At 37.7% G+C, this 71,128-nt stretch overlaps 6 protein-coding genes across 9 annotated transcripts in view; 4 read left to right on the forward strand and 2 right to left on the reverse strand.

Annotated features, from left to right (window-relative positions):
- Nucleotides 1–4,066: 4,066 nt before the first annotated feature.
- Nucleotides 4,067–9,714, reverse strand: LOC306856234 (ATP synthase subunit alpha, mitochondrial-like). Of its 2 annotated transcripts, none has more exons than XM_079395380.1 (11): nucleotides 9,543–9,714; nucleotides 8,823–8,898; nucleotides 8,555–8,724; nucleotides 7,788–7,961; nucleotides 7,516–7,682; nucleotides 7,139–7,439; nucleotides 5,882–6,106; nucleotides 5,695–5,802; nucleotides 5,467–5,611; nucleotides 5,223–5,373; nucleotides 4,067–5,138 (listed from the first exon to the last, which is right to left on the reverse strand). In XM_079395380.1, the coding sequence occupies exons 1-11, from the start codon at nucleotides 9,600–9,602 to the stop codon at nucleotides 5,060–5,062; spliced, it is 1,656 nt and encodes a 551-aa protein (XP_079251506.1). In that variant the 5' UTR covers nucleotides 9,603–9,714; the 3' UTR covers nucleotides 4,067–5,059. The 2 variants fall into 2 exon arrangements, with proteins under 2 accessions (XP_079251506.1, XP_079251505.1); XM_079395379.1 differs by having other exon boundaries at nucleotides 8,823–8,904; nucleotides 9,543–9,673.
- A 753-nt stretch (nucleotides 9,715–10,467) lies between these two features.
- On the forward strand, nucleotides 10,468–14,173 carry LOC306856445 (HAUS augmin-like complex subunit 1). The gene is made up of 9 exons (XM_079395740.1): nucleotides 10,468–10,537; nucleotides 10,980–11,154; nucleotides 11,282–11,417; nucleotides 11,772–11,906; nucleotides 12,726–12,849; nucleotides 12,941–13,006; nucleotides 13,318–13,389; nucleotides 13,889–13,936; nucleotides 14,033–14,173. The coding sequence occupies exons 1-9, from the start codon at nucleotides 10,493–10,495 to the stop codon at nucleotides 14,090–14,092; spliced, it is 861 nt and encodes a 286-aa protein (XP_079251866.1). The 5' UTR covers nucleotides 10,468–10,492; the 3' UTR covers nucleotides 14,093–14,173.
- A 48-nt stretch (nucleotides 14,174–14,221) lies between these two features.
- Nucleotides 14,222–36,306, forward strand: LOC306856411 (protein ARK2N-like). Of its 3 annotated transcripts, XM_079395689.1 has the most exons (5): nucleotides 14,222–14,430; nucleotides 17,188–17,943; nucleotides 29,949–30,020; nucleotides 30,572–30,656; nucleotides 32,751–35,105. In XM_079395689.1, the coding sequence occupies exons 2-5, from the start codon at nucleotides 17,259–17,261 to the stop codon at nucleotides 32,914–32,916; spliced, it is 1,008 nt and encodes a 335-aa protein (XP_079251815.1). In that variant the 5' UTR covers nucleotides 14,222–14,430; nucleotides 17,188–17,258; the 3' UTR covers nucleotides 32,917–35,105. The 3 variants fall into 3 exon arrangements, with proteins under 3 accessions (XP_079251815.1, XP_079251817.1, XP_079251816.1); XM_079395691.1 differs by lacking the exons at nucleotides 29,949–30,020; nucleotides 30,572–30,656; nucleotides 32,751–35,105 and adding exons at nucleotides 23,172–23,223; nucleotides 26,154–26,614 and having other exon boundaries at nucleotides 14,236–14,430; XM_079395690.1 differs by lacking the exon at nucleotides 29,949–30,020 and having other exon boundaries at nucleotides 14,240–14,430; nucleotides 32,751–36,306.
- A 3,048-nt stretch (nucleotides 36,307–39,354) lies between these two features.
- LOC306855766 (E3 ubiquitin-protein ligase ARK2C-like) lies at nucleotides 39,355–61,652 on the forward strand. The gene is made up of 8 exons (XM_079394627.1): nucleotides 39,355–39,515; nucleotides 52,455–52,653; nucleotides 52,741–52,866; nucleotides 55,867–55,993; nucleotides 56,343–56,447; nucleotides 56,529–56,624; nucleotides 56,728–56,831; nucleotides 57,480–61,652. Exons 1-8 carry the CDS (start codon nucleotides 39,455–39,457, stop codon nucleotides 57,595–57,597), a joined length of 936 nt encoding a protein of 311 aa, XP_079250753.1. The 5' UTR covers nucleotides 39,355–39,454; the 3' UTR covers nucleotides 57,598–61,652.
- Nucleotides 61,653–62,261: 609 nt separating this feature from the next.
- Nucleotides 62,262–65,065, reverse strand: LOC306855922 (beta-1,3-galactosyltransferase 9-like). Its single transcript, XM_079394880.1, has 2 exons — nucleotides 64,950–65,065; nucleotides 62,262–63,857 (listed from the first exon to the last, which is right to left on the reverse strand). Exons 1-2 carry the CDS (start codon nucleotides 64,953–64,955, stop codon nucleotides 62,757–62,759), a joined length of 1,107 nt encoding a protein of 368 aa, XP_079251006.1. The 5' UTR covers nucleotides 64,956–65,065; the 3' UTR covers nucleotides 62,262–62,756.
- Nucleotides 65,066–68,715: 3,650 nt separating this feature from the next.
- LOC306856010 (uncharacterized protein) overlaps nucleotides 68,716–71,128 on the forward strand; it is a gene marked incomplete at its 5' end in the record, with an annotated part of 5,014 nt that continues 2,601 nt past the window's right edge. The window contains one exon of the mRNA XM_079394968.1: nucleotides 68,716–68,795. Coding sequence (XP_079251094.1) covers nucleotides 68,716–68,795 — 80 coding nt within the window. The remainder of the gene's footprint in view (nucleotides 68,796–71,128) is intronic.

Below are 71,128 nucleotides of genomic sequence, written 5' to 3' on the forward strand. Positions count from 1 at the left end.
TTTGGACCCTGTCTACGTCTGTTCACGCCTTTACCCGGGGCGTACCGTGACACTATCTGACATTCCGCGCCCTTACAGCTGTAAGGCAAAGCAATTGCGTCGACGATCCATTGTGACAGCCTTTGCTTGGTCACAGGCAGTCCTTTTGTGCGTCCACCAAAACATACAAATAGCTGCTCCAAGAGTCTGAACTGTCTAGAGCGCTTGATACAAGTGCGCACCGTACATACAGTGCAAAGCGGGAGTGTATTCAGCGGCTCCGTCCGGGATAGTGTTATGACCTGCGCTTTAAATGGAGTCGAAAGCACTTTAGGCACATAACCTTTTCTAGACTTCAAGGTGAGTCTGCAATCACCTGGCCCGAATTCAATACAGGGTGTAATCTCCACTCCCCGTGGATTTCCCCGCCCCTCGACAGTTAGTCCGCGCCGTAGTTCAGGCGTCCGGGGACATGTACTGCCCGGATGGAGAGGAGGTGTCGATCTGCCCACAGAAGGAGGTCTCTCGCCAGCTGCAGCAGTTGTCACGAGTTCACACCGCCTTGGTGATTTATAAACGCTACCACTGTCATGCTGTCCGTCCTGATGAGAACGTGACGTTGAAGAATGTCTGGGAGAAAGCACTCGAGCACTAGGTGTACAGCACGGAGCTCCAGACAGTTTATGTGCCATGACTTCTTCGTTTCTGACCATGTCCTGAAGGCTGGTCTGCCATCGCATACGGCTCCCCAGCCCTGCTCGATGCATCTGTCGTAACATTATTTCTCCTGATCACTTGGCCAATATTAACACCCCGGCGATACAGAGTCATATTGCGCCAACAGTCGCGCGTCACTTTGATGCGCAAGGTGCCCGTGCGCCATGCGTTCTGTGGCACCCGGCTCTTTAGCCAGAGCTGAAGCGGTCGCATATGTAGGAGCCCTAGATTGCACACTCTCGAGGCAGCAGCCATCTGGCCGAGCGTCCTCTGAAAGCATTTTAGCGGGGAAGAACGACCTAATTTGAAGACTGCGAAAGAGCTGATCAGTTTTTGTGAGCACTCCTCCGACAGACGCGTGCGCATATTGATTGAGTTCAGTTCCACTGCTAAAAAGGAGATGTTCTGGCTCGGTACCAGCATGCTCTTTTGCATATTTACAGTCAGCCCTAAGCTCTGAATATGAGCGAGGAGTCGGAGTTTGTCGCTGAGCAGCGCACTCTCTGATTGGGCTAAGACTAGCCAGTCATTGAGATAGTTCAGGATGCAAATTCCGCTCTGCTTCAGAGGAGAGAGAGCAGCGTCCTTGCATTTCGTAAACGTGCGAGGGGCCAGACATAAGCCAAAGGGCAGGACCGTGAATTGGTACGCTATCCCCTCGAATGCAAATCTCAGGAAGCGCCTGTGGCGGGGGGCTACCTGAATGTGAAAAATAAGCATCCTTTAATTCCACAGAGATAAATCTCCCGGTCTGATATGTGAGAGGATTTGTCTCAGCGTAATCATTTTGAACGGACGCTTTGAAAGCGCGTGATTCAGGGGTCTCAGGTCCAAGATTGGGTGGAGTCCGCCGTCTTTCTTTGGCACCAGAAAATAACGTCTCTACTCAACGTCTCTAACGTCTAACTCACTGTCTCTACAGCGCGCTTTGCGAGAAGATTGTGTATTTCCTCTCGCAGAACTGAGGCATTCCGATCCCGTACAGTGGACATTAACACACCATTGAAAGGGGGCGGTCTGCGGAAGAACTGAAGCGTGTAGCCGTTCTTTATTGATTTCATAACCCACTCTGATACCCCTGGCAGTGCCTGCCACGCTTCTGTGAACTGTGACAGCGGGTGACAGAGGGTGTGACAGCATCCCTCACGGACTGCATACCGTGAGGGATAACTTGCCGTTGGGGTTCGCGCCGAACAGCAGCAGAAGAGGCGTGCGGTCTTCCCGCGCGCTGAGGAGGAGCGGGAACGCGCAGGAGGTTTCACGCCGGTGCGCTTTGGCAGGAAGTGGCTAATGGCTTTCGACTGCTGCTGCGCTTCAACGAAGCGCTCCGTGAACGTCTCCACCGTCGCTCCGAAGAGACCTGAGGGATTCACGGGAGCGTCCAGAAAGGCTGTTTTCTCTGAGTCCTTTAACTTGGTCAGAGTAAGCCACAGATTCCCCATATTGCGACCGATCGCTCGAGCTGTCACCTTCGTCGCTCTGAGGGCCAGATCCGTGGTGTGTCGGAGCTCTTTAAACACTTCAGGGTCCGGCCCATCCTCATCGAGAGACTTGAGCAACTTGGCCTGATATACCTGGAGCCTGATATACCTGGAGTATCGCCATCAAGTGCAGTGCTGAAGCTGCTTGGCCCACAGAGAAATTCTTGCCGGCGAGGTTTGCAGTGGCACGGCAAGGTTTAGAGGGGAGAGACGCAAGAGGGAGGATCCCGGATTATGCACCCGACTGGTGAGCGGTGCGGTCCATGACTTTTTTTATCTCGTCATGCACCTTGGGTAAAAAGGGGCCGGGTCTCCGCGGGGTGTCTTTTCGACCGCGATCCGACTGGAGGTACCACTTGTCCAGACGGCTTCTGGCCGGCTCAGCAGGAGGCGCCCACTCCAAACCAAGCTCATCCACTGCCTTGGACAAGACGCTTAGGAGCACGACATCACTATGACGGAGGTCCCCCGTGTCGCTGCCATGGGGCGCAGTGTAATCCAGTGGGCTAGACCACAACTCCCTCACAGACGCTGTCACCGAAATGGCATCATCCTCCTCGTCAGCGCCCACCATGGCACCGAAAGACACCACATCTTGAGCGTCGGGGCGGAGATCAGCGGTCATGAAGCGCACTGGAAGGGGACCTGCAGCAGGGGGATGAGGAGCACGTGGGCACTGAGCCGGCGCGGGCTCATCACCTGATCCTGACAGATCCGCATCAGAAACTCACGGCACTTTCCTCCTTGGCTCGAAAGAAGCTGCAGAGGAAGAGCGCGGTAGAGTTAGTTGGGTGAGTTCATCACCTTGGACGATGGCCACACGGAGCCTGAGAGTCCGGAAACTCATATCCCCGCAGTGGGTGCAGTCCGACCCCCCAAGCGCCACCTCTGTGTGGTTGCAACCCAGACAAAAAAAACACTAAAACAGCCAAATGCTTTGTTTTATAACAACAAATAAAATCTCATATCCACAACAGATCACTTTATTAACTTCATAAAGTGCCTATCTTTATGAGCTAAGACCAAACAACATGCCTAAAGTAAATATGAGGACATGGCAACACCGCAAGACAGCGCTCTCGAAAGCAGCCTCCCACGCATAAAGCTGCACATCTGTCAGTGGTAGTTTAGTTAAAATCGACGGATAAAAATAGTCTTTAGTCAAAAAATGGCATATAACAAACGGCTAAACTTTTATTCACTCCCGCAAGACAGAATGTTGCTATGGTTACAAATGCTGGAGTGAGTGCTGTTCAGTACACACATGGAACGATAATTTATGGGACTCACTCCCACATTTAAATGCAGTTGTCACTCCTGAAACTTGTGTACACGTGGCCCCAGGACGACACACATTATAGTTTACAGAGATGTAGGTGTGTGTCCTCTCAGAAATAATGTTTTTTTTTTTTGCAGAAGAACCATATATTATGTATGTTTATATATAGCTATAGAGAGAGTTCTGACATCAGAATGTAAAACCTATTTGGTTCTACTTCCTATTAAGTTTTTAAGCGTGTGCATCTAAAGCAATCTCTGAAGTTTATTGGACATACACATATAATGACCCTTACACCTTACCAAGGTATTTCTCAGCCAGTAGAGGAGAAGGAGGGGGGCATAATTCTCATTTGACAGCCATTCAAAAGTAACCATAATCCTATTTAAGATGTATATTTATTGCTACATTTCAAACCTCATCAGCTACTGTAGGACAAAAGCAAACCGCCGTCTTAAATGTGCTGAAGTGCACTGTTTCCACCTGGAGGTAAGGTCATGAAACAAACACTAGTAGAGAAGTTTTACTCGACTGTCTCTAGTGGCAGAATGTGTGTAACTGCCCTGAAATGACCTCAACCATATTACAAGTGGCAGACGATCAAAAACTAGGTTGAGGTGTTTGAAAAACTTCATTTCCAAACCATTTTTATTTTTCCAGGCAATGCAACCATCAGACTATGAAAAAAGGTCCCATATTTCAGCTCTCATGCAAACCTCAGATTCTCAAATCTCTAAAATGTAACCCAAAAAACAGACTCTATGGCTGCCAAACCTTGCTATTTGGGAGATGGTGTCAAGTTCTCTCAACTTCACCTGCATAAGCAACACGCTCAATTACCTGCTGTGAGCAGGTACAGAATCTCTTGACTCAAATTACAATGTCAAACACAAGGGCACAGCAAATCAGAATTACCCTTTCATAATTAAGTTTCATTATTTTAATTTGTCAGACCAGTAGAATCATTAAACTAAATGAAAACATTAACTGAAAAACAAAACCTGAAACTCAACCTTACATTTATAAAAAAAATTGCCTCAAAGATTAAAATCAGTGTTAAACCAAACAAACTGAAAATAGAAAGCCACGTTAGAAAGTCAAGCTATAACAAAAGAAAGAATTTACAAAGCGCTTGATATTGCAGAATAAATGTAGTGTTAAGTTACTATAAAATGCACCAGTTGACAGGCCTAAACTTTTTAGCTGCAATAAAATCTGAAGATAGTTTTGGTACCATTCATAATTTAACATTAGTTAAAAAAAAAAAAAGGGGGGGGGGGGGGTATACCATGGCATTTAAATTGCCATATGCTTCTTAAACTAACTACTTAGAAAATATAAGACATGCAGCATTCAGATAAAATCAAGATTTACTCAATTAACACCATACCAGCATCAAGGCTATTTTCATGGCGATCTCCGCATTAGTGATAAACATCACAAGAATGCAAAATAAATGGAGTTGGGAACACTTTATTCTCTGTTAGGAGATTTCTGTACATTGAGGATCAAGTGCCACTTGAATTTCTCTTTAGGGTCTGTATAAACTTAAGCAGAAGCACTATGCAAACATTGACAACATTAGCGATACAGGAAACAAAGTCTACTCGAAGGTCGAGATGAAGTTGAGCACGATCTGCTTGAGTTTTGTGTCAGAGGCCTCTGAAATCTTACCGTCGCTCCTGAAACACAAGAGTACAAACATTTAGAGGAGAAACTCTACGTTCACTGAGTTTTGTCTTTCACAAATGCTCATGAAAACTTGCCTGATGGCTGTCAGCAGATCCTGGTGTTGGCTGATGACGTGTTGAAGGAAGCCCTTCTCGAATTTGGTGATCTTGCTAGGCTCCATCTTGTCCAAGTGTCCTCTCACACCAGCGTAAATGACGGCCACCTGCTCCTCAATGGCCATGGGACCTTAACAAGACAAAACAGCACAGGAACATTACAAACCTGTAGTTTACGAGTGAACCAGTTCTCCTATGCAGTAGGGGGCAGCAGTGCACTTACAATACTGGCCCTGCTTGAGCAGCTCTGTGAGTCGCACGCCTCGGTTCAGCAGCTGCTGTGTGGTGGCGTCCAGATCAGAACCGAACTGGGCGAAGGCGGCCACCTCACGGTACTGGGCCAACTCCAGCTTCATGGTACCAGCCACCTGGAGAACAAACAGACAGGGGTTTTAGAACCATTTTCACACAGGAATGAGCTCCAAAGCATCAACTGGGAGCCAAAACAAACCTGTTTCATGGCCCTGGTCTGGGCAGCAGAGCCGACACGGGACACAGACAGACCCACGTTAATAGCAGGACGGATACCCTTGTAGAACAACTCAGTCTCCAAGAAAATCTGCAGGAAGAGATTGAGAAGATCAGCTTGGGAATCAAATCGTTGTTTGTGCAAAAGATCTGCTTGCATGGCGACTCACCTGTCCGTCAGTGATGGAGATGACATTGGTGGGAATGTAAGCGGACACATCTCCAGCCTGGGTCTCGATAACGGGAAGGGCGGTGAGGGATCCACCACCGAAGTTGTCGTTCATCTTGGCCGCTCTCTCCAGCAGACGGGAGTGCAGGTAGAAGACGTCACCGGGGTAGGCCTCACGACCAGGGGGACGACGCAGCAGCAGGGACATTTGGCGGTAGGCAACAGCCTGAAGAGTGCAAAGTATAACATTATTTTCTGCATTCAAACTCCATTTTCTCAATTTAAAAAGCATCCTAGGATGCATTAATGTTGGGAGAGAGTCTAAAGCATGCATGTGGTGGTGAACACTTTAAAATGTAGCATTTTTCGGTGACTACATAATTCCCATTATGGCTGTATGATTTTTGGGAGGGGGAACACCAGCAAAACAGCTTTTTGCTCGTTTATACTGCTGCACAATTTGGCCAAATTTCTGTATTTTAAATACAGCTAGAAAAATAAGCAAAAATGTAATTTCATATGTCAGAGCATTTAAAATGCACTTTATAGGAATGTGCATTTAAGAAATGGGTTTTATTGCAAAAATTATGGCCGCTTTAAGATTTCTTTCAAACATAAAAGCACTGAACATATGACAAAACTACAGAAATCCCTTAAAAGTTTCTTTTGAGAAGCGCTTCTGGTGCATGATGCTAATGCACATTAAAGTGCTCCAAACTCAGCAGATGTAGTTTGCATGAGGCAGCACTTACCGTGAACCAAGCCAGTGCAAACTCCAACTTATGAGCTGCTCATACCCGAGAGAAAGTTGCTGCACTTTGTGCAGAAACATGCAGTGATTTAATTAAAAATCCCCATTCACAATATTCATAATTAATCTTCACAATTCAGTTTAATTGATTAATCATGCAGCCTTAATTCCCATATAGTTTAGCACTATAAAATTTGGAAAAAGTACCAAGCACAACTTTGATATTTGAACCAATGTATTAAAGAGGAGGTCACACTAGCGGTTTTGCAGGCAAGAAGTCCATTGAATAGTCAGTGTAGTGATGACTAAAGCACAGCTGAGCTCACATTGAAGTAACTTTGTACAAACCAAGCCTCCTATTGGTCAGCGTGGCAAACCCACAGCCAATTTGAGCTTGCGGAGTAAATCTTTCACCCTCACATGACGTTCCCAATTCAATGGGTTCCTGGATTTGGCCAGGAAAAATTCACTTAGTAGTAGACCGCAGCTTTAGTTCCAAGTTCTCACCTGTTTGGAAAGATCGTCATAGATGATGAGGGCGTGTTTGCCGTTGTCTCTGAAGTACTCGCCCATGGAGCAGCCAGAGTATGGAGCCAGGTACTGCAGGGGAGCGGCGTCGGACGCGGTGGCGGACACCACGATGGTGTACTTCATAGCATCGGCATCTGTCAGCCTCTTCACCAGCTGGGCCACGGTGGATCTCTTCTGACCGATGGCCACATAGATACAGTACAGCTTCTTTTTCTCTTCAGTGCCATCGTTGAAGCGCTTCTGGTTGATGATGGTGTCGATGGCAATGGCGGTTTTGCTGGAAGAAACAAATTGAAATGGATGACCAAGCGCAAATGAAGCAAGCATTTAAATTCATCAAGTCACTATCTTACCCAGTCTGACGGTCTCCAATGATCAGCTCTCTCTGGCCACGGCCAATGGGCACCAGACTGTCCACGGCTTTGATGCCGGTCTGCATGGGCTCCCTCACAGAGATGCGGGGGATGATGCCAGGGGCCTTAAGACCCACACGCCTACGCTCCTTAGAGCCCAGGGGTCCCTTTGGAGGAGAAGCAAAAAGACTGGTCAACTCGAAACAAATAAATCGGAAAATCATTGCATAAAAGAAATTCAAAAGGAGCTAAAACCAAGTTGGTGGTCAGACCTTGCCATCAATGGCGTTTCCCAGAGCGTCTACAACACGGCCGAGCAGCTCCTCTCCAACAGGAACGTCCACGATTGCCCCGGTTCTCTTGACAATGTCACCCTCCTTGATCAGTTTGTCATTACCAAACACCACAACACCAACATTATCAGGCTCCAAGTTCAGAGACATGCCCTATGGAGAGAAACGAAAGTGTCTTAAGTGGAAAGCTACCAGTTAATCAAAAGCAATACCGAGACAGGATTGCATTCTCAATTAAAACCCAGTTCATTTGTTGTAAATGTTAGTACTAAGCATTTTGACTTGACTATTTAATTAGGCAGACTATATTCAATTTATATTTTATACCATTTTTTAAAATTCCTACTACACTATCATACTGAATTTTAAAAATGTTACATGCTATACCATTTTAATTTAGACAGCACCACTTTTATACTAAATTTTACTGTAGTATATAAAATTAACTTATTTTAAATAAATCAAGACTTGATTAAAACACCACAAAAAGTAATCAAACAAACTTTCATTAAGCTATAAAAACAAGTTATTCATAAATTTAAGACTTCAAATTAAAATATGGGAGTTAAACAAAGTCAATACTTGACTGGTAAGCATATGCACACCAGTTTCTCAAAACAAATCTCCAAATACAAGAAACAATCAGAGCCAATCAAAGCCAAAACCTATGTATATTGTGTGCATCAAGCAGAATATCAATCATCTGGACTTCTTGATGTCTCAGCATTGACCTCTTGCTAACTCACCTTCAGACCGGAGGAGAATTCCACCATCTCTTCGGCCTGAACGTTCCTCAGCCCGTACACACGAGCGATACCGTCACCGATGGACAGCACACGGCCGGTCTCCTCCAGCTCAGCACCAGTTTCAGTTCCAAGAATCTTCTCCTCCAGAATAGTGGACACCTCCGCTGTGCCTGAGAAATAATGCAAAGCGTTTTGAGTGTGCATGACTGACAATGCAATAATCCAAGAACTTCAAATAAATAAAAAAGGAAAAGTAGTGTTTAATAACCCGTCTTCTGCAGCCACGGTCTGGCAGTGTGCAGGTTCTTTGCTCCAACGCATGCAGCAGCAACATTCTTGGAAACCTGCAATTGCAAACATACTGGTTATAACCCCACAATGGCAATGTGATGAACATACACCTTAAGATCCAGCCAAGCTTGTTGCATGCGAGCCCTTGACCTTCATGTGCAATCAACAAGCACGTCACTGGAGCTATAATAAGATTTTGAATGCAGACCAACTACAAAATACTAATCAAAGTGTGGTGGTTTAATTTCTCATTTGCAGGAAATAACTATCTGATTGCCTTCATAATGCGACACACCGCACAACCAAACTTAAATGAAGAATAAACAACAGTGCAACAAAAAAAGTGATAGATTATGGATGCACTAAAACATTAAAGACTAAAAAGACACCAAGTTTTCATAATAAAGTTAGTGACAGCTGACATGTCATACACCCGAGCAGCATTTCCTGACCTTCAATTGGGAATGTCATTCACTGATCACAACCTTGCTAAACATGCAACTGTACTTTAAACACAAATTCAAAACACAGATTCAGTTCCCTTAAACTACACATAGCTGTAGCTGCAAACGAGAATCAAATAAAGCTGAAAGACGCGCAGCATACGCAGGCCCTTCATAATGAAGATGGCGCCGCGCAGCCATTAACAAGCGCTGACATTCACCGGCTCCGTGCCACTAAATTAAATGAGACTTACGAATCCGGCCCGTCTGGGCAGGGAGCGGGCCAGAGCCGCCGCGACGCGAACGGAGAGCATGTTTACGGAGAGTTTGTGTAGCGGAAGCAGCGGCCGGATGGAGCGCGAGGAGCTGAGTGAAGGAAATGGAGGTCGCGAGCGCAGCTCATATAGAAAAGGTCAGCGACGGACCCGGATGTAGTTCGGCGACTCGACGACGAGACTTTTTTTGTTCATGTAAATTATAACATAAAGTCAAGGTTATGTCCATTAAACGGCGTTTGAATTGATTACAATATATATATTTACATTTATGCATTTAGCAGACTCTTACCCAAAAGAGGAACAAAAGCTCATATTTTATGACTGATTGCTTCTTTTCAGAAAGTAAAAGAATTCTGACCAACATTACATTCTTTTAGAAATATATTTGTAAATAGGCATTTTATTACCCTTTTTATTATTATTTATTATTATTATTATTATTATATTTTTATGCATTTATATATTCCATGTCCGTTAATTTAAAGCTATAAAAGGAACATTTCTTTATTTTAATGTATTTGTTGTGCGAATAATTAGTGCATTCATCAATAAATATATATGTATATATATATAGAGAAAAAAATATTATGTATAAAATAATTCTGTTTTGTGAAATAAAGCAGTTGGCTGAATTGTTGTGATTCCAATAAATGTTTTTTATCCTTTAAAAACACGCTGAGCTTAAATTATTGTTTAAAAGAGAATATTGTACTGTATATATATTAACAATTATTAATTCATTGTTTCTTTTTCCTCATGAAATTCCCTTGAAGCGTTTCGTTTGCTGTGATTGGGCGGTGCTTCTGCATCCCAGAATCTCATTGGTCGATTTGTCATTTGGGCAGCCAATGAATAATGCGCTTTGAGACCCCGGAAATAGAAGAACAAATTCAGCGGCGGGAACTTTCTCAAGTAAATTTGATCGAATGTTACACACAGTTGGTGGAAAAATGTGCGAGAAAAGCAAAATCGTGAGTTAATGTCTTTGTAGAATACATTAGCGTTATATATACTAATCTAATAATGTACTGAATACGATATAAATCCCTTCAAACGCGTAAACGTGTGTGTTTACCTTTACTAACTACACTTACTAGTCTTATTAAACTAGATGCATACACAATTAAAGCACGTGTGTTTGTTATTTTACGTATTATGCATCACGTGGTAGATGTGAACAACACAGAAATAACTAAATACCATGACACTGTCATGTTTTAAACGTCCTATAGCAATACTATGGACTTCTAGGAAATCTTTATAGTTTTGAAAAAAAAAATGGTAATGCATATCAATCATTCAGAATCATATCAACGTACCATGATGTTTCTTTCCAGTAAATGTTGATTCTTGAATCTCAAAACACATGCATGTAGCATTTCCAGTGCATCTGCAAATACTGTGTGATTGCAGGTGAGCCAGTGGCTCAGAAAGGTGTTTGGGCAGCAGCCAGTGCCGGGGTTTGAAGTGAACACACGCACAGTGGAGATTCTGTACGAGCTGGCAGAGAGCAGTGAGATGAGACGCAGAGAGACTGAGCTGCTCATCGAGGACCACAAGCAGAAAACAGAAGAGTACAGCAGCGATGGTGAGACTCTGAGACAGTCACTTTGGAAAAAGTAGTCTGACAAATGCCTAACAATTCTGTAAGTGTACCATTTTTTTGTTGTGGAATAAATTAATTTGGGGTTACTGACTTTTATGGTCCTTAACAGGAGCTCATCTCCAAGAAGTGCTTCTCCAGGCAGTGGGACTTCAGGCTGGAGGACTTTCCAAACCCACAGTGGACCTGCTCTCGGTGCTGGAGGAAACCGCTGAAGTGCTTAAACTCAGAGACACGTCACTTGGGAGGTAAAATAATACTCATAAATGCATCATACACAGCAGTTACAACACATGCACGAGATGATATACAGGCTTTCCTGTATATCTGAGCATGGTGCTAGCAACGCCAAGGTCATGGGTTCGATTCCCAGAGAAAGCAAGAGCTGATAAAATGTAAAAAAAACTGTAACTTGAATGCAATGTAAGTCGCTTTGGATAAAAGTGTCTGCTAAATGCGTAAATGTAAATGATTAAGGCATGTTCCTGAGTCGAGATGCATTGTGGATCTGGAACCCTGAAATCGGATCGGTTCATTTTTAAACTAAGTCTGACATTTGCATTGGGAGTTTTGTGGTTGATTTCACACTCTTGGCTGTCCAGCTGTATGCCTGCAATCAATAAACTGACCAATGACTTGCTGGAGGCGGAGAAAACGGACCGGAGGTTGCAGCGGGAACTTTCTGCTGTTAGGAAGAAAATGACTGCAACGGTTGTTCTTCGGAAGAAACTTCAGAAGTAAGAAAACACAAAAGATAATTTATGCTGTTATTAACTGTATACATTTTTAATGAAGGTTTCTAACCCGTCATGATTTTTACTGTCATTTATTCTGTTTTCTTAAGTCCTCTTACTAGGAAAAACTGCACAAATGTATCTAAAACAGGGGTTTTCAATCTTTTAGATGCCATTGACCCCCAAATCTGATTATTTTCGTGTGAGGGCCCCTCGTACTAAAATTTAAAAAGCTCAATTTTTTTATAAATTCCAAATTTATAGTCTAAAAAAATTATATATGTCTGAAATATTATTTGGAAAATATTTAGTTTCTATTAATGCTATCAAATGATTAATCGCATCCAAAATAAAAGTTTTTGTTTACATAATATATGTGTGTAATGTGTATATTTATTATGTATATATAAATACACACGCATACAGTATATACATTTATATTCTAATATTTTATATTATATATAAATATATGTAATAAACATATTTTTCTTAAATGTATACATGCGTGTGTTTGTATTTATATATACATAATAAATATACACATATATTATGTAAACAAAAACTTTTGGATGCGATTAATCACAATTAATTGTTTGACAGCACTAGTTTCTATTAAGTTACATTATTATTTATTTTTTCCTACACTATAGTACTGTACTAACATTTTTTATCTAATTTAATTTATTTGTTTTGATCACATTTTATGTATATTATTCTAATTGGATCTATTTGTGTATTTGAAATATAATGAATTGTTCTTTATTTTAATCAGTTTATTTATTTTAACTTAATTTATATCTAAAACTTGCGTTTGTTTTCCAGTGATCTGATGAAGATCACACACATACAGCAGGTGGAAGCAGCTACAGCGGAGGAGAGGCTTCTGAACATGGACTTCATGAAGAATAAATCCAGAGATCTCACTTGCAGGAATAAGATTGCACAGGTGTGTGTCACCATTTTCATCCAAATGTCAAATTATAGTTTAATGTCTTTCATGCAGCCTTATACAAACACAGTCTGTGTGTTTGTGACAGGAAAAGCTGGATTCACGGCAGATGGAGGATTCTCTTACCCATCAGGCCATCCTGCAGTTATCAGAGGTAAACTGCTTGACCAGATTAGAGGTTGATGCCATATACATGCAACGTCGTAATTACTGAAAGGAAATGTAATAATGCCAAAAACGGTCCATGTGCAACTGTGTGGATTTTACAGGCAAATTACATTAATTTAGACATTAATCAACCTATACATAAATATTTTTGGTGCACACCTCCTATTTGAATGAAAGGTTTTAATATGCTCATAAATATAAAAAAGAAATGTGAATGTATGGAATATGCACTGGAACACAACTGCACTTATGAAAGTGAATTGCATCCTTTTCTCTCATCTTTTATTCTATACTTAGAAAATCGCAGCTTTGAAAGAGGAAACACTACCTTTGAAGAAGAAACTAGAGCCGTATACCGACTTGAGCCCTGTAAGTACAACTTACATGAAGATTACAGAATGACAGAATTGTTTTATTGAACATGGAAACCATCTTGTGAATTTTGCATTGGAAAGCACTGCTTGGTTTTGTTGTTTGATGCATGGGTTGGTTAATAAATAATTATTTTGTTACAGTATGAAGGACACATTATTCAATAAAATAATCACATCCACGTCTAACTAAATAATTGCTCATTGTTTTCAAATTTTTTTAAACCATTTTCTCAGTTTTCATCATCACTATTATATAGGTTACAGGTTATTATATAGAATTAAAACTAAATTACTTGAAATAATTTTAGCTTGGAATGACTAAAATATTTAATGCTAAAAAGAAAGTAAAAAATTAATTTAATAAAAACTACATGGACCGCCAACATTACTAAAACTTTAAGTAAAATGGAAAATATAAAAACAAAATTAATGTCAGCAATACTAAAATAACACTGGTTTTCATTACAGTTGTATACTTTTTAAATTTTTTTCAGAGTCCAGCACTTGCACGGGTGAAAATCGAGGAAGCCAAACGAGAGCTGGTAATTTTATTTATTAATTTAGTTTTATTTTGGCATTTATTATTATTATTATTATTTTAATATAGTAAATTTTGTGATGTTTTCTTGTTCCCCAAGGCTGCCCTGGATGCCCAGCTGGAGCAGAAAGTGGACTTCATGAACACTTTATCTCGATAATTAAAATATATAGATATATATATAATAAAAAATGTAATAAAAGCGTGTTAATAATTGCAATAAACGTGATTTCTAAGCTGTTCCTCTCCGAATCTCACGGTGGCGCCTTTAGTTTTTCCCGACTCCGCCGCGGCGGAAATGACGACTGCACATTTGTTCCAGCGACGGCTAGTGGGGACATTTTAAATTAGCAAACGGTGCTAAAGCGGTCGCAAAGTCGAGAACACATAGCAGTTATTCCATAAAACTTCAGTAAACTCCTTATTTTCCTCATGAATATGGTGCTGCGAGTCTGAGATGTTCCACAGAACACACACATGAGGACAGATTTGAACCAGGTAAGCTGTTGTCGAGCGCGCTCTTCCATTTTGAGCCTCTACTGCAGTTTTGACCCAAACCTACTCTGTTTAATTAATGCACGTGTTTATACACGCATAAATGCGGGTTATATCCACGCAACGTGCAGAAGTACCGCTTACCGTGCAGCCTCCAGACTGAAAGTGTTACAGCAACATTGTGTTTGTGCTGCAGTGTCTGTATTCGCGAAGTGCATCCTTTATTTTCGCCTGTTTTACCTTTTTCCCCATTTCTGTAATTATTTAAGAGCCGTATTGCGTTCGTTTCTTTCACAGCTGCACGCACTATGCTTTATAAACCACAATTTTAGCCTAAGTCGCTGTAATGAATGTGGGATCTCTCTGAATCTATAGTTGAACTTCTCGTATTCAAAGTTGACATGTAAACTCATTATGCTACAGTTTGATCTGTTGCAGTCGGTCTCTGCCTGTTTGGCTTATAATAACACCTTATATTTAGTTTTTGATAAGACTCTGTCACGTATTTATGCTAAATTAGGGAAGGGACATTTTCAAAATATCACAAGTTCCTTCTTATTTGTTAGTTTTTTCTTATTGTTGCATCCACAGCTGTATTGTCTTTACTGTTAATTAGAAAAATAAATTTAAGGAAGATTCTTTTGCTCATTTATTTAATCAAAAATACTAATTTTGTGATTTATTTATTTTAAAGAGTTTTTCGATCTGCTTTAAAATATAATTTATTTCTGTGATCAAAGCTGATTTTCAGCATCATTACTCCAGTCTTCAGTGTCACATGATCTTCAGAAACCAGTCTAATATACTGATTTATAATAAATATTGGAAGCAGCTGCTTAATTATATATTTTTAAGGATTATTCGATTTTTTTTTAAATTAATAGAACAGTGTTTAGGCTATTCAGAATATAAATTGTGTTATTATTATTTAGCAGATGCTTTTATCCAAAGAGACTCACAAATGAGGACATAAGAAGTAATCAATTGTAGTATTAAAACAACTAAAAACAGATCCAAAACTAAAAGCTAAAACTTTATAAATGCTACCTGTACACATTTAAAAAAATAAATTAAATGACAAATGCATACAACAATTTCAAAACTTAACATTTAAATGAAAAACTAAAAATAAAGCTAAAAACAAAATATTAAAGAATAAAAGGTATGAGTATAATATTGATTCTAACATAACACTAAGCCAAACACCAAAAAAAAAAAAACTATATGTACAACCACACACACACACACACACACACACACATATATATATATATATATATATATATATATATATATATTATTAATTAGACATTTATAAATTGTGTATATAATTTCCATTTAGTTTGAAGTATTAAAATAACTCAAATTAAATAAAACTAACTTAATAAAAGACCTATACAGACATAATAAATTCTGACATTATTTAACTAAAATTAAAATAGATAAACACAAATCACGACAGTATAGTTCATCAGTAATCCTAAGAAATAACACTACCAAACACGCATGCTAAAAACAGCTTACACATAGTAAGAAATGGCTATAAAAACTGAAACAAGTAGAAAAGAGGAGAAATAAGAAGCGATACTTATCCTTTGCCGGTGTCCCAGGCCGGTGGAGTCGATGGTCTTTACACCCTTCGGTCTTCACACGACAACTGTCCACACTTAAGTGTAAAACGGGGTCATGAGTTACAATAGGAAAGTTTTGATTTTGCTTGTCTAGAAAGGAGAATTCTGAAGTGAATTACAGAAGATCTGTAGTGTTTAGTTTTTACAGGTTATGGAAAACTTATGAGAGAAATTTAGAATTTGATTTTTCCATAATAAAATAAAATAGTCATGAATATATATATGGTTTGAATCTATGAAGTTATGAATATTTTTATAGTCTAAACTTTTCTAGTTATGCTTACATTGAAATATTGTGATCTATAAATATATTGCATATGTTGCTGTTTGTGAGATCAGTCTCTATTAAATTATTTTTAATATAGCAAACCCTATTTGTAAGTTTTCGTGCATTGTGACCGAGGCCTCTTCAAACACTTGATCGCAGCAAAAATTTATGGACATGGTTTTGAAAGCATTTGAAGGCCAGGCTGTTGTGAAATGCAGCATTGTGCATTGGAGTCCGATGACATGTAGAAAGGTTGATAAGAGCTTCACCGTTGCGTGATAGTTCAGCGTTCTAGCTGGTTACCCGAAGCCACTGTATCCCAGTGGTGTTCAAAGAATGAGAAACCGAACTAACCATATAAACCTTAGACATTTGTCACCAGTAGGGCTGGGCCATATGGCAAAAAATTTAAATCTCTTTTTTTTTAATGATTTTTAGCTAGTCAACTTGAAAATGTAACTATAACACGATTCAACTAACTTTTTCTTTATTAACCCTCTAGTTAAAGAAAATTCTATTCCAAGTGCAGCACACATGAAGTTGTCAACATGATGTAAATGTTAAACAAATCACTTGTTAAATGTCTTTGCAGAAAATAATTAATAATTCAAAAGTCAAGATAATTCAAAATGAAGGTATTAACACCAGTAGATTATTATTTACAACAAATGTTCTGTAAAATTATTTATCAGCAGTTTTGTCACCATGATGCAAACATGAAATATCAGACATACAGTAGTATGTTCTTTACAGGTTTTTTATTCGATTGCGCTGCTTTTCCGTAGTTTTTTCAATGTAAACATGGACACGTTTGACTTGCACTCACGTCTCATTGACAGACACACAATTCCTGTTTTCCAGGTCAACTGCCCCTGTTTATCGCCAGTCAACTGCTACTTCAGAGACTCTGTCCCTGGCCCCGCCCTCCAGAAATGACTGATGCCCAGAAGGCCAACGAGCTCCTTGAATGCCCCACAGAGGACGGGGCCACAACAGAGGAGCAGGACATGCCCCTGAGACAAGAGACCACGCCCACCAGCTCACCGACATGCGAGGAGCCAATCAGCTCGCAGAGTTCTGACAAACAGCCCGCCCCCGGCCTTCTCTCCATGCCGTGCTTACTAAAGGAGCTTCATAGAGACTCCGCCACAGGGCAGCTGCAGGAAACGGACCCACCCCCGGTCGCTGCGCAGTCCTGCACGCAGGAAGACAGCGATTCCTCCGTCTGCCTGCGGTCGCCTTCCTCCTCCGGTCACCTGGGAGACTCCGACACGCTTTCATCGGCGGAGGAAGCGCCGGCGCCCGTCCAGACGGCCGGCAGGAAGTCGCGGCGTTCGCATTCTGAGAGTGACACGTCCTCCGTGGCAATGGTGGCCAAGAAGAACCGCTGCCAGGAGAAGCAGGTGAACGGGCGCGTGCGCGTCAAAGCCCCGCGCAGCCAGCAGCAGAAGCAGCGCATGCGACAGCTGCGGCAGAAACGCGAGGCGGCGGCAAGACGCAAACCTGATGTGCTCCAGGACAGCAGCACCAGCGACATCACAGCCCACTCGTCCTCATCCTCACCGCTAACGGCCTCGTCTGACAACGAGGGAGAGACAATCAACTCTCACGCACCAGGTAACTGTGAACACACACACACACACACACAGCATTTTGTCCAGGCTACCTTGTGTGGACACTTATACATCACAAACAAATCCTGAACAAATCGATTCGCTGATGCATCACGTTTTTTTATTGGATGATTCTAGATTGATTTGCAAATATTCATTATTCATTTGTTTAACCAGTGTAACCAATTTTTAATTGTTTTATTTTTGTAATTTGACTATAATAACTAAATCGTTAGATTACAGCTATACAGTGCCAGTAAATGAACATTACATTTATCTACCTATTGATGTTATTTTGCTATTAATAATAATAATTATTATTAATGTTATTATTTAATACCTAATCTTTCCTATTTCCGATTTCCTATCTGATGTTTCACTTTTAAAAAAAATTCATTGTGTAATTGTTTTATTAATAATATATTTTATTAATTTTAATTACAGTAAATAATTGTTTATCTGACTGGAAAATAAAAAAAACTTGCATGGTGCCAGTAAAATCACAGCAATAAATTTATATTAGTTTATTTTTAATTTATCATTATGTATTATTATTATTATTTCAATAAATAATTGCTTATCTGACCATCTCGCTGAGTGACTTATAATAATAAAAATAACTATATAGTGCCAGTAATCGGTACACATTGTTTTGAACTGGTTAAGAAAAGATGTGGAGAAAAATCCTATATATAATTTTATATATATAATGATGTCAGTAAAATTAGTAATTTTTTATTTCTTTTTAATTGATCATTGAGTAATTAATTTTATTAATTTATTATTAGTTAATTACATTAAAATTTTGATTATACTGACTTATTTTTATTTCTGTTTGTGGATGAGAGCAGGCGTATTATAGTATAAAAACTCACTAAAACCCTTTGCTGTTGCTGGAAAAATTGAGATGCATCGAGAATCGTTTTGGAATCAGATTGTGACTCTAAATCAAACTAAATCTTGAGGTGCCTGAAGATTCCCACCTCTATACCTGAAACAAACCAACACCTGCAGTGAAGCCATTTTGACGTTTCATTTCTCTCATGCATTGTTTGGTGCATGTTTCCTGAATGACGGAGCGGTTGAATAAACACACTCATAGATCAGGCAAATCACACACAAATCTCGTTACAACACATGACGGATCTCCTGCAGCGGTCAGGTGTGTGTTTCTGTGCATGCATGTTGAATGACCTCATATGCAAAGCGGCAGGTGAGGAACTTTTTTCCACTATCAGAATGCAACAGCGTTCTGACCTTACACTGACCTTACCTCAGTCTTTAGTGACCACTAACTCTGGATAGTCTTTAAAAGCTTTCAAATCCAAGGTCGTGTCAAGTATAACAAAATACACAGCAGCTAATTTGGGTAACGTTTTTGTACTTTAAGTAGACTAAAGCTGTTGCTTTTCTGTCTACAAATGTTTAAGCAGTAGATATTCACTAAAATAGCAATTAAACACGATGGCATTATAATCAAGTATATTTAATGCTTATGCACAAAATGAATTTCATTGTAATGAATGCAGAGCAAAGTCCATTTAATTGGAGGTCAATTATACCAGGTATTGGATGAAAGGTTTGCATTAAGATTTTCTTCATTCTGTCTTGTCTTTCAGTAGTCTTTGTGTCCTATATCTGTGGCTTGTGTGTGTAGTGTGTTCATTTATTCTTCTACATATATTTGTTAGTTAGGATATGCATTATGTCCTTGTGGGGCCACCAGGGGGTATTTGCCTATTTGGGGCCACATTGTTGGCATGGCAGGAGTTCAATCTCAGTATATGTGATTGTTTGTGGAGCATATCATTACGGAAGTTCTAAGCGGCCATGCATTATTATTTTTTTCCTTGTTGTTTTCTCGTGATCTCGACATGACATAAAAGTTGTTCTCTAAGTTACACAACTGCGCCAACAGGTGGCAGTATAGAGCTATAGATGGGGAGTTGTATGCGTTTGGGACCTTCTTCGTGATCGCTATAATTTGTGCAGTTCATTACTGACATTTAACTTATAAATGTTAAATGCTTGAATAAAGATTATAATTTTTGCTTAAAATTGTATCCGTATGTTATTACTGTTGCGCGACTGATCGCGGTTTCTCATTTACAACGACATATGTGCATCTTATTTTTAATCTTTATCGTTAATATGTATATTAATAAGAAATGTGATTTACATGTGTATAATTTAGTTCAATGATGTTAGTGCTGTGGCCTAATCTTTTGTATTTTATATAATTATCTTTTTCAAACGAACGAGGAAAATTGAGTTGAATCCAAGCAGTTTAAGATTTTTAGAATAGGCTAGTTCTTTGGTTTCTTCTAAGGTGCTCCGTCTGCGCATGCGGTGTTATTTACACAAATAAAATGTTTAGCGTAGCTTAACTCTGGCCAAAATCAGCAGATTAGCTTGTTTATTTTGTGGGGCTGGGCGATATATCGAATGTGATGATCATGTGCATCTCGTCAGTAAAGCCGGTTCCATGATTAGCGGTAAATCTCCATCACCTGCTTTCAAATGGAACTGACAAGCTACACAATATCGTGTTCATTATCGTAGAGGAAGCGCCTTTGATAATGAACGCGATATTCAGTGAACTACGGCTCTGTGTATTAAATGCCGCTCCATTTGAAAACAGGTGATGGAGACTTACCGCTAATCACGGAACCGGCTTTACTGACGAGATGCGATATATCAAAGACTATAGAATACCTAAGACGTGTCACTCGTATAGTTTTGAATGGGGAAAAATGCAATGCTTAATATGACCACTCAATCGCAGGAAGCCCCGCCTTCTAAATGAAAGAGCCAATCGCTAATCGGTAAAGTCAGCGCATCACTGCAGCTGCTAGAAGTCCCGGTTGCTATAGGCAAGTTTTCTTGGCAGAAACAGGAAGTAATCCGGAAGTGCCCGGGAAACTTGTCTATAGAAGCAGTCAGTGTTCTGAGACTTGCGCATATTATGGATATTTTGTGTTTCTGATGAAGAAACACAAGTTATTCATCTTAATTTAATGCTGTATATTGAGCAGTGGACGATGTAAACCACACGAGATACATACGCTACATGAAGACAAAATGCATTGTTGGTCGGCGCCACCTAGCGTGCAGGCGTGAATTAGCAGAAGGCGAACATTCGTTTCGTGCTCGGTGTGAAAGTAACATTCGCGGGCGATTCGCTTCGCTTTTTTGCATCGCGCTCAGTGTGGAAAGGCCTTAATATGTATAGTTAAGACAAACTCACCGTGTCTATCCAGTCATGAAGATGTGTATATATATTTCAATTTAAGCAGGCAACTATTTTTACAGCTACATTATTATTCCAGCCACAATTAATCACAACAATGTATATACAATTACAAATGATTAAGCATATAAATCGTCAGTTTGTTTTACACACATGCTCACAGACATTTTATACACGACATAGTAGTGAGATGCATAAGAAATCTTTAGACGCGCGCACAACAACAAAAGACAAAGCTTTATTTAATTTTTATTTTTTTTATAAGAAGTGTGCGCTGCAAATGCGAGCATTTTTGACTATCGTTTCTGTCCAGTCCGCTCGTTTTATCACGTTTAGCCACAGCTGTCATCGGTTTTTTTGTCTGGCAGTGGCAGCAGGTGTGTTAAAATTTCAAATTGGAGCCTCTACTTCATCGATTCAGGCACCCGACATCACAACAAGATGACATTTTAAGCTCCTTGTGTAGCCGAATCTGCGCTGGTTTGAATGCTCCTACAGTTTTCGCTTTTTGCCTCCAGCTAGCGCTGTGACGTAATTGACCTATCGGTAAGCCCCTCCCCTCAAACGCAGACTAGCCAATGACAGTCGAGTATCAGTAGCACGGGGGGCGGAACTCGGACGTCTTTAGGTTCCAGCGCCATAGAGAAACATTGGAAGATCCGAAGCTCGCATCGGTTTTATGGGGTTTATGCTTCAAAAATGGAAAAACGATGTGCCTGGGGTATTTGTATTGATTCCAGATATCCTGAGAGGATAGGCAATATAATTTATTTGATTACATTTCCTGAATCCAAACAAAACAGAGCAAAATGTCCCTAAATATTCAACCCCAATCCAAATAAAGACAAAAACGCCCATTTTCTGGTTGTCATACACTCATTAAGTTACTATTTCCATCTGCTCAAGCAGAACGTTAATGTTATCTTGTGCTTTAGCAACGCATCTCTGGCTAAAACTAGTTAAAGTTAGTGAGTCCATGCTAACCTACAAACCTAAATAGTGGACTGTTCTCGCGTCTTGTACAGTGTAGATCAAAACACATAAACGAAGGTCTACATTTCAGTGCCTCTCCATATTAAACTGGTTAAAATAATCGTACCCTGTGATACATGAACAGTGTTGATCCTGCATGTTGTCATCCGCGATCGTGATGACCGACCGTAATATGAGACTTCTCCCGCTTGCATTGTGATCTGTAAACCCTCGCTTCGAGTTAACCACCGTAAGTTACTTATTTTGAAAAAATTATAAATTGTGCAAAAACATCTTGTGAAAGGTTTTCACACTGCAGCTGTGATTGTAAGACGGTGAGCAACTTCATTTGTTTGTCCGAGGGAGCAACAGTAACTAAGGGGGGCGGGGCTTACCGATAGGTCAATTGTGATGTTGGCGCTAAAAGTGTCTATTATGGGCTCATCTTCTTGTCTGTACATAATATGAATTACTAATAATGTTTTGTCTTTTAAAAACACTGTTAACGCATTAAGCCAGGGTAAGCATTTTAGGATGTCCCTGTGAAGTATAGCAACAGTAGACTCACGATGCATTGCGTTTTAAAATAAAGTCGTGATCACGAGAAAACAAGCGAAAGGAATATATAATAATGCATGGCCGCTTAGAACTTCCATATCTCATAACTTTATATTGTTAATTATTATTAGTTGTGCAGATTTATGTAGTTTTAAGGCCTGTTTGGTAGTTTTTGTTCGGTCTTTTAACTTTTTTTTAATTTTTTTTTAAAGCAGATGCAACTGCAGCAGTGTTAGAACTACTATATAGTATTGTAGTATTTATTAATATTTTGGATTAACTTTTATTTTTAATATTTGCCTATTAATTTTTATATCTTGTATTTTCTGTTTTCATTTAAATTTTCAATTGACTTATGTGCTTTTGTTATTATGTTTATTTCTGTTTAGCTTTAATTTCAGTTTTACGTTTAGTAATGTTAGTAATCTTATTTTCAACACATTTTCTTTCAGTTAATTGTCAAGGCAACATTTCCAAGTTACTTTTAAGTTTTTCACCTAATATGTAAGTATTATTTATGAATATTTTATTTGGACTTCAAAAATTGTATAGTTTTAGATAACAATAACAACACAAGCAATGTTTCTAAAGTATTTTCCCCTGAAGTTATGCCTCTAATCCTTTTTAAAACAGTCATCTAAGGTCTACTTTTGTGCACATTCACCACCTTAAAAAATTGCTAGTACTTGTCAAATCATCTGATCTTACTAACATTCCTGTTATTACGCATAATTTGTGAGGTCTTTGATTAGGTTTGATATCCTTTTAATTGGCCTTTTTATTCATTGATTATCTCTCAGGATGGCATTTATTGTTCAGAAATTCATCTGCTCTCTGATATGTCTCTGAACAAGCATAATGATGCAGTAGTTGACTAGTTTTTCAGACAGGTTGGTTCATTTCAAACATCTCTAGTTGTTACACTTCTGTCTTTATTTCTTCACATGTAAAATTCTGAGGGTTGGTTGGTGTTATAGTGGTTAAAAAAAGTGGTTAAAGCTGGTATCTTCCTCACTGTGTGATCTTTAAGCCATCTTTAGTCATGTGACCGTTGGTGAACTGTACCCAGAATGCACTGCGAGAGCTGCATGATTGTCCCCAGCATGCTCGCCGGTGTGCACGCTATACCGCCGCCGCTTTCTGCCTTCCTGTGTGTCTGACGTCTCTCTCTCGGCACTGCCGTCTGTCTTTAAGCTGGCCATCGCCGAGCCGACGCTTCCGGAGCATCAGCGCGTGGGCGGGGCCAATTTGACATGGGCGTGGCCAGTGGAACCCTGGGCGGAGTCTTGGAGGAAGCTCTTACGCGATTCGCCGCGATGCAGAGACAGACCGAGGAGCGCTTTCGCGTGTGGATGGACAGACTGACCCGCCTGCATTCGGATGATGACCTTTCGTCCAGTGAAAATCAAGAGGGGCGGAGCCACGTTAGCTCCTTCCTGCCGTCATCGGAGTCACAGGAAACGCTGGCGGCCTATCAGATGGCTCGACTCAGCGCCATCACTGTTCCACCGCCTCAGACAGCCGGTGTCAATGGAAGCGCAGAGCCATCTGAACCGAACGTTTAAAGAACAGTGTGCCGTGTTTAAAGAACACAACTGTGCCGACTCAATTCAGCCGCTGAAGTGGAGGCTTAGGACAGTGCACAAACTTTCTCTTTATCTCTTACTAAATTCATCTTCATTCTGGCTTCCACATCTATCACTTTCTCTCTATTAAAGGATCAGTTTTCCTTCAAATTAAACATTTACTCATCCTCATGCCTTTTTGAACCCATTTGAATGAATATTGAATAGTGGATTTTTGATGAATATTATGGTAATTTGATGAAAGTGAGCAAGAAACTGAGGCTGTCAAGCTCCAAACAGTGTTATTTTAGTATCATACTAATCTACTGTATGATACTATTACAGTTTTTATGCATTTTTGAATCCGGTTTTAATTTTTATTTAAATAAGTTTACATTTTTTCATATTTTTTTGAGTTGTTTTAGTATATCATTTTAGTAAACACAATTCAAAGTTTGAGTTAACTTTAATTTTCGCTTTTTTTTTTTTTTTTCCCATTTGTAGTTTATATATATATATATATATATATATATATATATATATATATATATATATATATATATTTATTTTTATTTTTTTTACATAAAAAAAGCTAAAAATCTATAAAAACCCTGGCACTAGAAATGCTATAAAAATAAAATACCCCCCAAAAAAACACTTTCACTGAATTATAAAAATATTAAGAATATTTAGTAAAAAATATTGTATGATTTCAGAAGATATTGATTATAGTGCACAAATTATATGGAAGGCTTTTATGCTGCTTTTTTTTTTTTTTTTTTTTTTTTTTTTTTTTTTTGAGGTTGTCCTAAAATTCAGATTTGGCGTTCAGTGGAAATAATAATTCAATGTGGGTACGGAATGACATGAGGATGAATAAATAAAGACAGAAATTTCTGAAACCATTTCTTTAATTTCATGTGTCTTCTAATAACATTTTCCGTTGTTTTATACTGGCATCTCAGGGCCGCCCTCCACACTCAGTGCCTTTGCGATCTCATTTCTTTGGGAGAGCCAGTTTCTTCCAATCACCTGGAGATGAATCATTTTAAAGAATCATTTGTCTTGCCTGTAGAACTGTTTCATGACATTATTTCTACAAGAGACTTCTGAAGTTTCGCATCGACTGCCATGTTTCTTTTTGTCTTCATCTGGGCCGGCATGTCTACCAAAGATCTCTTGTTTGCATTGTGGATTGGTTTAAGTTCTTATTTAATTGCTTCTTCCAAAGCGGAATATGCATGATATAAGCTGACAACAGAGAGCTGTAATGTAATGACAGCCTGTACATAGGTTTTTATGCTTAATACTAACTTACGGCACAAAAACGAACATCAAACACTGATAGAAACGGTCCGTGATGCACATGCAATAAACTGGCGATTCTACTAGACACAATGTCTAAAGCAAGAGATACTGATCACTTTTTTGGCTATATGTATATATTTAAGGGTGATTTCCATAAAAACATGTCCGAGTCGTATTTTACCCCAAAGTTGATGTTTACAAAAAAACATCAAAGCCTAAATTTAGATGCATTACGTTTTAATGCATTTTGAAATAATTTTATTGACCGTATTGCACATTAATTACTGTAATGCATCTGGTTGTTTTTACTTTGAGTTGATGCTTCTCATTATATTGTGGTTTCTGAAATATCCCATAATGCAATAATAATAATAATAAAAAAAAAAATCTAATTAAATGCAGCACAACAAATACTGATATATAAATAGTATTTGTGTAAAAAAGTTTCTTTTTTTTTCTTCTTAATTGGTAATGTCTCAATTTCAAAATTATTAGTATGCATGTAAATAGACGTAAATATATTGCCAAATATAATTTCATGTCATTTCTTTTTGATTTTAGGGTGAAATATGAGCTGGCCAGATTTCATGAGATTCGCCCGTCATGTGCTTCCTCCACACTAACACACACTCATAGTCAAGGTTTACTGTAGTTATGGACTTACAGGAGGACTTGAAAGCTGTTTGCTGTACTGCTTTACTGTATAGAGTGTCAGAAGGAGATTGTTTACGTTTTTATGTCTTTTTGTGTAATAATAACCAGGCTGCCTAAGTTTAGTGTCATAATGTTTTAGATGGAGGACAGAATTTTTCCTTCCCTCCTTAGAAACTAAGAAGTGAGTAAACAGAGATAGATGTCAAATATGTTTCTTTATTTTTAATGTCCTATACTACTGCCTCACTGAACGTAAAAGTGTGCCAGGCGACGTTCAGTTGTGTTTTCATGTCTATGTAACACATTATTGACGTGTGATATCTGCTCTGTCGTTAGCTGGTAAATAAATATACAAGTATTTTACCAGCAATCATCTGTTTTTCCTGACTTTCATAGCCTTATTATCCAGGTAGTTTATATTTAATGTCCATGTATGGTTCGTGTGGTGTGCTGTCTATTATCACAGACTATAATTTACAAGTTTTTTTTTTTTAATTTTGAAATCAAGAAACAAATGACCATATTTACTTTAATAACACATCCTCCTGGTCTTATAAGGAACAGTTAATCAATTCACATTATTCTATAAAGGAAAAAAGTTTGTCTTTTGTAGTCTTAAAACCTTCAATAATAGAGAGACGTACACACGTGGTCAGAATTGTTGGCACCCTTGGTAAATATGATCAAAGAAGGCTGTGAAAATTAATCTGCATTGTTAATCCTTTTGATCTTTTATTAAACATTCACAAAAATCTAACCTTTTATTGGAGAATAAGAATTTAAAATGGAGGGAAATATCATTATGAAATGTTTTTCTCTAGTACACATTGGCCACAATTAACGGCACCTTTTATTCAATACTTTTTGAAACCTCCATTTGCCAGTTTAACAGCTCAAAATTATCTCCTATAATGCCTGATGAGGTTAGAGAACACCTGACGAGAGATCAGAGACCATTCCTTCATCCAGAATCACTCCAGATCCTTCAGATTCACAGCTCCATGACGGTGCTTCTTCTCTTCAGTTCACCTCACTCATTTTCTACAGGGTTCAGGTCAGAGGACTGGAAGCCTGGTTTTGTGCTCAGTGACCCATTTTTGTGTTGTTTTTGAGGTTTGTGTTTGGATTATTGTCCGGTTAGACGATGCAAACATGGTCCATTATAAGATTTCTAACAGAGTCAGTCACTTGTTGATTTTTTTTTTTATCTGTTGGTATTTGATAGAATCCATGATGCCATGTGTCTAAACAAGATGTCCAGGACCTCCAGCAGAAATATAGGCCCACAACATCAAAAATACAGCAGTATATTTCATTGTACACATGGGGTACTTTTTTATCCCTGTGTTCACCAAACCCTTCTTGAGTGTTTGCTGCTAAAAAGCTCTTTTTTTAGTTTCGTCTGACCATAGAAGCCAGTCCCATTTGAAGTTCCAGTTGTGTCTGATAACTGAATATGCTGGAGTTTGTTTTTGGATGAGTGAGGAGAATTTTTCTTGAAGCCCTCCCGAACAACATGTGGTGATGTAGGTGCTGTTTGACAATTTTTTTTTAAGGTTTTCTGACCCCGAAACTCTCCAGCTGTGGTCCTTGGAGAGTCTTTGGCCACTCAAACTCTCCTTCTCACCGTGCATTAGGACCAGGGCTTGGCAATAAACTTTTTTGCTCACTGGCCACTGTGGCTAGTGGTTTTCCAAATTTACTAGCCACTCAGCATTTTCACTGGCCACAATTTTGTTGTTGGGAAATTACGTTTTATTTGACTTAAAACTGCATTCAAAAATGTATTTAAATTTTTCCCTATCCGTATTAAATGTATTATCTTTCATATGAAATTCTTACATTTTATTAATAATTTCACTTAATATAGTAAGATAATATAATTAAATACATACTGTATGTTATAAATATAAAACCTAAGTTACATTTTTGTTTCTTCTGTGTGCAGTTGCATTCATTTGTTTTGATTTCTCCATGAGATTCTCTCACATAGACAGGCTGCTTGAGCTTCAACTGGCACGACCTTGTTTGTTACTGATTATCCGTTATCAATCGCAGTTTACACCGAATGTAATAAAATCAGAACCATTCTCGTTGAAATTTCGGTGCAATTAGATGCTTTAATCAGATTAGTTGTCCGGTCGGGCAAGTAAAATTATTTTCTTTCACTCGCCCCTTCAAAAAAAATCTACTTGTCCCGGACTAGCATTAATGTCGAGCTCTGTTACTGTATAAAATTCAACCCACCAGAGTGGAATCCACCCGCATTTGGCGGGTTGGCGGCTGTTAATGTCAAGCCCTGATTAGGACGATATAGACACACGTCGTCTTCCAGGCAGTTTTGTACCATTTTCTGTTGATTGGAAATTCTTAATTATTGCCCTGATGGTGGAAATGGGAATTTTCACTGCTCTAGCTCTTTTCTTAAAGCCACTTCACTAATTTGTGAAGCTCATCTATCTTTTGCTGCACATCAGAAATATATTCTTTGGTTTTATCATTTTGATGGACGATTAAGGGAATTTGGGCTTTGTTTTCCCTCATTTTTATATTTCTGTGAAACAGGAAGCCATGGCTGGATAATTTCATGTTCATAATCACCCTGGCGTGCTCAAAATTGTGAATATGAATGGGAAAATACTTCAGATAAATTTTACTTTAAGAATTTCTAGGGGTACCAATAATTGTGTCCAACGTGTATTTGAGAAAAACATTTATTTCATAATGAGATTTTCCTCAATTTTCAATTGTTTTAGTTCAATGAAAGGTTAGACTTTTGTGATTTTTATTTTTTTAAATAAAATATCAAAAGGATTAATAATACAGGTTTATTTTCAGAGCCGCCTTTGATCATATTTACCAAGTGTGCCAATAATTCTGACCACGTCTGTACATTCAATTCACGATGGATAAAATAAAGTCCTTACACATTTTTACTGTTGAATATCATCTTTCACTTATAGAATGTTGCATTACAGAAAAAGAGATTCTGAACACTTTTTACAGTGGGGAAAAAAAGGCATTATTTAAGGATAATTTAGTCAGTATTCACTCAAAAACTGAGCTTAGATCAGTGATGCAGTTCAAAAAAGAAATATAAAACCTGTGCTGAGAAAAAAAAAAAAAGTTGATAAAAAGATTGAATCCAATATTTGGTAATAATATAGCATAATGAGAAACTTATGTGTAATTTCTTTTGGTAATTTGTGACTGTGAACGCCACAAGTGTAAGTGTTTTAGGGAAGTTTTTTGAGCAAAATCAGTGCGTTTTATAATTAATGAAAATTCTGTCATTGACTCTCGCTCAAGTTCTTTCCAAACCTGTATGAGTTTCTTTCTTCTGTTGAACACAAAAGAAGACACTTTGAAGAATGTTGGTAACCAAACAGGTAGCTGTTGACTTCCATAGTTTTGAAAAATAGTCAATGACTACCATCGGCATTCTTCAAAATGAGGGTTAATGCTTTATTGCTGGCAAAACGTCTATTGTGCATTTAATGTAAATGCTGTTTAAATTTCATTTACAATTATCTGTGGCAGTAAAACCTAAAGCAACCGAAAAGCAAAACATTCAATGTTTCACTTTTAATATTTAATCCAGCATTTGGACTAAATCTAGACAGATTTTCAAAAGGATCTAATTAGACTAATAAATGTCTCAGCACATACAGATCTTCTGAACGGCGTGTGTGTGTGTTGCAGTGGATCCTGTAGTGATTGGACACTATGATATTTCAGACACTCACTCCGAACAGGAACAGCAGTCGCTCTCAGGTTCGTTTCTACTGTAGTTTGACTGTACATTCGTACACAATGGCTGCGTCCCAACTCGCATACTAATATTAGATTTGCAAACTTGTTGTACTTTCAAAAATGTGCATCAATACATGCTTATAGATCACAATCCCTTGCACTACCAAAGAGATGTTACCCTTTTCCATTGACAAAAGTGGGTAGCAGCTACAGTGGTTTTGGTATTATGGATGTAATTTCATGAATTTGAAGTATTGTCAACAAAATCATTCCACTACAACCAATCATTTAAATGTTGCGTTTAAGTACTTTTAGTGTGCGTATTGTGGTGCAGCCATTTCCTCATTGACTTAACTCACATTTACTGAGATGGATATGTTCTGGCCTCAACTAAAGGGCATTTTGTATGCAGCAGTGAAATCCAGGCTGTTTGATTTGTGTTTTTGTGTACTCGTGTTTTGTTCTTGTTGTGTTACATCAGTTTCTCTCACATTTCATTCTGAGGATGGCAGTGAATGTTGAAGCTGTAGATTTTTTGTAGTTTTGCTGAACGTAGTGTGTTGTTTGTGTAGGTGCAGTAGATGTCCAGCCATCTCAGGTGAGTCTGGCGTCCACAGACAGCGAAGTAGAGATCGTTGGAGTTCAAGAGAACGCCAGGTGAGCCAATCCTCGTCGTTTAGTAGTGTTCATATGCTAACTAGGTAATCAATGTATCATGACCTTGTAGAAATTGTGAAATATATATATATACAGTGCCCTCCAAAAGTATTGGAACAGTAAGGACAAAATTGCTCTGTTGGCTGTGGAGTCAAGACATTTGCAAATATGATTAAAAGATGAATATGAGACAAAACTACAGAATGTCACATTTAATTATTAGCTGTTTCAACACATATGTATTGAAATAAAATAAAAAGAACAGCACTTTTAGAGCTCATCCCACTCATTGATGTGAGCATCAGTATTGGGACAGTTGAACATAAGGCAGATATAAAAGATTAAAAGCTATTATTTAGTTGCAGATCCCTTGCACACAATCACAGCAGTGAGTCTGTGACCCATAGACATCACCAGACTCTTGCTCTCATCCTTTTAAATACTTTTCCCAGCCTTTAATGCAGCCAATTCCAGCTGTTGCTTGTTTTGGGGAGTTTCTGCCTTTACTCTCCTCTCCAGCTGGTGAAATTCATGTTCAATCAGATTTAAATCTGGAGATTGATTTGGGCAATCTAAGACTTTCCATTTCTTTGCTCTTATAAACTCCTTGACTGAACTGGCAGGGTGTTTTGGGTCATTGTCCTGATGCAATATGAAGCACTTCCCAATGAATCTGGTGGCATTTTCCTGAATATTGGTAGGCAAGATGGTTTTGTACCCTTCCAAATTCATTCTGCTACTGTCATCATACATTAAGTCATCAGTAAAGTTGAGAGGGCCTGTTCCAGAGACAGCCATGCATGCCCATGCCATGACACCACCTCCACCATGCTTTACAGATGAGGCTGTATGCTTGGGATCTTTTGCAGTTCCCTTTTTTTCTCCACATTTTTGCTTTCCCATCACTTAGATAAAGGTTCATCTTTGTCTCATCGGTCCATAAACACAGTTCCAAAACTCTTCTGGCTCACCTTTGTGCTTTTTTGCAAACTCTAATCTTGCCTTTCTATTTTTGGTGCTGGTCAGAGGTTTGCATCTTGCTGTGTAGCATCTGTAATTCTTGTCAGAGCATCACCCCAGCTTTCTGGAAGTTGTTGGTGATTTTACAGACACGTCTTTTAGGGTTCATTTTCACAGCTTTTATGACTTGTCTGTCATCAACTACTGTTGTTTTCTCAGCTGATCAGGTCGTTGTTGGTTGCTGGTGGTTTCCAAACTCTTGATTTCTCCTGACTTCCTCTTTTCTTTTAGCATCTAAATTGCTTGCTTTTCTCTCAAAGTCAGCTCCCTCGTCTTCATCCTGGTTTGTGTGTCATCATCGAATGCAATATTCAGAATACAGAAGTAATGGATTTGGAGGGCACTGTGTGTATATGTATGCTTTATATTACACCCAATGACAACAAAACTGATCTTGATTCTAGCCATTTTTTTTCTTAAAAAGTGTTAATTCACTAATGATGGCATTAAATTGGAGCAGAAAGTCTTCCTTTCATAAAGTCATGGCCTCAAATGTTGCATGCCCTGCAAAAAATGAATATCATTCTCAGTATTTGTTTTCCAATACAAATATCTAAACATTCTTAAATGAAGATACACTTACTTGAGATATTAAATAACACAAGAAATTGTGTTTTCTGAGAAATTAAACAAAATTGAGTTTATGCTTAAATCAAGAGCAAATATTTGCCAGTGAGAAAAATATTAGAGCAAGAAAAAAAATATCTGCCCATGGGCTTAGATAAATCTACTTAATTCAAAGGGAAAACAATAATAAAGTCACTATTTTGTTCAGTTTCTGAGAAAACAAGACTTCATATCTTCATTTTGTAAGTCAAGTAAATGTTTCTTGATTTGAGAATGTTTACATCTTTGAACTGCAAAATAAGGCATAAATACCAAGCAAGGTATTCATTTTTTGCATTATATGCAACACTTGTTGCCAAGAATGTATAACTTTGAGCTCATATTTAAGACTTCTTAAGGCCTTCATCTGTGGAAGGGTGGATTTAGACCGGCAGAAACACTGCTTATTTAATTTTTCAAGTATTTTTTATTTTATTTTTTTTGTGACTGTTGTAATGTTATTTTCAGCATGGTCTCGAGGTTTCCTCGCGGTGGAGTGATCCAGTCGCTTTCTTCCTGGAAGCAGAGAGCTCCGGCTCAGTGGACGTCCGTCTCGGCGCCGTCTGGCTGGGTTCCTCCTCCTGAGGTGGTGGATCTGACACTGGATGAAGACCGGCACAGATACCTGCTGTGATCAAGCACACTCACACACACACGCGCTTAGATACACACACTCATATACATGTGACCGGTGGGCCGAGTGACTCAAACCATCATGACTGTTGAATCTAAGAACACAGAATGATGCTTTCATTAAAACGAAAAACACTTCAAACTGCTCAATGTTTGCTTCTGATACACTTTGATATGCCTGAAGAATTATTTGCTACTGTGAGACGGCAATGTGAGTAAATGACAGCAGATTTTATAGGGTGGTAATGGTTAATGAGCAAATACTGTACCAAGTTCTCCCAAGTCAGGTATCAAATCTACTGGTCTGAAATACTCACTACTTAAAAATCTTCAAAACAAAATATGGGTCTTCCTTATAGAAAAATAATACTGAATGTAAAACAGGTGAATCTCACAAAAAAGTCTGTTTTTAGTACTAAGATTTTTGAATTGACATTTATTGTTATTGTCATTTTAAAAAAAGACTAATTTGAAAAATGTTAAATGTTGTACTGATTTAATGCAAAAAAATATTTAATTTTTATTATTAAAATAATTGTATCCTTATCAATATTTTTTTCTGTAATACAGTAAATCATGGATGCTCTATGTTAGAGTGTTTATGAAAATGTCATATTTAGAAAATGTTAATCTTAAAAATATGCTGTTTCCCATTGATTTTAGGGCATTTTTGTGAGATTCAGCCGAAAAAGTTTAATCGCTCATCAAACCTCAGTCATTTCATAAAGGCAAATCAGGGATGTTTTACTTTGTCACATCCTCAGATTTCAACGTCTTCTCTTCTTTTGAGTCACTTCGCCCCCCTGAAAAAACAGCCACACTTACATGATCCTGCTGTCGGCCTCAGGAGTCGCTTGCTGAACCGCCCCAGCCCCTGTTTTTGTGATGTAAATTCCTGTTAAGCTGCTGAAGAGCTGTTAGCCGAGACCTGAACGGAAACCTGCTGGTCTTACTCTCAGCGGAGCCAGAGCGAAGGCCCCACCGCTCTGCGTGTGTGTGTTCACTGTCAATCATTTGATGCTGCTCTGCTGTGTGGGGAGAAGCCTTGGATTGTGTGTTCCTCACCCAATACTGCTTTCACCATACGTGTGCGTGCGAGTGTGTGTGTATCCTGAGCATTAGAGATTTTCACAGCATGTTCATTACATACATTTTGCATTGTCATGAAACGGGCCCTTGCTTTTATTATGCCAATGGAACTTCTTATTCAAATACACTAGCAGTCAAAAGAGAGGAATTATTACGATTTTTCTCATGTTTTTGAAAGAAGTCTGTTATGCTCATCAAGGCTGATTTTGTTTGAAGATAAATCTAGAAAAAATTGTGAAATATTATTGCAATTTAAAATAAGTGTCTTCTATGTAAATATGTTGTCAAATGTAATTTATTCCTGTGATGCAAAGCTGAATTTTCAGCATGATTACTCAAGTCTTCAGCGCCACATGATCCTTCAGAAATCAGTCTAATATGCTGATTTGCTACTCAAGAAATATTCATATTCTTATTCATGTTGAAAACTATTTTTGTGATACACTACCATTTAAAAGTTTGGATAAGGAGAAATTAATACTTTTATTCAGCATTAAATTGATTACAGGTGACAGTAAAGACATTTAAAGATGAAAATAGTAAGCAGCACAACTGTTTTCAACACTGATGGTGATAAATGTTTCTTAAGCAGCGAATCAGCATATTAAAATGATTTCTGAAGGATCATGTGACACTGAAGACTGCAGTAATGATGCTGAAAATCCAGCGCTGCATCACAGAAGTAAATTGAAACAGCTATTTGAAATATATATTTTTTCTCAATATTACAGTTTTACTGTATTTTAATCAAATAAATACAGCCTTGGTGAGCAGAAGAGACTTCTTTTAAAAATATGAATAATTCCAAACTTTGAAACGGTAGTGTATCTTGTTGTGAATACAATCAATGTGTGATGAGAAAAAAACAGTGATTTTTGTTCTAAATGGGGTCTAATTTGCATATAGACTTAAGCGATTTAACCACAACTTTTGTTTCATATACATGTTTCTATGGTTGCATCATGCTATCCCAGACACCACTGAAGCTATTTATTGATATTTGCTGTGTTTTACTTGATGTTACACATATGAATCATTTGTTCGAAGAGCAATATGAATATGCATCTTGAAAACTGTGCGTATTAAAGGGATGGTTCACCCAATAAATGAAAACTGTCATCATTTGTTCACCTTCATTTTTTAAAAACCCATATGACTTACTTTCTGCTTTAGAAAACAGAATATTCATGCAGATTTTTTCCATTAAAAGTAAGCTGCATAAAAGCCATATGGACTGGTTTTATGGTGTTTTATTGTCATTTATGGAGACTGAAAGTCACTATGCTTTCAGTAGCTATATGGAAAAGTGCAACATGAACATTCTTCAAAACATCTCCTTTGGTGTTTCTCAGAAGAAAAGTAATTAAGGTGACTAAATAATGACAAAATGTTCATATCTGGGTAGACCGTCCCTTTAAGTTTGAGTCTTGGCTATATATTCAGTCTGTATACCATCAGATGTAGAGAAAGGTCTCCTTTAGTTTTTCTTCCTCACGATTGTCACTTGTCAGACCACTGTGTGTGAGGAGCACTCACTACCTGAATGTGAATTATTCAGCTTGTGTATTGCCCTCGAACCCTGCAGGATGTTTCTTAAGATGTGCCGGTAGCCATTTTGGCTCACTAAGCCCCGCCTTAAACTGTGACCCCGCCCCTCTGAGAGTCTGATTGGACCTTTACCTCTGTCAATCACAGCAGGTGAATAATAGCTTATTGAAAAAGGGAAAATGAAGTTCCAAAGCATGAAAACAGATAGTAGCTGAGAAATTTAAAGGGATGGTTCAATCAAAAATTCAGAATTCTCTTCTTTTACTAGCTTTCATGAGATTTTTTAAATATTTGTTTGAACTTCCTTTAAGATGCATCCCTCAATTTCCATTCTCAAACTCTCAGACCTTGTCTTCTCTGCCCTCAATAGTGAAGGCAGTTGCTGGATCCCAGCTGCTGTCTCATGTTCAGGCTGCTTTTGTGAAGGAAAGGAAGTCCTTTCAGAGTTAAAAGTGGGCACATCTGTCACTAGTGACTGTGGACACTAGCATTCCCAGAATGGGTCATATCTACTTTTCCTGTGTTGGCGAAGAGCTCAGAGACAGTCCTGCACTCTCCGGGATGAAAGATGCATTTGAAGCTGATGCTTTAAAGGGATAGATCACATAGAAACTAAAATAATCATCATTTAATCGCTCGTGTTGTTCTAAACCTGTACGACTGACTTTCTGCTGTGGAACACAAAAGATGTTTAGTAAATCAATGGGGACAGATGCTGTAAATCTCCAAAAGTGACATTAAAACACTACGAAACTAGTTCATGCAACTTGTGCATTTTGTTTCCGAATCTTCTGAAGGCAAACAGTAGCTTTGTGAGGAACAATTTCATTAAAATATTCTTAACCGGAGCTCTCAAATCTCATTTTCACTTATGCATATTCATAGGCCTACATACAGTACTGCCTATATACTCAGACCTTTTTTTTTTTTTAAAGGGAATTGATTCTTTTATTCAGCAAGGCTGCATTAAATTGATTGAAAGTGACAGTAAAGTGATGCATGATGTTACAAAAGATTTCTGTTTCAAATAAATGATGTTTTTTTTTACTTTCTATTCAACAAAGAATCCTGAAAAAAATATTATGCGCAAAAATATGAAGCTGCACAACTGTTTTCAACATTTATAATAAAAAAAAATGTTTCTTGAGCAGCGAATCAGCATATTAGACTGATTTGTGAAGGATCGTGTGACTCTGAAGACTGGAGTAATGATGCTTTGCATCTCAGAAATAAATTAAATTTTTAAATATATTCAAAAAGAAAAAAGGTTATTTCAAATAGTAATAATATTTCATAATATTACAGATTTTGCTGTATTTTTGATCAAATAAATGCAGCCTTGATGAGCAGGAGAGACGTCTTTCAATCATATTTCTCTTAAGTCCCCGAAGTGTATTTAATTACAATTTTGTGTAATGAAATGCTTTAGAAGACTGACATTTTTGGAGCTCAGCAGCATTAGTTCCCGTTAACTTTCATTGTAAGGAAGAGAACATTCTGATTCTACAAAAGTGTTGTTTTCCATGAATGAAGTTGTACGGGTTTGGAACCAGAAGTGAGTAAAAGATGACATTTGAACTATTCCTGCTGTTGTCAAATGGTCTCAGCAGCATATCCAGCTCTTTATTTCTTAGCATTTCTAAATGCTATGTTTCAGATTTCACAGCATTGTGCAACTGAAGGTCTCAAGCCTCCATGGTGGTGACGACATCCTCCTCCTCGCCTCTGTTTTGTCTCCAATCATGTGTTTCCTGCTGGAATGTTTTGTAAATTGAGACAGGTTTAAGAATCCCAAAACAGCAATAATCCAACATCCAGAGAACACACTGTAAAAAAAACTAAAAAGTTGAGCCAACATAAAATTTTAAGGCAACCAGCTTCAGCAGATTTTTGAGTTTTCTCAACTTATTTTTGTAGGAGATTGTCAACTTTTTGTTGTTCAAACAAGTTGAGAAAACTCACAAATCTGCCGAAGCTGGTTGCCTTAAAATTTTAAGTTGGCTCAATTTTTTTTTTTTTGTTTTACAGTGTAGAGGGACAGATCTATGCGACTGAATATAATAAAAGTCACGTGACATGAGGGGTTTGGGTTTTTATTAAGTTTCCACTGCGTTTGAAAAACACTTTCCCTTTAATTCAATCATGTTACTATATTTTTGTTCATTTCATTTTGACAGTATTTTAAATTAACAGCAAAAGAGTGTTAATATTTTTTGCTTCCGCAAGTCTTTTTTCCCTTAAACATTTATGTAGAATAAATAAAACTATTTTAAGATAAATAAATAGAGATATTTAAAGAATACAATTGTGATTTCTTGTGTTTTTTTTATTATTATTATTAAAATGAGTTAACAAACTTGTGAATGATTGAGTGTAACAGAGAACAGCCAAAACTTGTATAATACAGACTCCAGTGTGGGAAAGCAGCCGGTGACCTCTGACCCCCGGGGGTCACAGCTAGGCAGCTGTCACAAGAGGCTCTGTTCATCCCTAATGACAAAGAAATAGGAGTTTCCCTCATCCAGACACCCGCAGCTGTATGTTAATGTGAGCTCAGCCTGCTGGCTTTACTTCAGAAAAAGTTTTATGGTATGAATTCAGCCCTGCTATTTTTAGCCAAGATATTATAAGAGACTTAATGTCTCCTGCTCACCAAGGCTGCATTTATTTGAACACTTTTGCAACCGTTGCTGAATAAAAGTATTAATTTTTATTATTAAAAGAAGGAGTAGAGATAATCACAGTGTGTGTGTGTGTGTGTGTGTGTGTGTGTGTGTGCGCGTGTGTGTGTGTTTGGGGGAAGGGGTTCAGGAAGGGTAAGGACTGACATATGGAGTGTATCGTCTTTCAAAGCAACCAGCCCCCTTTATGGCCAACAGGCTGTGTCTGTCTGTCTGTGATTTGCTCGTGCTTTCTATCAAAAAAATATTTTTTTAAACACAAAACAACAGGTTGATCATGTTTCTGGTGGCATAAACATACACTACAAACATCAAATCTGAAACTGTCATATGTGTTTACAACAGTTACACTTCATAATACAGTCTTCAAAATAAAGCTTATTTACTGGTATTTATGGTTCCATGAAAAAACATTAACATCCATGAAATCTTTTCATTCCACAAAAGGTTCTTTATTGTAGTAGAAAAAGGTTCTTTAGGTTATTAAAATGTTCTTCGCACTAGGAAAATTGTCTTTTAAGAACAAGAAAGGTCCTTCGGAGAACCAGAAATGGTTCTTCTGTGACATCACTGCGAAAAAAACCTTTTGGAACCTTCATTTTTAAGAGTGTATGAGTTTAAAAAAATCTAAATAGTTCTGCCAAAAGTCTCTAGAATCCTTCATTATAATTCATTACGTCAGATTGTCGGCCTTTTTATTGTCTGCCAGGTAAAAAGCGTGTACTATTGATAATATTTAGGGCTAGTGTGTTTATACAAGTCCCTAATTAAAGCCTTTTTATGTATTTATTTATGGTAAGGATCAACATGTCACAGGAGCTGTGAATAGGACACATAACAGAACTTTCCTTGAACAAAAATAGACTGATTACATAACCTTGACTAACCTCGCAATGCAGTTTTTTATTTATTTATATATGTTTCCAAATGCATTTGCACGCTGACGTCATAGTTGACTAATCTTGACGCGTTTTGGTAGCTGCGCGTTTCCGCCGCGTCCAGTGCGTCAAACCCCCCTACAGCTAATTCACAAAAGACTCGCCGCCGTGCCGAGCGCTCTGATTGGCTGAGGCCCGAGCCACAGGAAGCGGCGGCGCAGGGCTCGCTGATTGGCTGCCGTTCTCTTTGTGTGCGTGCAGCTGGCGTCTGGGCTGCATTTTGAATGGTCTCGTGTTGGAAGGCGAAGGTGTCCATGGGCAGCACAGCAACAAAGGAGCCAGGATGGTGTTAGTGCACGTCGGATATCTGGTTCTTCCCGTCTTCGGTTCGGTCAGAAGTAGAGGTAATAGCGCCTTATTTACTGTCGCACGCGCTCGCGTCTTTGAGAAACGCGCAGATGTGATCAAAGGCTGCTGGCCTGGCGGAGCGTCGCGTATTTTCCAACACAAACACGGAGCGATTTGCTCAGTGGCGTAACATTAAAGAAAATATCCATCATATGGCTATAGCAGAAAGAGAGCGTGTTTTAATTCACCGCGTATGTCGTTATCGGGTCACAATTTGGAAAACGCGTAGCACGTTCCTTAGCGCCGTCATCCTTTGTGTCAGAAGCCATATGTAGGCTTTAATATAGAAATAACTGCGCGTTTATGCGTATTTGTCTTGCGTACAGCTCCTCAGTGGGGCGCGTCAAACTAAAACGCGCTTGTTACAAGGTTTCAGCGCGATGCGACGAACGCGAACCTTCGTAATAATATAAAGCAACAAAGTTGCACGTTTGCAGCGTCGACAGCTTTGGTGGCGTTTTAGCGGGTTGCAGTGTAGACAACGCGTTACGATCCGTTAAATTCCCTCACATCCGTTCCGCCGTGTGCGGTTTTGTTGATGAATAATTAAACATGGCTTCAGCAGTCAGTGTGCTGATGGGCAGCTGCAGTGCCACGAAATATCCTCAGCTGAACCTGCTCGCAATGTCAGCTTTTACAACACACATGCATGGAAAAAATGCATCGTTTTAATGTCTAATCATCGATCGCTGCTTGAAGTGTGTTTAATTCTGCTGTAATGGAGAGAAAAACACCTGGATCTTAAATGACAGCTTAGCCAGCCATGTCTGGACAGGGGAAAAAAGGTGCATCCATGTACAGTATCTGCACGTCAATAATAATATTAGCAGAAATGCACCATTTTTAGCCCGGTATTCATAATCGCACCATGTTATGCATTTTATTCACCAGATGCATTCGTAATGTGCAATTAAATAATTATAGTGGTTTATGCATTTTGTTGACACCAACAGAAGATGCATTCATACATGTAAACTTGTCAAATAATAATATTAGATGCAATAAGATACATTTTTGTATCCATGTTGCACCAGAATCTGTATATAAAATGTGCAAATAAATAACCGTCATACATGCATTTTACTGTCACCAGCCAAAAAAACAAATGCATTAATATATGTGCATTTGTACAATAAATAATAGTAATATAAGGTGCATTTTGTAGCTCTACTACATCAGCATGAGTATATAAATGTGTGCAATTAAATAATTTAACAGTATACAAATTTTACTGTCACCCATTAGCAAAATGTGAAGTGTATATAATGTGTGCAATTAATTATAGTAGTATGCATTTTACTGTAACAAGCAGAAGAGCAATGCATCAATATATTTGTGCGACAATAAGAATTATAGTAATTTGAGGTGCATTTTGTAGCCATGCTGCACCAGCATCTGTATTGAAATCTATGCTATTAAAATATTAGTGTATTATTTTTACTGTCACTAGCAGAAAACCAAATGCATTGATGTATGTGTGCAATAATAATAATAATAGTAATAATTTGAGGTGCATTTTGTAGCCATGCTCTAGCACCGATGGTTTCATTGATTGTGCTTGTATTTGTTTCTATTTTTTTCCTTGTTCCATAGTCTGGGGGCTGATTCTACATACCGCATTTTTTTTCAGAGCTCTGTTCCCTTCCATTGTGTATCTAACGATCACCCGCCGCTGCTGTGCTATAGCCTCTGCCTGCCCTGCATCTAGCTGTGTTGTGACTCCCTCTTCTCATTCCCTCTCTTTCCATCTGAAGACGACATTACAAACAAACTCTCACTCATCCAGTATATCCTCCTGTGTAACCGACTGCAGAATAACACTCTCTCTTCTCTAGAAGAATCCTCTTGTCTTCTTATTTTTAAATGGTCATTGTTGCTTTGACAAAAATAACAACTCATTGTAGCATTTAGCTTTTTTACGACTGTCATTGTGATTTGTCCCATTCTCAGTGTGGATAGACCAACATTTTTGCTGTAAATTTCTGTCAAGTGGATGCGTTGGCCTCTCACTCGATCATAGCCGGGCTTGATCGACCCCTAAACACTGTCTCTGTCTTGTCTTCCGGGAAGGTGCGCTGTGCCGGTGGGATTTGTCACAGATTTGGACTCAGAAACTTACTAGAGAAGCATGACGTCCGTTTTTCTTTTCTAATTATGATAATATCTCAGTCGGTGACCCTTCGCTCTGTGGGTTTTGCCTCGCTAGGGTGACCCATTAGTGATTTAATCAAATTAAATCTATACCGTCTTCCTTAAAGGAATAGTATGCGGAAAATAACTTCTGTCAGTATTTGCTCATGTTTGTCGTTCAACACCCATATGCTGTTATTAGTTTTGGTTAAAAAAAGATGTTTGGAGGATATTGACAGGGCTCCAGAACCGAAAAAAACATTGGTTTTAGCTGCCATTTCATACTTTCATAATTTTTGTAATATTTTGAATTGGCTTTAAAAAAAAAAAAAAATGGATTTGGATTTAATTTTTATTTGTTTCCAGTTAGTCATTTTAGTGCTTTAGCTGAAACTAAACAGAAATTAGAAATGTTGCCAACTAACTGAAATAAATTGAAGTTTTTAATTTAATATTATTATTCTATATGATTTAGCTTTCTTAACTAACCAAAATGGTTTTAGTGAATGTTAATAACCCTGGTTTAAATGGCTCGTACACTATATTTCAAGTCTTCTGACGTCTTACAAGTGAAATTTAAGTTATTATTCACTAATTATGTTCTCTGCAGAAACTCTGAAACCTCATTTGCATTCAGTGGTTTTTGAAGGCCAAAAAAGCAAGTGGTTCTTGTATGGAACTGAATATAAGTTCTTCACACAAGCTTTTGGAGTTTTTGGTCATTATAAGATGGCTGTTTAAGGAAAACCGCTGTAGCAAAGATATGAAAAGGCTTGTTTTGACAGCATATGGGTATAGAAGGACATGAGAGTGAGTGACTTCATATATAAAGTCAAGTATATAATGTGTTTTTTGTACACCCATTGTGGTAGTATATATCGAGCTTTATTAATCCTCAAAGAGTAACACATGGATTTCAAGACTGTTATGGTTGATATAAAGCACATTTTAGAACAGCATACTGCTCACATGTCTGAAATATTGTGCTATTTGATATGACAATATTAAAGGTATAGTTCACCCAAAAATTAAAATTTGTTGAAAATGTACTCCCGCTCAGGGCATCCCATTGATGAATTTGCTGCTTCATCAGATTTGGAGAAATGTAGCATTCCGGGACTTGCTCAGCAATGGATCCAAACAGCTGATAAAAACATCACAATAAGTAATCCGCTCCATCTTTTGATTTAACCTCTTGTGAAGCCAAAAGCCGCATGTTTGTAGGAAACGAATCCATTAAAGCATTTTAATCTTAAAGTCTTCTATCCATAATATAACTTTTTCCAGTCTAGTCTGAATAAGGAGAGAAATATGCACAGATTAAGCACCGTTTTACAAGCCAAAACAGTTCTAAACAAATAGGTGAGTGCATTTTTATGTGAGAAGAAAACAAGGGAAGGACTTTTTCACTGGAGGAAGTATTATTATGGATTATGGCCAAAAGCAGTGTTTTAAAGCACATGTCTTTATGGTTTGTTTCTTACAAATATGGAGTTTTGACTTCTCAAGATGTTAACTGATGGAGTGGATTATAGTGATGTTTTTATCAGCTGTTAGGGCTCTCATTCTGACGGCACCCATTCACTCCAGAGTATCCATTGATGAGCAGGTGATGCAATGCTACATTTCTCCAAATCTGATGAAGAAACAAACTCCTCTACATCTTGGATGGCCTAAGGATGAGTAAATTGTCAGCGAATTGTCATTTTTGGGTGATCTATTCCTTTAAAGATGACCTAAATAGTGTATTTTATTTAATAAAAACAGCTGTCTTCAGCTTGGAAGTAGTCAAATTACTCTGAAGAAACAGAAACGAGTATCAAAGCGGTAGTTTATGGCTCTTGACCGGCACACTACACCCGACCGCCACTCAAACCGACCCTCATTCATTTGATTTACCCATGCTGCAAAGCCAGCATTAGCCTGGCGCTCCTAGCGCTGTGCGAGCGCGAATGTCATCCACTTTACAGGGATCACTAGAACTGCACTGTAGAAGTCCTCCTAGTATCAAAATGTCTCTATTTCTTTGGTTGTGGTTATCTGCCTTCTGTTCCTGTACTAGGCTGTAATGCATGACCATGTTTATTATTTTCCTCTTGATTTTGATTGTTTCTTTGTTTTGGAACATTGAACAGCAAACTCCAATGTATCTTTGTGTAGACATGTCCTGCTGTACTGACGTGTTGTAGCATACACATCTACCCATTGGATGCTGCTTCTGTTATGTTAACTTTATGGAGCATGGTTGGGCCTTGCCTTCGCTCTTTATTTGCATGGAATTACTATTATTATTATTATTATGATCACACAATTCCACTCATACTAATATTTTCCAATAAAGACTGTAGATTTTCCCGTAACCCTCAGTGTGCTCTCTGCTGATTTCCATGTGTCGTTCCCTCAAACCCCTCCCACTCCGCTCTATGGCCTCTTTGGCCCCTCCCTCGAGTCATCTCTGCTCCTCCCACTTGCCAGAGTGAATCATGGGAATGTGCACTCACAAATATGGAGGCAAAGTAGTCACTTCAAGTCTCACACACCCCATCTGCATCTCACTATCTGACCTCCTGCATTAGCGTATCTCTCCTTCGCAAAATGGGTTTCGAGTAAAAATCGATACGTAAAGTCAACATGAAGTCAGAAATGATTGAATTTACAAGCTTGATGTGCATAATTTAGTTGGACTTTGGAATCTCTCTAATCATTTTGGTCAATTTTTGACACAAAAACTTGTTGCATTTGGAAATACATTACCGTTCAATAGTTACGGGTAAGATATTGTTTTAAAGAAATTAATACTTTTATTCAGCAAGGATGCATTAAATTGATCAAAAGCGAAATTTTTGAAGACATTGTTACAGAAGATTTTCATTTCAAATAAATGCTGTTCTTTTAAAACTTCTTATCCATCAAAGAATTTTGTTTACAGAAAATTACGAAGCAGCACAACTGTCTTCAACACAGATAATAAATGTTTCTTGAGCAGCAAATCGGCATATTAGAATGGTTTCAGAAGGATCACGTGACACTGAATGATGCTGAAAATTCAGATTTGCATCACAGAAGTAACTTGTATTTTAAAATGCATTCAAATAAGAAATAGTTATTTGAAACTATAATAATTTTTTGTTATTTTTTTGCCCAAGATATGGCCTCAGTGAGCAGAAGAGACTTCTTTCAAAAACATTAAAAAAAACTTACCAACCCAAAGATTTTGAACGGTTGTACAATGATCTTTTGGCTTTCATGTTGATTGTAAGGTACCTCAGGTTTGATATGATTAGCTCAGTCTAATGATGTTTATTCACACACGCATTTTTTTGATGGTTTAAATGGATGACCAGTCATAAACTTGTATAGAATCTCTCATCACACAGAGAATCGATCTGTTCAGATAAATGGTATTAATAATTATGCAAAAAGCTTATGATTACAGAAACTGCAGGGAAAACTGGTCTGAATAAATGTAGGTTAGTAATTAGTTAAAAGGATCATAAAAGTCTTTGAGGTTAGGGGTCAGGCCATAAAGGCAGGATAAAACATCTGAATGAGGTTTAATCTCAACAGAACTCATTCATTAAGCTCTGCTGCTTGACCTTCAGGTGATGACCTTTATTTCTAATGATGGAGGTCAGACAGTTTCCAGTTCATAAATGTCATAATCTCAGATAGAAGAGTTCATGGTTTACTAGAGACTCACTACGTGCAATATACTGGACGGCGAGTGCATCGCACTATTATTCACTGATCATTATTTTTGCCCGGCTTTGTGAGGGAAGCAGAGGAACAGGATCATTAGAATTCAGAGCGCGTGAACTGCACGCTCCATACGTTTCTGCTGACCTAAGAGTTTTGCTTGAATTTCTGGAGCCATGGGGAATATTTCCCGCTGAGAAAATCGCCGGTTTCTCCTCTGTTCTGTTCTCCAAAGGCACCGTGAAATGAGACCATAACGATTCCATATCAACAGTTTCTGCACTTTTGCACTCGGAAAATTCCATCTTGTCGTCAGTGCGAGTGCGTTTCCTTTTCCCCCGAGGCCAGAGACTTCTGAGCATTTTGAAATTTTCTTGTGACCTTTTACAACACAATTTTATCCTCCATATTCACCTCAGAAAAACCAAAATGCAATTCAAAGCAAACAGTTTCATACAAAATACCGCTGGAAATGAACGATGCTGAAAAATCAAGACTTCAGAATGTAGTAAAGTTGAAATGGAATTTCCATCAATTATTGTAGAACACGCAAGGGTGGCATTTTGAAAAATGTCTTGTTCTTTTGTCTATACAATGAAAGTCAAAGGTGTCCAGGTTTGGATTCAACGTTCTCCAAAATATATTTTGGGTGTGTAGGAAAGAAATATACAGTCATACAGGTTTAGAACAACATGATGGCACAATATTAAATTGTGTGAACTATTCTTTTTTTTGCCATCACAACTTTACCTGTAGTGTTACACTCTTCATTCTGCATTACTCAAACGCAGATCTGAATGGCCAGATATCGTTTATACTTTATATGCATTAGTAACAAACTTCTCTACATAAGGAGGGATGAATGAGTTAGTCATTTTCTGCATATTAAGCTGGGCTACAAGAAATAACACACTTCAGTTTTAACATCTTTAATAGATTTAACACCATATGTGAGGATTAACATGTAGCCATATAGTCATTGTATGTATGAAAAATGTATCAGTTTATCAAATATCATCAATGTTGAAAACAGCTGCTTAATGAGATGTTTCTTGAGCAGCTAAGCAGTATATTAGAATGATTTCTGAAGGATCATGTGACTCTGAAGACTGGAGTAATGATGCTGGAAATTCAGCTTTGATCTCTGGAATAAATTACATTTTAAATTAAAATATTCAAGTAGAAAAGAGCTATTTTAAGTAGTAATATTATTTCTGAATTTACTGTATTTTGACATGCAGTGTTGGTGAGCAAAAGAGACTCACTGGAGAAACAAACAAAAAAAAACGTGTTTATATAGCCATGCTAGTTTCATCTCTTTTTCTGTACATATTGCAATTTTACAGTTTAAAAAGCATCTGACCACAAAATTACACAAACCACAATAAAGTGTTCCAAAAATCTGTTTAATTGAATTCTATAAAGGTATTATGGCATCACCAAAGCAGGATTACTAAAACTTTTAAACTTACTATGTGTTATTTTTTTTTAAGTGTGTGTGGTTCAGGTATGCCCTGTGTTGTGGGCACATAATGTCCCAAAAAGGATAGTAATACCCACAAATTTTTTGATATTGTGGGGCCTTTTTTTTTTTTTTGTCCTCATGAGGAAAACTGCTTAGAAATCATACTAAATATTCAGAAACGTCTCTGTAAGAGTTGTTTAGGGGTCATTTTAGGGTTGGGAGATAGAATATACAGTACTTGCATTATAAAAATCATTATGTCTTTGGAAACATGGAAACCGTGTGTGTGTGTGTGTGTGTGAGTCTGAGCTGGACAGCTGAACGGCTGAAATAGAAGTTTGAGGAGCAGCTGTCAAACAGTCTCTCCCTCCCCCTCCAGCTCTCTCTCCTTCCCCTCCTCAATCCCATCATTCCCTCCCCCTCTGTGTGTCCCTGAAACCCCCCACCCCTCCATCTGTCTGTGTTATGTCTGTCACTGAATCCGTGTCACTGCTGAATCAGCCGGGTCCACTCTCATAAACACCTGTCATTAGAGCCAAACCACCTTATTTTGGAACCAAGTGTTTTGCTGTGAATGTGTGAGACTTCCGCTTCATTAGCCACTGTAGGCAAATAACTAAAACAATAACAGTGCAGTAAACAGTAAACCGGTTTTTTCTCATAATCATGATTTAAGTCATAACTCGGTCTTAAAATCAATTTTGACCTTTAAAGGGGTGCTCCAATCAGGATTTTTGAGCCCGATCACTGAAAGCAGTATCTTCCGATCACCAATACCAATCTTTTTAAAGCCTTTTTATTATGTAGAATTTTTTATAGTGATACTCCAATCAGGATTTTTAGACATTTATTGAGGGCCCGAATTTCATTTTTGAGAATGAATTCCCCCTTAGGTGACTCTTGTGAGAGGGGATTTTTTAATTTGAGGGGTGGATGTTTCTCACCTAAATGTTTGATCATGCAGTAAATTTTTACTTTTGCAATTGTGCAATAGCTTACACACTGCACAAGCCTGATTTTGTGAGCTGTGTATGAGGTGGCCTTTAATCCCAGGTGAAAAACAAGTGCACTTCCATAATGTACTTAAAGTGCTCTATTTTCACGCACTAATTTTGTACTTAATATACTAAAAATGATCCTTTAGTACTTAAGATAAACTTAAGATCATCTAAGTGTACTCAACTGTGCTATTTTGAGACACCATGCATATGAACTAAAATGCACTTTTAGCATACTATCTTTGTATTTACAGTGGGTACGGAAAGTATTCAGACCCCCTTCAGTTTTTCAGTCTTTGTTATATTGCAGCCATTTGCTAAAATCATTTAAGTTCATTTTTTTTCCTCAATGTACACACAGCACCCCATATTGAGAGAAAAACACAGAATTGTTGACATTTTTGCAGATTTATTAAAGTAAAACTGAAATGTCACATGGTCCTAAGTATTCAGACCCTTGTGACATTCATGTATTTAACTCAGGTGCTGTCCATTTCTTCTGATCATCCTTGAGATGGTTCTACACCTTCATTTGAGTCCAGCTGTGTTTGATTATACTGACTGGACTTGATTAGGAAAGCCACACACCTGTCTATATAAGACCTTACAGCTCACAGTGCATGTCAGAGCAAATGAGAATCATGAGGTCAAAGGAACTGCCTGAAGAGCTCAGAGACAGAATTGTGGCAAGGCACAGATCTGGCCAAGGTTACAAAAAAAATTTCTGCTTCACTTAAGGTTCCTAAGAGCACAGTGGCCTCCATAATCCTTAAATGGATGACGTTTGGGACGACCAGAATCCTTCCTAGAGCTGGCTGTCTGGCCAAACTGAGCTATCGGGGGAGAAGAGCCTTGGTGAGAGATGTAAAGAAGAACCCAAAGATTACTGTGGCTGAGCTCCAGAGATGCAGTCGGGAGATGGGAGAAAGTTGTAGAAAGTCAACCATCACTGCAGCCCTCCACCAGTCGGGGCTTTATGGCAGAGTGGCCCGACGGAAGCCTCTCCTCAGTGCAAGACACAAAAAAACACCTGAAGGACTCCAAGATGGTGAGAAATAAGATTCTCTGGTCTGATGAGACCAAGATAGAACTTTTTGGCCTTAATTCTAAGCGGTATGTGTGGAAAAAACCAGGCACTGCTCATCACCTGTCCAATACAGTCCCAACAGTGAAGCATGGTGGTGGCAGCATCATGCTGTGGGGGTGTTTTTCAGCTGCAGGGACAGGACGACTGGTTGCAATCAAAGGAAAGATGAATGCGGCCAAGTACAGGGATATCCTGGACGAAAACCTTCTCCAGAGTGCTCAGGACCTCAGACTGGGCCGAAGGTTTACCTTCCAACAAGACAATGACCCTAAGCACACTGCTAAAATAACGAAGGAGTGGCTTCACAACTCCTTGATTGTTCTTGAGCCCTGACTTAAACCCAATTGAGCATCTCTGGAGAGACCTAAAAATGGCTGTCCACCAACGTTTACCATCCAACCTGACAGAACTGGAGAGGATCTGCAAGGAGGATTGGCAGAGGATCCCCAAATCCAGGTGTGAAAAACTTGTTGCATCTTTCCCAAAAAGACTCATGGCTGTATTCGATCAAAAGGGTGCTTCTACTAAATACTGAGCAAAGGGTCTGAATACTTAGGACCATGTGAGATTTCAGTTTTTCTTTTTTAATAAATCTGCAAAAATGTCAACAATTCTGTGTTTTTCTGTCAATATGAGGTGCTGTGTGTACATTAATGAGGAAAAAAATGAACTTAAATGATTTTAGCAAATGGCTGCAATATAACAAAGAGTGAAAAATTGAAGGGGGTCTGAATACTTTCCGTACCCACTGTAAATGTATTTAGTTACCACTTGTAGTACACTTGAACCCATCTTTCATTCACTAGTACACTCAAGTGTACTACAAGTGGTAGCTAAATACATTTTTTAAATATTAACTGAATTGTCACTGAAAATGCTTTTTCAGCATTTTTTTTTTTTTTTAAACACAGTACGGTAATACAATCTTTCATAGGCATGTTTAAACACAAAAGCAAAGCAACACATTATTCAATGCTTTTTACTTTTGCATTTACTTCTAGATTTATATATTAAGTGGCAAAACATTTACCCCTGGTTTCACAGACAAGGCTTAAGCCTATTCCAGACTAAAATGTAATTCTGAGCTGTTTCAACTGAAAGAAACTTGCACTGACTGATCATAAAATATATCAGTGCCTTTGTTTTGTCTCGAGATGCACACCAGTAATGTTTTTTTTTTTTCTAAGCATGTTTATAAAAAATTACTTAAATGTCCTTATTGAACTATGGCCTAATCCTTAGTCTAAGACCTGTCCGTGAAACCGGGCCTTAAATTACTTTTCTTACGGTATCACAAACTTACCATTGACAGAAACAGTCAGCTCTACTGCCTTTCCTTTTGCATTTAAATCTTTATTACAAGCAATCCTGCGGTTCATAAAGAACTTTGTTTTTCTACCTCCAGGAGTACCATTTGTTATTGCCTTGTTTATCTAAAAGTGCTCTTTCCCTTTAAACCTAGCCAAAAAGCCTTATGTGTCCTAACACAGTAGACTAATTATATGCATTTATGGTGTTACTAAATTTTCAATCCATGTTCATATTTACTGCAAACAATGCGCTGTTACTTTAATTCAGCGCGTGCAGTGGAAACGATCTCTGCTCCTGGAACGGACCGCAGCCGTGTGTGCGCGCGCGCTGCTAGTGGACATGAGCGCATGGTCTCCAGGAGTGCGCGCGAGCGCTGAACGTTTTAAACACTGGCAAGAATTAAAAAGAAATGCAATTTATAAACTATAGTGACGAAGCGACCCTGCCTCGATTGTGCAAGTGACGGTTCCTGTCAACTGTTCAGCGTGCAGCTGCTTATAGTGCAGACGCGATTTGATTTGAAGCCATTTGGCATTTTGAGAGAAAAAGAGCGAGAGCGCGCGTAGTGATTCACTCACGTTGTTTGTGAAATTACTTTTCTCATAAGGTTTTTAAATTACTATATAAGTATAAGTTTTTATTTAATGAAGAAATATGAATTGTACCTCACCTATAGCATTATAATTATTTAACTGACGGTGCACTGCATGTCCTGCCAAATCTCTCACAGCAGGCGCGTCATCAGCTTGAGATCAGTTTTTGATCAAACATCCCCAAACGATTATCGGCCGATAGTGATAGTGATCGGTAGCCGATCAATCGGAGCACCCCTACTTTAAAGTCCTCGTTTTTTCTTTTTGTCATAATTTTGACTTATAATTATGACTTGCAAGGTCATAATTTAGATTTTTTATCTTATCATTGTTTTTGCCTCATAATTTTGATTTAATTTCATAATCTCAATTTCATACGTCATAATTTTGATTTATAATTATGACTTGCTAGGTCATAACTTTGACCTTTTTATCTTTTTTATTATTTTTTTTGGTCTGATCATTTTGACTGTCTCATCATTTTGACAGTGTGTTATAATTTCAATTTGTCTCATAGTTAGGATTTCTGTCATAATTTAGATTTTTAATCTCATAATTATTTTTTCTTTGCATACATGGCGAAAATAGGCTTCCAAATTTATATAAAAAATAAGATGGATACATTCCATCTTTAACAAGCTCTCCAGCCTGACACCATTAGGTCTAGTATATTTCGCTTGAAAAAAACACAACTAATCCTGAGGGAATGGGATCAGTTAGATCTGTGGTAATCCAGATAAAGAACGAGTCCTACCTGCCAGCAGGTGTCACAGTGTAAGAATCATCAGCTGGCTTCAGTTAAATAAACAACAGGTAATATTCTCAAATGCAGGACATCAATCAGAACGGCCTCTGGTTCTGCTTCATGTATTACACCATCACTAACACTTACAAACATTGACTATGGTAAACACCGTTTCTATTAAATTGCCATTACTCCAGATATTATTTCTACTATATTACATTAGTAAAAAATTTAAAAATAGTAAATTAGAATTTTTAAATGAGATTTTAGAATGTTTTATTTACTGTTATTTTATTTAGTTTTTATTTATTTTATCTTAGTTTTATTTTGTCGGTGGCTAATACCAAATTATACGTTTTTATTTAACAATTATATTTTTTATTATTTTCATTTTAATTGTTTATTCTATTTATTTTCATATTTTACGATTTTCTATAGTAACATTTATTTTTAGTTGGTTATTTTTATTATATTATTATTTTCTTTATTATTGATGACTAACATCGTAAAAAGTTTTCTGTAAATTAAAAAAAAAATTGTGATTTTAATGTGTGTAGTTAGAATGGAATATTAATGTACTATTTACTGAATGCTGTGCATTTTATGCATACTATTTAAAAAAATATATATATGAAAAAACATTTAATTTACTTCTGAAAAGATTTATAAATGATTTTACACAACTGCTTATTTCCTGGATCAGGCTAAATATGTGAAACCTTTTTATATTTTAAAAAGCCGTGTACCACAATGGATGTCACGATGTCATCATGTTAGGTAAATGGCATCCACTTATTATCTTAGAAATAAATGTTTATTTTGCATATTGAGCACAGCATTCTGGTCCATAGCCTTGTCATCTTCACAAGTTGTCGCTGATCTCTGATGGGTTATTGCTTGTCCCGTACAGGAGCACACTTTAGCAGGCACCAGCATAGTCATGCTACCTCCTGCCGGCATTTTCACCTGGCTGCTACGGCAACACCGCTGCCTGCTGAGTTCCCGCCCCCTCCCATCGCCCCGCCTCAGTACCAGGAAGTCCCGCCCCCTTTCCTACCTCAAGCCTTACAGCAGCAATACCTCATCCAGCAACAGCTACTGCAGCGCAGGTAAAAACACACACCTGTGCACATTCAGTTATATACAAGTTATAAGAAAAGGTCCATTCTATTCCTCATACTGTCGCATCTCTTCAGACGCACACAGGAGCGAGTCCCACTGAACACCCATCGGTTACGCCCAGGATATGAATATGCTCCACCCCTCCATGTCCCTCAGCCAATCCCACAGCAGCCCAGATACCTGGCAGAAGGCACTGATTGGTGAGTTCTGCGAAATCAAACGCATACAAAGCAGCAGTAAACTATCGAAACTCATTTCCACCACTGAATAGGTAATTGACCTATTGGTAAGCCCCGCCCACTCCCTTAGTTACTGTCACTCACTCGGACAAACAAATGGACTTGCTAACTGTCTTACAATTAGTCCTGTCAAACATTGATCGCAATTAATGGCATCCAAAATAAAAGTTTTTGTTTAAATAATATGTGTGAATGTACTGTGTATATATATGTGGGCCTATATATAAATACATACACATGCATGTATATATTTAAAAAAAAAAATTTAAATATTAAATATACTTATGTAATATAAATTATGACTATTAATATATACATGTAAATATTTTCAAAATATATACTGTATGTTTGTGTATTTATATATACAGGTACATAATAAATATAAACAGTACACACACTGCTTGAAAGTTTGTGAACCCCTTGCAGAATCTATGAAAATGCGAGTAATTTTAACAAAATAAGAGCGATCATACAAAATGGATGTTATTTTTTATTTAGTACTGTCCAGAGTAAGATATTTACATTTAGTCCACAAGACAAGAAATAGCTGCAATTATTAAAATAACCCCATTCAAAAGTTTGTGAACCCTTGGTTCTTAATACTGTGTGTGGTTACCTGGATGATCTACGGCTGTTTTTTGGTTTGTGATGGTTGTTCATGGCCACAGCCATGTCACCCTGCAGCCCAAGACCGGTTGCCCACTGAAGCTAAGCAGGGCTGAGCCTGGTCAGTACCTGGATGGGAGACCTCTGGTGAAAACTAGGTTGCTGTTGGAAGAGGTGTTAGTGAGGCCAGCAGGGGGTGCTCACCCTGCGGTCTGTGTGGGTCCTAACGCCCCGGTATAGTGACGGGGACACTATACTGTCAAAAAGCACCGTCTTTCGGATGAGACGTTAAACCGAGGTCCTGACTCTCTGTGGTCATTAAAAATCCCATGGCACTTCTCGTAAAGAGTAGGGATGTAACCCCGGTGTCCTGGCCAAATACCCTCTACTGGCCCTTGTCTATCATGGCCTCCTAATAATCCCTATACACTTGATTGGCTCTATCACTCTCTCTCCTCTCCACCTGTAGCTGGTGTGTGGTGAGCGCACTGGCGCCGTTGTCCTGTGGCTGCCGTCGCATCATCCAAGTGGATGCTGCACACTGGTGGTGGTTGAGGAGAGACCCCCCACATGATTGTAAAGCGCTTTGGGTGTACAGCAATACACAATAAAGCGCTATATAAATGCATCATTCATTCATTCATTCATGAGTCCCTTGTTTGTTCTGAACAGTTCAACTGAGCACTTTTCTTCAGAAAAATCCTCCATGTTCTACAGATTCTTTTGCATATTTGAACCTTTTCCAGCAGTGACTGTATGATTTTGAGATCCATCTTTTCACGCTGAGGACGATTGAGAGACTCAAACACAACTATTAAAAAAAGGTTCAAACATTCACTGATGCTCCTGAAGGAAACCTGATGCATTAAGAGCCGGGGGGTGAAAACTTTTGAACAGGATGATGTAAATTTTTCTTATTTTATAGAAATATATTTTTTTCCATTTAGTACTGCCCTTCAGAAGCAACAGAAGATACTTGCATGTTTCCCGGAAGACAAATCAAGTACAATTTTCCTTGATCTTCAAATTCAAAAAGTTTTCACCCCCCGGCTCTTAATGCATCGTTTTACCTTTTTTGATGTGATTAATCATTTGACAGCACTACTTACAAAGACAGCTGTCAGTGTGAAAACCTTGTCAATGGATGTTTTTGATCAATTTTGGACACAGAAGGACCACTTCTTGTTGAGGAGCATTCAAGTGGGACTTAAATATGCCACGGAGGGATATATAAAAGATTTTAAAATATGTAAAAACACAGATCACAATGCAAATGGGAGAAGCCTCATTTTACGGTCATCATGATCGCAATAGCAGCATCCCGGATCAACACTGTTCATGTACTGCAGTGTAAGATTAAATTAATTTGCATTAACCATTATAATATGGAGAGGCGCCGAAATGTAGACCCTCGTTTCTGTTTTATACTGTACATGACATGTCTATTTATGCTTGCATGTTAGCACTGACTCACTTTTTAGCAAAAGATACCTTGCTGAAGCACAAGGTGACATTAACGTTCTGCTTGAACAGATGAAAACTAACTTAATGAGAGTATGACAACCAGAAAATGAACATTTTCTTCTTCACGGGGATTGCGGTTGAACGCTTTAGGACGTTTTGCTCTGTTTTGGTTGGGTTTAGGAATTAATTAATAAAATAAATTTCATTGTACATCCTCTCAGGATACCTGGAATCAATGTTACGAGGACCCCGGGCACATCGTTTTACCGTTTTTGTAGCATAAACACCATCAAACTGATAAAAGCTTCAGATCTTCCAATGTTTCTCTATGGTACTAAAACCTAAAGATGTCTGAGTTCTGTTTCCCGTGCATCTAATACTCAACTGTCATTGGCTCATCTGCATTTGAGGGAAGGGGCTTACCAATAGGTCTCATCTCAGAATTCAGGCTTTTTTCCCCTCAAAAATGCAGTTTCTAACTCTCTCTTTTATCTGAATTTCTTATAAATATAACCTCTGTATAAGTTCGAAACTAGTTTACATCTCACAATTCTGACGGGATTTTTTTTCGGGGGTTTTTTTCTCACAATTTTGACCTTTTTTTGTTTTCAGCTCATTTTTACTTTTATTCTTGGAATTCTAAGTTTTCATCTCTTTAATTCTGACTTTTTCATTGTGAGTTAACATCTTGCAATCTTACATTTAAAAAAAATAAAAAATAAAAAAATTCTCAGAATTCACAAAAAAAAAATGATAGTAAGCTTCCAAAGCAAATAAACTTCCTTGACATTTAGGAATAATCTTCACGGTCAAAATTTGAAAAAAAAACACAATACATAAATTCTTTGCTGCTGATGTTGTTTTTAATCAAATGAAAATGTGTGCTTTTAGGGACCTAAGCGTGGACGCAGGAGTGCCGCATCAGTATCCTCTGCAGCAGATCCCTCAACCCTACCAGCATTACCTGGCCTCTCCCAGAATGCACCACCTCCCCAGGAACAACACCTCCACCCAAGTGGTAAGTATATGGGTAGATAACGTATAATTGTGTCCTATGGTGTGACGGAAAAATGTAAGAAAAAAAACCTCTAACATTGAAGATTCTATTTGTAACTCTAAGAATGAAGATACATTTTTCTCATATTATTTGTGTTGTTTTTTTCCTACATTTTCACTACGTCACACCATCGGACACAGTCCAATTTTTATTTGTCAACTACCCATATATATAAATATATCATATATGCAAATATAGTGTGTATATAAAATAATACTTGTTTTATTTATAGATTTTTATTTATTTATTTAGAAGTCTTTTCTAGTAAGTGCAAGTGTTGAATGTGTCATGTATGCTGTGTTTTCTGTAGGTTGTCCATGAGATAAGGAATTATCCATATCCACAGCTTCACCTGCTGGCGCTGCAGAGCTTGAGTCCCAGCAGACACTCGTCTGCTGTTCGGGAGAGTTATGAGGTTAAACACAGACAGATGAACAGTAACTCCCATACATTCATGCTTTGCTCTGTTTAACTCTGAATCTGTGATCGTGTGCAGGAGCTGCTACAGCTGGAGGATCGATTGGGAAGCGTCAGCCGAGGGGCCATACAGACCACCATAGAGAGATTCACCTTCCCCCACAAATACAAGAAGGTACATGCACAAACTGTTCACATTCACACTTTCATTTTCATGTCCAACCTACAGTTTTCTGCGGTTTACACACTTGTGTCTGCGTTTGTGTCTGTGTGTGTAGCGAAAGCCGCTGGATCTGAAGTTATGTGAGTGCGAGGAAGAGTCAGATGTGGATGAGAAATGCACCATTTGCCTCTCCATGCTGGAGGATGGAGAAGATGTCAGGTAGTATATAATGAAGACAGATGAAACTATACACTGCTGTTCAAAAGTATGGGTCAGTAAGTTTTTTATTTGATCAAAAATACAGTAAAATCAGTAATACTGTGAAATATTATTACAATTGAATATAATTATTTTCCATTTGAATATATTGTAAAATGTAATTTATTCCTGATGCAAAACTGAATTTTCAGCATCATTACTCCAGTCTTCAGAAATCATTCTAATATGCTGATTTTCTGCATAAATAACATTTCTGATTATCATTGTTGAAAACAGTTGTGCTGCTTCGTTTTTGTGGAAACCATGATCAAAATAACAGAATTTATTTGAAATACTTTTTTTTTCTTCTGTCACATTTAATCAATTTATTGCATCCTTCCTGAAGAAATTAATTAATTAATTTAAAAATGGTAATTTAAAAACTTACTGACCCCAAACTTTTGAACAAAAGTATTACACCAGGAGGTTCAGGAGTTGATGAGTAGATAAGAATTTATCTAAAACTATTCTTAAAAATTATTCTTAATAGCTTGTTGGATGCCCACTACTAAACACAACAAGAACAGAGCATGTCAAAACACAAAATGCAATATGCTAATGCAGTTCTACTCATCCTAATAAACCATTTCTCTCTCTCTCTGTTTTCAGGCGGTTACCCTGTATGCATTTGTTCCATCAGGTGTGTGTGGATCAGTGGTTGGCCACCAGTAGGAAGTGTCCCATCTGCAGAGTGGACATCCAAACACAGCTCACCCCCGAGAGCTGAAACACACCCGGCGAAATAACACGCATTAACAAATAACTCACATACACACATGCTCTATTTCACTCTTATACATCCACAGACATTTCCATCCACACACACTCACACTCTCTCTCACACACACACACATTGTATATTACCTACACACATGTATGATGAGCCATCCAACACATACTAAACACACTCACACGCTTTACTGAGCCAATGACAATAACTGATACTACACACTCACACACACATGTGCTGGTAGAAACTAAAGGGTCTGTCGCGAGGAGTGATTCTGTCTGTAGGGAAATGGTGTGTGTCCGTAGCATATGTGTGTGTGTATTTGTGCAATTCCTTAAGCCATGAACTTTACTAAAGACCCTCAGCTTGCATACAACACACACACACTTACACACTAAATATAATATATACACGATGGCGGATAAGACACTGTCAAATCTAGCTGCTGGAGTGTGTGTGTGTGTGTCCACTGTATTTCTGATCTGCAATACAGCTTTAGTCTTACACACTGGAGCTACTTTGGCTTGCGTGTGCATTTGTGCGCTTGTTCACCATTTTGGTGTGCGTATGTGTGTTAATATTTTCATGGGTTAGCGGTGCGCAACGGTGCATGTAGAGAAGCCAAAAAAGAACACGCAACAAGAAAAAAAATACAAAAACACAAAAGCAACTCATTTCCGAGACAGCAGGAGGAGGGCTGTTGTCTTAAAAAAGTAGGCGGAGAATGTCATGATTGGTGGATTTGTGTAGATAGGCGCAGTAGTAGTTGCATGCATCTGTGCTTGGGTTGTTGTTTCAAGGTACACCTGGAAGTGTGCGTGCGTGCGCGAATGCATGGATGTGTATTAGCTCCTTTAAGCTGTGACGATCCGTAACATTATCAGACTCATGTAGCGTGTGCGTGCGTGCGTGTGTGTGTGCACGAGAGAGACCCTGCCATGACCTTTGACCCTAAATGCCTATTGAAAAAAGCACATGTGAGCATAGCTAAAGTGCCCGGCCTCACTCTGGTGCTGCGCTGCCATGGTTACTGTATTTATTATTGGTATTTAAAACATGCAGTGTTTGGAGGGGGCGGGGCTTGTGTGTGTCCAACCGTGTTCTTGTGTGACAGGTCTCCCCTTGTGGTTGCTATGCTGGTTGCTATGCTGTATTGCTAGAACTACAATGTAGAATGTCGTGTGATAGAGGACCATCCGCCAACAGCACACAAGCGGGTCGAAACGGATGAGCACGATGCTGGAATTATTTGTATTTAGCCTGAAACATACGCAGGTAGTTTTCTGTTTCAGCTCAAATTTCGTGAATCTTGCTGAGCAAGTTAAAGTTGACATGTTTACAGCTAACTACACAAACAATAGCACATCCGGTTTAATGGTGTAGAAGTTTGAACAGTGGCGCACTCTTGAGCACTGAAGTTTGCAAAAATGCACATTAAGCAATGCGTAGGTTTCTGGCTTTAGTTGTTTATAGGATTAATCACTTTAGTTGTTTTTAAGTTTAATTTTAACAACTTGCAACAAGGGTATTCTTTTTATATATGGATAGTTTTTTTCCCCAAAATGTCTGGTTCAATTTAGCTTATGTAAATTTGGCTTTTTCTCTTACTGTCTGTTTCAGGGTGTGTTCAAAACTAGCAATCTACCCTATATAAGCAGTTAACTATGGAAGCTTGTTTCCACTATGGGATAAAAAAAATTAAAATAGTAATTGCGACTTTTTATCTTATTTAGATATTTTTCACAAAACTCAGGAATTGTGGGAAATGGTCAAATTTGTGAGATAAAAATAAGTGCAATTACTTGTTTTATTTATTCCTTGCAGAAGCAAACAAAACAATGCAAACAGAAATGTAACATCAGAATTCAGAGAAAAAAAGTCAGAATTGCAATATAAACTCATAAATCATATGATTTTGCCCGCATTCTCCACCAATTTTAAAATTAGCTTATCAAAATGCATTCTGAAATTTCCTTCTATAAAGCATACTTTTTATTTGTTCAATTTTGCTTCATTTGACCTAAAAGTACATTTTAAAAACCATTTCAATTTTTAAAAAAATGTCTATATTCGTTTCAGCCATTGAGCTGCATTTTTGCCTGCGCGTTGGCTCCTCCCCCCGGTGTTCTGTGTGCTGATTGGTGGATGATGGCTAGTGTTGATCGTTTACACAGGGTTATGTCCGTTGAAATGCCTTAAGTATTTAACAATCATAATTTATTACTAACTGTAGATATCGTGGGTACGTATTTAATTTTGTATAGTTTCATTTTTTTGCAATGGAATCATATTTTATTTATTTAGAAATAACACAAAATGATTAAAACTCTTACCTCATGTTTGAGTTGGTTTGCGGGAATGCTTCGCATGCGGTTGGTCGTGTTCATGTGTGTTTCTCCCTTTGGTGCTGTGACCTTACTGACATTCCGCTTGCTGATTGGTCAGACATGGCAGCGGAGTGGGAGTATTATGGGTTTTGATTCGCTGTCCTGTTTGCACTCTTAGTTTTCCAAGGCCACCCTCTCACTGGCATCATTTTTACCACTCTGGCGACCTTTGCAACACAATCTTTCTCTACTCTTCTCTCTGGAAGTCTTTCTTACATTGTTAATGTTTACATGATCTTTACCTCTCTCGTCTCATGTCTGTCTATAGTCTGTTTAACAGTTTTATTCTTGTTAATGTTTACATCCTCTACATCCTTTTTTTCTTTAACGGTCTTAAATTATTGTTTACATTCTTTCACTTTCTAAGGGTGTGTTTGAAATCTAGTGAGCTGTCCTACATAGGTAGTTACCTTTTAAGGCAGCATACTAACTGAAAAGAAACCTTTTAAGTGACTGATTTCAAACAAAGTACATAGGCAGCAACAAATATACAAAGTGCACAAGAGATCCAACTTCAGATACACTGGAAAAAATAATGGGTGTAGAAAGTTTTACAAGGGGAAGAAACGGCAAGTGGCACGTTGAATTAAACATGAAATATGGGAAAAAAATTTAATATTCTTTTGTTGTAAAGCATACTTAAATGTCAGTAATGTAAAGGATCAATAATATGCATTATTTATATATATTTTCTTTAAGAGTTTCATATTAGCATATTGCTAAGCTAACAAAGCACTATGGTTAAGAATGTAGCATGCACACATATTGGTTAAAATGGTCCCATTGGTTTTGCCCGCATTCTCCACACACTTTTGTGACCAAACTTGTCGCAATGCATCCTGGGATTGACATCTCTGTTAAATATATATGTAAATTTTAGTCACTGCATAGGACACATTGCATATACAGTTGTCTAGTTTAAGTAGGAGGCTCACTAGATTTTAGAGCAAGTTGATTTTTTTCCTATTTCAGTTTCATCTCTGTTGTTGTCAGTCAGTGCTTTCAGACTGTATCCAGGGCATTTGAATCCTCTTTCGTCCTAGTTTATTTTCTCTCTCTTTCTTTCTCTTTCTCCTTCTCCCTGTCTCATGGCAGGGTCAGGACTAACAGAGTATGATAAAGCACAACAGATTTAAAATGCATGTTTTTCTCAGGTTTCAATATATACATGATTAAATAGAAATATACAGCTACATAGAGAAAATAAAGACTAGTGCAGATGTTCTACTAATGATATTAGAAGATTGATTTTTTGCTGCTGCTTGCATTTGAAAAACAAACAAAACAAAAAAAGACATTAACAATAATGTTGTCCTAAAAGTGCCAGTGACAGGGGTGCCGCGTGCTGTGGGTGTTTTTTCACTAGCGGATTTTCTAGCAGAATATAGACTATTTATCATTCATATTAAAGCAATAGCGCCTCCTGCTGGTGTGACTGCTAGTACGTAACTGGTCGAGTAAAAAAAAAAAGTCTGTGTAAAATGTTAGAATTCTCTTTTGGTGGAATTTTTGTACCTTATTTATTACTACTACTAATGATGAATTTAAAAGTGGCATCGCTAAAATGTTTTTGGTTTGGTTTGGTTTTCATTTTGTTTAATTTCAAAGCTTGTACATTATCCTTTTTGTATGTGCTCATTTTGTAATAAAAATGTTGAAATGCTTAAATGCTCGTTTTGTCTTGATTTTCACAAGCACATCTTTCTATATCAAACATTATATGCTGGTTTCTGGTTTTATGTGGTTTCTGGCTGGACCAAGCTAATATAGATGGCATGCACAAAACTTGGATGCTTTGTACAAACTAATTTGCAATATGCATAGTGTTTTATTTATTAGAATTGTAAATCACTCAATATGGTGAGAGAGCAGTATATCCATCTTAACACTAGAGGACCAAACAGACTGTTTTAAAAGCCTAATGAGACAATATATGCAAAAATCAAATAAAAACAACTTTTTAATATATACTAATTTTTAATATCATCTTTGGCATTTATTTGTGAATATACTGAGTAAGAGAGACAAGAGAGTGTATCTATTGCCTGTAATATGCTCATTTATTTTGAATAATTTATGAAACGCATTACATTGTGCTAACAAAACAATTCACGCTCACATTTTCTAACACTTCTAACACTGTTGTAGTTATGACACAGATTAATCATCATTAAAGTCAAGGTGAAATTAAGTTTGCAACTCAATTTGCTTTTGTAATGTGATGTACACTACTGTTCAAAAGTTTGGAACAGTAAGATGTTTTTTAACGTTTTTGAAAAACAAAATCATTTATGCTCATCAAGGCTGCATTTATTTGATTAAAAATACAGTAAAAACGGTTAAATTATGAGATAATACTAAAATTTTAAATAACTCTTTTAAAAATGCAATTTGTTCCTGTGATGCAAAGCTGAATTTTCAGCAATATTACGCCAGTCTTCAGAGTCACATGATCCTTTAGAAATCATTCTAATATGCTGATTTGCTGCTCAGAAAAGTTCAAAAGAATAGCAATAATTTGTAATAGAATTCATTTGTAACATGGCTTTACTGTCATTTTCGATCAATTTAATGCATCCTTGCTAAAAATATGTATTAATTTCTTACCCCAACTTACCTCTTAAATTTGATATGTTGATTTTAAAGCTTTTCAGAGTAACAGAAACACTTTATGCACTAAATAATGCAACAGTAGAATTTGAATACTTTGCATATTTTGATAAACTGAATATTTACAATAATTTATACACATAACTATCCCCATCAGTTCTAGCCCTGTGATTTGTCGTTATTCAGAAAAGAAAGTTTATCCACGTAGGTCATTGCTTTGCACACTACCAAACTGTAATAAGTCTCCAGCATGCCACAGCTCCTCCCCTTCCCCGCCCCTAAATCCCACCAGGCCACGCCCATCATCCCCACCCCCATCCTGGCAGAGCTGAATAGGAAGTTGTAGCAGCAGGGGTTATAGCGGATGTGTCGGTCGCCAGAAAACCGAGCGCTGTGAGTGGCCACCACACCTGCCCTTCTTGCACACAGGCCAATCTGGACATCGGAGGGGAGGGGCAACGATACATTCTCAGCGGCGACATAAACTTTTCTCACAACATCTTGAGAAAGAAGAAAGGCGGGGCCAGAGCAGTAGTCTGGAAGGTACTTATCAGGGTACACTTGATAGGGTAGGTAATGCAGTTTGTCGGGGTCCCGCTCAGGTGCGGCCCGATGGATGACCCTGCCTAGGTAAAGGTCATCAGGGTGCGTTCTCAGTCCTTGCAGGTATGATGTAAGTGCAGGAAGGTTTAAATACACAGAACCCTCAGAAAGAACGATAAATCGGGCTTGTGGACAAAAAAGTAGGATCCATCGAAGCGCCATTTTAACTTGTTCCCAGTGTCCTCTCTGCCAGTCGCCCCGTGAAACGCCTCCCTCAAACTGCACGATATCACCGTAGCGCGCAGACTCCTCCCTAATCATATCACGCTCCGCCCCTAAATGGGAGGAGCCGAGGAAAAACAAAGTCCGCACGGCAACACTGTGCACTGACGTCTGATTGGCCCAGGAGTTTCGCACTGCCTCCCTCTGACTCGAGTTTCCAGGGGAACTCAGGACCAGTGTGAGGATGAGGAGGTCCTGATGATGAAGGCAGGGTTCGGTGTTAATGGGGTAGAGCTGTGAGGTGTTGAGCCTGGTCTCAGTCAGGTCCAGTTTGCGAGCACGCTCCCGGACCTCCAGGACAAAGCGGTCGGTGTAAGTGCCGGGAGACGACTGCAGGAGAAACTCTTCCACTATGTCGCCGCCAAATAGCAGCGCGTGAAACAAGATGACATTACACAACAGGAAGCACCACTGATGCAGCCGGAAAACACAGATCTAAGAGAGGGGAACAAGAAATGTGACCAAATTAAAACAACAATTTTTGCATTCTCTGAAGAATAAGCAAGTGGTGTTTTCTAATAGAAATCCATGCTAGGGTTGTTATCCCGTTGCCAAGGTGTACTGAGTAGTTTTTATAGTAAAAAAAAAACATTTTTATTACTTGAAATAAGATACATTGAACTCAAATAAATTAAAATATAAAAATTTACTTTAACTTAGGTTATTTCAGCTAGTTGCCAAGACAACATTTCTTTTTTTAATTTAGTTTAACTTTAAGTACTAAAATAACTCAAACTAAGTGAACTAAAACAAATAAATAAACTATAGATATGTTTTTTATTATAATAATAATAATAATGACAAAAACATACCAAAATTACTAAAACTTGTTGTAAAATTAAACTGAAAACAGAATATAAAAATAACATCTAATTCAAAGTATTAACAAAAAACTACAATAATATATAAATTATACAAAACATTAACTGAGGTGTTGGTAGGATTGTTTGGATGGTTGCTAGATGCTTTTAGATTAATACCAGTTTTTCTGTATTTATTTTAGAATATTTTTATTTTAGCTTTCATTTTTTAGGGCTATAAGTGGTCATGCATAATGATTTAAATATGTTTGAACAACATTTACATTTCACAAGGCTTTCTTGCTATTTTGGTATGTAGTGGGCTAGGAAAACTTCGTAGGTTAATCAGCATGATTTCTTATGCTGTAGACCAAGGAAGTCTTGCTGGTTCTGCTAATTAAGCAGTTAACCATATCCAAAACACGACATATGCTGGATATAAAGACAGGCGCCAGATGCATAAACTGATTAGACTAGTCTTAAAAGTTAGTCACCTAATTTGTTTCTGCAAGACTGATCATAATTTTTTAAACCAGTTACATAAAAATGTATATTGGTCTAATTTAAATCCGAAAATTGAGGCTAGATACTAGTTCTTAAGACAAAGTCTTAACATGGTGACTATGTTAATGCAACTGGCCCCAGAATATTCTAGAACAGTGCAAATAGGCCATTAGCACTAATGGAGAGGAACAATGATAGAAACCGAGGACAAATATTTACTTACCTTCATGATGTCCCTTTAGGCTGTCTTTCTTTTTTCCTTCTTTCTTTCTAAATCAGAAAGAAGTTTTCTGGTGCATGAACTAGAGTGTGTGCTGCTCACCTGGATGTTGTTTCTGCAGTAAGCTGACACCAGGCAGGTAAAGGTAACCTAACACAGCTCCGTCTCCACTGGGCAAAGATGTCCTGCTTCACCTACAGTAATAATGGATGATGTCAGGATACATTACTCAAGAGCAACTCACACACAGGCTGTTCCCAGACTGCTTATAGTTCCCTCGTTATATATTTACTACCGTTATGTTCTGATCTAACAGTAGACTTGTTTATATTATTACCAGTGGATTTTCTGAAAAGTGTGCTGTCATGCTTAGGTAACTCTTTACAATAAGGTTTCTTTATTAACATTATTTACGTCACATGAACTAACAAAAACAATACTTCAGCTGCATTTATTCATCTTTGTTAATGGTCATTTTTACATTCAGTAATACATTTCAAATCAAAAGTTGTTAAATTTGATATTTACATTTACAAATACATTTTCGAATCAAAAGTTGTATCTGTTAACAATAGTTAAAGCAACTGTATGCAGTTTTGTTTGTTTGCAACTATGAGAATTCAGTGGAATTCACTGTGATAAATATATAACTGTCGTAATTATAGTGAATATATATACCTAAGCCACTAGAAAGCAAGCAATCTTTAGTCGAAAAAGCATAACGGCTAATGCTAACGCTTCCGGTACATGGGAAAGGAGACCAGAGGCCATTTTTTAATGGATATCAATGGAGGAGATGCTTCACTACGCTGAATAAACAGCTTTTTAGAGGAAATCTGCTAATATTCAACATGTTTTACACTAAATACTTTTGGATTGAACTATTTTTAGAGTTTACATGAGAAGTCACTGACTTTTTGCGACAGGTGGGATTCAGTTACGGCATTTTCCATTCATTCCTATGGTATCCGTAAACGGCAATTGAGTGTCGCACAACTCTGACTGAATTTCAATGACGTCAAGGCTGTAATATGATTGGTTATTAAGGCACATGTGATCCAAGTTGACCGTTACACTTTCTCCAATAGTAAGTAATAAAGACCCTCTCATCTCCCTATAGTAAGACAATCTCTCGTGTGTTTGTTGCTGCTGTAAAGCAATCCGCAAGTACTAAAATAGCTAAAACTAATAAATGAAAATTAATCAGTTAAAAAAACTAAACCTAATAGAAAAAATAACTACAACTAAACTCAAATTTAAGTGAAAACATTAAAGAAATCTAATTCAAAATATTAGAAAAAACTATATATCAGTGTTACCAAAATAACACTGTTCCAGAGCACCATGTAAAAATAAAGACTAGGCCTGTCATAAAGCATGTGATGTAATTTATGTGTTTGTGTGACAGTGAGTGTGTTATGGTTTGTTCCTGGTGTGAACATTTGTCTTCTGTAAGAATGAAAGACATGTGTGTGATGATTCATATGTCAGAAGAAGAGCTATTTTCCCTCGTCTACGATCACATTAATATGTTGTGCATCATTCACTGTCAGCACTAACCTGCATACCTACATATCACACAAACAATCTCTCTCTCTCTCTCTCTCTGTCAGTTACACACACATAAATAAACCTCAAGATGAGTGAGGCTCTGTCTCGTACATGATGTACTGCAGAGAACAAGAGAATAAAGACAATCAGTGACACACAGTCTGACAGCAGGAAAAGAGCAACATAATGGCATCCGAGAAGTGAGTACATGCATAAACACATTCATGACAGAAAGAAGATTCTGTTGAAAAACATTAATATAATGCATTGGAAACAGTCTCAAACAGTCATTTTATGTGCTATGGATTCAAATGAGAAAGTGTGACTTTGCAGGACTCTCATTTTTTAAGGTTTGTGTGGTTTAGATGATTGTAAACAGGCTGATAATATTTATTTCATGAAGGCACACTGCCATTGCCACAGGAAGCAGTTCTATTTGCATGCCAAGTGTGTTCTTATTACTTGCTACTAAAATATATTATATTTTATTTACTGAACTTAGTCACATTATACTGTATTAGATTTATTCTTATTAGTGTGCAATGCAATTAAAATAAAATTAAAACTGTATCATTACATTTAGGTTATATTGAATAAAAATATATTATTTACAAGTTTCGCTGTTATTAAAAATAAAAGTGTGCTTTCAAAATCCATGCAGTTTTTAAAACGTTTTTTAAAAACCTTTTCTCCCCGAATACAAAAATAATGGTTTGCACTTTCTCACATCATTTTCTTGACCACATGGTGCAGAGGTCAATTTCTCTTGCAGTCTTTGTCTGCTGTTTCTTAACGATTACCCCTGACAAGCATAAGAGGAATTCTGTTATGGAAAAACAAACTTTAAGTCACTATTTTGCAGAAAAATACTAAACAAAATCTGAATGCAAAGCACAAAATATTGAGTGTAAATGTGGTTTAATGAAATTTGCTAATTAAGGTGCTTTTAAGACTATTGTCATGCATGAATGGAAGCTTGTTCTTTTGGAAATCATTTCGTAAGCTTACTTCTGCCATGGATTAAAAAATTGGAAAGGTTTGTGACTTTTTTTTTTAAATGTGACTTTTTATTTCACAATTATGACTTTTTTGAGTTTATATTTTACAATTCAGACTGCTGTTTTGACTTTTTCTTACAATTTTGAATTTTTATCTGACAATTCAGACTTCTTTCATGCAATTTTTACTTTTATATTTCACAATTCTGATTTTTTTTTTTAAGTTTTGACTTTTCCCCTCCCAATTATGAGCTAATATCTCACAGTTGAGTTTTTAGCTGTTTTTCAGTTTTGACTTTAACTTTTTTTTAGCTTTTATCTCAAAATTTTTCTCACAATTCTGAGTTTATATCTTAAAATTCAGACTTTTTTCTTGCAATTCTGAGAAGAAAAGCCTTGGTGCGAGTCTGTAGCTTGTAGTTGTGAGATAACTCAAAAAATCATAAATATGAAATAAGAAGTCGCATTTACCTTTTTATTTTTGTTTATTGCTTGGTGGAATGGTGGACAGTAGTGAAGTATTTTTACTCTGCTTTAAAAGTACATTTATCAAGTGCATGTACTTAATCAGAGTTTTTCTTTAGAAAACTTGTACCTCACATTCCAAAGCATAATCTTGTACTTTTTACTGCACTATGTTTCATAATAAATATCATTTTAATACTTAATTACATTAGAAATCTCATACGTTTTTTTACTTTTTACTCGTTTTACTTGATTTCAAGAAAGTACTACATTTTTAATGTTCTAAAGTATTAAAGGTAAAAAACAAAAACTTTTATTTATGAAATGTAGTGCAGTAAAAAGTATAACATTATGCTTTGGAACTTTCGGAACACTCGGATCAAATACAGATACTTTTTAAATTTACTTGAGTAAATTAAAAACACTTCAGGACTGTCCACCTCTGGGGAAACAAGCTTCTATAGTTTCCTGAATATTCATAAAGGTTTAGATACGAAAGACTAAAATGTGAGTAGACTGTACTTAAATAACTGATACTTAGTTATACTGTATTCTTCTGATGAAGAGAGACTTAGTGATCAGGAGGATATGTCTCAACTCACTTCCAGGCAAAAGGATTGTGGGATTTTATGACTAGTTACAGCAGCCTTTCAATCACACTTCATAGGGCATTGCCATTTCTGTCAGTCTTTGTCTCTGATAATTATGAGTTTTAAAAGTCATTGGTTGAGTGTGATATCTGCCAGAAACCCATGATGACTGGGTTGGCTCTGGGTTGTCATGGTAACAGCACTGGTTGCCAGGGTGATGATTTCATTATCGGCATAGGGAAACAGTATGGTGAATTGGTGACCGGTTTAGCACTCGGAATTTCATGGTATTAAGTTATATGACAGTGCAGTCGCTTCTCAGGGTGACAGTAGTGTCCAGTTGTCGCAGCTTGATTGTGTTTTGATTGTCAGTGCAATTATTTCCTCTTGTCAGTTTGTGTGTGCGTGAAGACTGCATTCTGTGCACACTGCAGTCGTGCGCGATGTGGTGCAATGTTTGTTGACAAGACATGATATATTTCATTGAGGCGACCCCTGACCCCTGAAATACACAACCCCCATCCTCTCAGCTGTTGTCACGCTGAAACATTGCACTGTAAACCACACAGAAACGTCTCTGAAGAAAGAGCGAGAGCAGAACACCAGAAAAGAATGAGCAGTGAAAGCAGACAGAGTCAAGGGCATTCGACTTACACCCACATGTGTGACTCACAATTGTGCCGGTGTACATCAGAAAAGATTGATCGGTAAAGGTCTGCTCTCATTGAGAAATATAGTTTGGGCCAGACAAGGTTGTGTAAGACTGAAAATAATTTTTATTTAAAACCCTACTGGCCAAAACATGTAAATGCAACAAAAATTCGGCCCAAACGCTCATAAACATCTTTTACAAACCAAGTGCAAATGCTTTCTTGAAAGTGTAATTATGTAATCTACAAATCATCAAATAACGTGAATACCATGAATAATGAAATGTCTGTATATGAATTATTTTATTCATATGTAGGGCTTGTTTTTGTATGTTGTATGGAGGTATTTCAGAGAGGCTATCAAAAGCAATAGCTTTGAAAGCATAAGATCCCACCCTCCCTGCAAATCACTCTCCAAAGCCACGCCTCCTCCAAAACATTAGAACATGCACAGGCAGACCAGAGGCTAACCAACACACAATGAGAGATGGTGGAAGGTTGAATGCATTGCTGTCCGATTACTCGTACAAAACATAAGTTTATTCAAGTATGCTATTAGTATACTTCTTTTAAACTAAAAAAATAGGAAAGTATACTTTTAGTCTACTTTTTATGTACTTCTCAGAAATATACTTAAAATGACATTTAAGTATACTTAACATACTTCGAAAAAGTCTGAATATCTTTTTAGCTATACTTGTGCTCCTAGAATCCGTGTTTTCATTGTTATATGGTAGGAGGCGCTAGTACACATCTTCTGTACACAATTTCCAAAAAACACAAGTGAAGAAGAAAAAGAAACAACAGACACTTCCACATGCAATCTAACATGATCATCAGACATAAAACAGCATCAAAACTGCCTAACGTTATGGAATAAAATGTCAACCGATGAAGAGGTAATAATGACCGTCAAGCTTTGGGGTGCGGATCGACTCCATCTACGTTTTGATTATCATTCTGAATCCAATTCATAGTATTTTTTTCAGCTTTTTGTTCAAAATGTTATTTCTTTATGAAACTTACCCACATTCAAGTGTTTAAAAAAAGAATGCACGGAAGTAGAATAAAATGGTTTTGTTTACAAGCAGAGACCTTGATCTTTCTTTTGATGTTTTGTATGTTTCGATATTCATATGACAAAATATATACAAATTAATACCTAAATAGGGACATAGTAGTATACTTAAAGCATGATGTTAAAGTTCACTTAAAGAAAACTTAAGAGTATACTTGCAGTGTAAAACTACTAAACTAGTAGTTTACTGAGACTATACTTCAAAGTGTACTAAAAATGCTAGTACAAGAATTTAATTAGTAAACTATCAGTACCTATAAGTTCACTTTTAGTCTAGTTGCAAAACAAGCTAAAAACTTTGATGTAAACTAGTTGTGCACTCAAAGTTTACTATTATTATACTTTTATATTCTAGAAAGTGGGCCAATTATTTGTATACTTCCTACATAAAGTATACTTTATCATATGTCTGTGAGAACAGGGCGCACAGAGGTATGCAAATCGTAACCCATGGTCCTACACCTTCCACAGACAATGTAAATACATATAAATACATTTAGACCACTTAACTTAGTGATTGCTATCAGGATGTGAAGAGAGCTTCAACCAGCATAACAAAAATGTTATTGAACCAAATCACTTACCCTGCCTTTAAGTGAATTAAACCACACACATGTAGCCTAAAAGTAAAAAGTAAAAAACTCAAATGCAGGATTGACAACGGTATTCTGCTGCTGTGTGAGTCCTCAAGTCTCTCTGATACTTTGGTTCCTAGATATGGCTCAGTTCCTGGATCCCATGCAAGTCTGTAGGATTTGTCCCCTTTTTTTAATATAAAAACCAAGTTCTGTCAACATACAAATTCTCAACAAACTGCACAATTTGATTCAGTTATGTGCTGAAGTTTACT

Source organism: Barbus barbus (genome assembly GCF_936440315.1).
Source record: "Barbus barbus genome assembly, chromosome: 36".
Taxonomy (NCBI): Eukaryota; Metazoa; Chordata; class Actinopteri; order Cypriniformes; family Cyprinidae; genus Barbus; species Barbus barbus.

Bases quoted from the DNA above. Each gene is read 5' to 3' on its own strand.
- LOC306856445 (XM_079395740.1), top strand. From the start codon at position 10,493: ATGTTACACACAGTTGGTGGAAAAATGTGCGAGAAAAGCAAAATC. The intron at 11,907-12,725 runs GTAAGAAAACAC...TTTGTTTTCCAG, and splicing joins CTTCGGAAGAAACTTCAGAA to TGATCTGATGAAGATCACAC. The intron at 13,007-13,317 runs GTAAACTGCTTG...TTCTATACTTAG, and splicing joins CCATCCTGCAGTTATCAGAG to AAAATCGCAGCTTTGAAAGA.
- LOC306856411 (XM_079395689.1), top strand. From the start codon at position 17,259: ATGACTGATGCCCAGAAGGCCAACGAGCTCCTTGAATGCCCCACAGAG. The intron at 17,944-29,948 runs GTAACTGTGAAC...TGTGTGTTGCAG, and splicing joins AATCAACTCTCACGCACCAG to TGGATCCTGTAGTGATTGGA. The intron at 30,657-32,750 runs GTGAGCCAATCC...TGTTATTTTCAG, and splicing joins GGAGTTCAAGAGAACGCCAG to CATGGTCTCGAGGTTTCCTC.
- LOC306856234 (XM_079395379.1), bottom strand. From the start codon at position 9,602: ATGCTCTCCGTTCGCGTCGCGGCGGCTCTGGCCCGCTCCCTGCCCAGA. The intron at 7,440-7,515 runs GTAAGATAGTGA...TGTTTCTTCCAG, and splicing joins ATTGGAGACCGTCAGACTGG to CAAAACCGCCATTGCCATCG. The intron at 5,374-5,466 runs GTAAGTGCACTG...TGTCTTGTTAAG, and splicing joins GCTCAAGCAGGGCCAGTATT to GTCCCATGGCCATTGAGGAG.
- LOC306855766 (XM_079394627.1), top strand. From the start codon at position 39,455: ATGGTGTTAGTGCACGTCGGATATCTGGTTCTTCCCGTCTTCGGTTCG. The intron at 52,654-52,740 runs GTAAAAACACAC...GCATCTCTTCAG, and splicing joins CAACAGCTACTGCAGCGCAG to ACGCACACAGGAGCGAGTCC. The intron at 55,994-56,342 runs GTAAGTATATGG...TGTTTTCTGTAG, and splicing joins ACAACACCTCCACCCAAGTG to GTTGTCCATGAGATAAGGAA.